The sequence below is a fragment of the Eufriesea mexicana genome, unplaced genomic scaffold (genome assembly GCF_001483705.2).
Source record: "Eufriesea mexicana isolate 0111107269 unplaced genomic scaffold, ASM148370v2 scaffold484, whole genome shotgun sequence".
Taxonomy (NCBI): Eukaryota; Metazoa; Arthropoda; class Insecta; order Hymenoptera; family Apidae; genus Eufriesea; species Eufriesea mexicana.
The window spans coordinates 406,750-478,838 of NW_016908637.1; the positions used below are offsets into that span (position 1 = coordinate 406,750).

General features: G+C 31.3%; 3 protein-coding genes across 7 annotated transcripts; 1 reads left to right on the forward strand and 2 right to left on the reverse strand.

Moving 5' to 3' along the window:
• Positions 1–11,378: 11,378 nt before the first annotated feature.
• Positions 11,379–13,455, reverse strand: LOC108545555 (piggyBac transposable element-derived protein 4-like). Its single transcript, XM_017897235.1, has one exon. It carries the CDS (start codon positions 13,086–13,088, stop codon positions 11,379–11,381), a length of 1,710 nt encoding a protein of 569 aa, XP_017752724.1. The 5' UTR covers positions 13,089–13,455.
• Positions 13,456–26,511: 13,056 nt separating this feature from the next.
• On the reverse strand, positions 26,512–48,886 carry morgue (modifier of rpr and grim, ubiquitously expressed). Of its 2 annotated transcripts, none has more exons than XM_017897258.1 (5): positions 48,658–48,886; positions 39,352–39,459; positions 36,219–37,255; positions 27,369–27,540; positions 26,512–26,696 (listed from the first exon to the last, which is right to left on the reverse strand). In XM_017897258.1, exons 1-5 carry the CDS (start codon positions 48,802–48,804, stop codon positions 26,580–26,582), a joined length of 1,581 nt encoding a protein of 526 aa, XP_017752747.1. In that variant the 5' UTR covers positions 48,805–48,886; the 3' UTR covers positions 26,512–26,579. The 2 variants fall into 2 exon arrangements, with proteins under 2 accessions (XP_017752747.1, XP_017752745.1); XM_017897256.1 differs by having other exon boundaries at positions 39,334–39,459; positions 48,658–48,884.
• A 1,527-nt stretch (positions 48,887–50,413) lies between these two features.
• REPTOR (repressed by TOR) lies at positions 50,414–54,978 on the forward strand. 4 transcript variants are annotated; one of them, XM_017897259.1, is made up of 7 exons: positions 50,414–50,488; positions 50,609–50,633; positions 50,722–51,366; positions 52,068–52,487; positions 52,618–53,115; positions 53,475–53,597; positions 54,884–54,978. In XM_017897259.1, the coding sequence occupies exons 3-7, from the start codon at positions 50,730–50,732 to the stop codon at positions 54,976–54,978; spliced, it is 1,773 nt and encodes a 590-aa protein (XP_017752748.1). In that variant the 5' UTR covers positions 50,414–50,488; positions 50,609–50,633; positions 50,722–50,729. The 4 variants fall into 4 exon arrangements, with proteins under 4 accessions (XP_017752748.1, XP_017752749.1, XP_017752750.1 ...); XM_017897260.1 differs by having other exon boundaries at positions 50,752–51,366; XM_017897262.1 differs by lacking the exons at positions 50,414–50,488; positions 50,609–50,633 and having other exon boundaries at positions 50,981–51,042; positions 51,121–51,366.
• Positions 54,979–72,089: the final 17,111 nt, after the last annotated feature.

Genomic DNA, 72,089 nt, shown 5'->3' on the forward strand with positions numbered 1-72,089 from the left:
TTTGCATTGTATATCAATATCTAGATTGAATGATTTACCTTAAAAATTTGTATATATTTTGACCATTAAACGCAATTGAAAATTTACTGAGAAATATTTCGAAAAAGGCGTTTCTTTAATCCTTTGCAAATTAAATGGAAAATGTCAGAAACGTGAAATGTAAAAAATCCATAAATGTCATTGGTTAACGAGTCATTTGTCCCTATTATTTGCGGTGCTGTAGATTTGATAATGCTTTTTTAAATACGTTTAAATATGCTGGTATTTCAAATTATCAACAGTATTCCAAATGTATACTGCATTCCCTTTATATTGGAATCTTTTAATCAACATTTGTACAAATTCGCTAGAATAATGTTCATTATAGTTGCATTCTTTTCGAATTATTATCTATTACGTTTCGTATAATTTAATCGATAACATGCGTGTGTTGAGTTTAGCGTATCTAGACATTCTTGTTTCTACAACAGGCGAATTAGTCCTCTAGCGATAAAAATTTTTCTAACATCTGTGTTAGAAACTTTGGATTTTCTAACTGAGAACGCTGAATTAGATTGCATCTGTGAGAAGGTAAAAATAAATGAAAAGGAAAAAGGGTAAAAATGATGGTGAAAGGAAGTTTCGTATTGAAAATTTCTTCGTATACTGACCGCGATTTAAAGTTAACAAATTTTTACGTGCCTATATTTCCGTCGATATTTTTGTTTCGACATCCGAAACACGATTACTTTGATCACGCGGATTTTATAACGTTGCTACATCGTGGCTCATATTCAGCACGCAACTCATTTGCCTGCTACGAGGCACACCGGTTTTTCATCATCTCGATGCGATATTAATTTTTAAGATTACGACTGAATTAAAAACTTATCGCGTAAGCAAAATTTCAGGGAATGTTTTAAATTTCAAGGTACACCAGCCGAGGTTCAAACGGAAATTTGCACGATAAGAACTAGTTTATAATTTTATCGAATGTTATCGAATTAATTTTTCAATGTTGTAAAGTATAATTGAAATGTGCTTAACCTCTTCAATCGAAATAAGAAAAAAAATGAATTTAATCTGACAGATAGTTTCCCAGAACCAAAAAATTGGTATGTATGACCTATTTCCATGAAAGTAAGCAAAAATTTTGGAATTATTCACCCACTTGGAAAGTGGCTGATTTCGCATAGAATTTCAACGTTATTTCGTAATTTAAGCGACTAGAAATTGAAAACGTCGGTGGTAATGGTATATATTGCATAATTGTACAACACGTGAATTACGAAGGGGAAAAGGTACAAGTCGAAAAGGAATCAGTTTCACGCAGTACCATTGTTAACCGATTTCAATTATTTACGAGTTGTGTGTGGGCAATGACATTATAGAGATATATAATTTAAAGAAGTTGAGGAAGACAATAAACAGAGGTAATTACGATAAAATATGGTAGCAGAGGTAAAATCCGAATGAGAAATAACGAATCGAGTAGCAGTTACGTACAGTTGCTGACAAAAGTTACAAAATATAAAGCAGTAAAGAGTAAGAACTTTGATAGAAATATGTACAAAATTACTTAATTTGTACGTTGAAGTATTCAGAAAAGTATGACTTGTACAATAATACGTTATGATTTTTTCCATTTGCGAAAGCGTTAAAGTAAATATTAAGAAACATCACGATTCTTTACCACATCCTCCCTCCAAGCAAAATTATTCGATGCCAATAGCTAAGGAAAAGATGTCTACTGCTTATTTGGAGTGCTTATTTGAATATGATATTGACCCCAAGCATTTCTCCAAATCTATTAAAATCTATTAAAATCTATTTTATGGAACAAAACGTTAACGTAATCAAACAGTCAAATCAGGTTCGAATCTTATTGAACTTTTACTGCAACTGCGTTCAACGTCGACTATTTATTTTTCTACTATCGAAATGAAATTAGCGAGGAAGGTGATAAAAAGAATATAATTTGACATCGCGAAAGCATAAGAAATGTTAATATAATGGAAAAAATATATATTCCTCGACTTTTGTCACAAAGATTTTATTTAAGTCGTGAAATTCTATAGTAACGTATGAAAATGCATATATCTGAGAAAATAAGGAATATAGGGTAGCGTTTCAACGACTATCTTATTCCGTGACTTTTGTCAGTAACTGTACATATGGTTATATCTCTTGCAAAGGAACAAGCACTGCAATTTGCGATGGAAGGGAATGCAAAGTAGCTGTGCCTGAAAATAAAAAAGGTTTACGTACGGCGGGAGAGAATGATTGAATCATAAATAGCAGTAACAATGTTAAATTTCTGCTTATGGAAATAAAGGACAACATTACGAATGTGAATGTGATCTCGCAACAAAGTGCGCATCGCTTGACCTGCATGTGACGTCACGTGAACTCGCATATTATACGGTAAGAGGAATTAATGATCAGTTTTAAGATATTCGCGACATTCTTCAAACTGGTTACGATGCGTTGTTGGATGAAATTTAAGAGATACACTTAAGAGAGTAGATAGGAAAGCAGAATTATTACCAAACAGAATAATATATGGAAAATACGCGAGGAAAATAAAAAGCGACGTTTTGTCTTTTGGTAAATTTAATTATTGTACCACGACATGCTAAGAGAACCATTTTTACCATTTGGAAAAAAAGTGGTAAAGAAAATTTCAAATCTGTCAACGACGATTAAACCAACGGAAAGAATGATCTTAATGAACCATTTTGATCGTGGATATTTCATTCTGTTTGAATAACAAGAAGTAACAAGAATTTGCGTGCGAATTACGGTTAATAGGGTTAAAGTAAACGATTGCTTGTATAGTAATTCGCGATGTTTACAAGCGTTTAGAATCGCGATGGATCATTAAACCGTTATCGACACGTAAAGCACGCAATAAATATATAATATTAATGTAACGATTATAATAATACGTAATAATTATACGTAATAAATTATACGTTAACGCTTTATTACTAGTGATGTAGTTGATTACTCTTTTTTTATTCAACGTTTATATAAATTAAGACAAATCTTCCTACCCCTGAAGTACCGTTTCGGAGGTATAATTATTCTTATAGGAAAAATATCATAATACCGAACCATATGCGCTCGTATGGGGCAATAGTTCACTTCTAACTTCTACCCATACACCGCAAAAACTTTCAGCAGTTCCACTAACCGATAACAAAATACTTAGCCCTATCAGGAGTTTTTATCAACTCTAGATTTTGCAACATTTTCGCAAGAAAGATAAGACGGAAAGATAAAAGAGTACCAAGCCAACTCTCGTGGAACACAGACGGTATCGAGTCAGTTCTCGCAGAGCACATTTACAATTAGTATCAAGTAAACCCCCGAACACGGCACACGCGAAATAACCTGCATCGATATCTATGTTTGCTTCGAGGGACCATCAAGATTATCAATTCTCGAAGAAGGACAGAGTGACGCAATGGGTCGTGATTGGGCCTATAAGAACCTGGCCGAAGGGTTCAAGGGAAGACACTCTTTCAAGTCAACGGTCTGCGTCACGCATCGTACAAGACTCAAACCTCCGCATACTTGTATCGCCAGGGAATAAAATATAAATCAAAGTATAAAGTTAAATCTTCATAAACCCGATCCTTTTTTACCACATTACACGCTCGAAGCAACACGCAATTTCCTCTTGAAACCGTCGGTTGCTAATCGTCGCCAAGTAAGACTAACCTAATCACGCTATGAGAACATCTTTCAACGTAACACATTTCAACTTAAATCGTGTTTCAAGCTCAATACCGAGGGATACCGTGGTAACATCGTCGGCTAAAGCTATGTTTGTAAACATTGATCGGTAACTTGCAAAAACATTAACTGCTCGGGCAGAGAAATATCGTAAACGTACAATGTGTCCGAATATTTTTGTGACGTGAAAATGGGGCATCATTCTGTTTATAATTTATTATAATAAATCCATACAAATTTATCACATAAAACATAGGTCTATGTTTATTTGAATGAATGTCTTATCACTAGAAGAAGTAGTGAACACGATCCATTTATTAGCGTCTGCGATACGATCTGATTAATTCAGATATACCCTGGTGTCCGAATATTTTCGTGAGTCACTGCATATATTAATCCTATCTTATGCTGGGTGCTTTGGAAGGGGTTGTATCGTGGAGTGTGGAGGTTTGGACATCGGGTGGTGATTCGTGTTGGCTGTTGTCACAGAGTTGCGTCTTGGAATTTGGAACTGCAGTCATCTGGTGATTCATGTTGGAGTTTGGAGTTTTTCTTACTTATCTTTCCTTACTTATCGTGAGCTGTCGTCACAAAGGATTCCCTCCACCACCGTTTTCGTTTGGGAGGATCTTCCCTTCCTTCAAGATGACCGATTTGCGAACCAAAGGAACGCCTTTGGTCCAATTAGCCAATAATAGTTGGCGAGCTCCCGATTTTTCCTAAGACCGATCTTAGGAAAATCGAGGAGAATATTTCTCAACGAAACCCCGAAGAGAACAGTTCTAAACGAATCCTCAAAGTGGAGAGTTCCCAACGAATCGTCAAAGACAACAGTTCGAACCTACCAATCGGCACCTCCAAGAGTTCAGTTCCTATCGTTGTACCAGAGCCTATCGTTCGATTCCAGCCGAGATCTTTCTTTTGCACGTGCTAATTGAAACAGTCGGTTGTCCAATATTAATTACAACCCGTCAGAATTCCATAAAATTTAATCGCGACGCGATAGCTATGATGGTTGAATATTCAAACGGGCATCTGACACGTCTGTCTAGAACATTCGGTAAAAGTTTGACGATTTTGATTTCGGATCGGGGGAAAATATGAAACGGAGACTAATGTGGTTTCCAGAGCTACCGAACAAAGTAACAATGTGACAAATGCTAGGATATTTTAGCAGAAATTAAAGTAAGATATACATTTACGTTGTTGGATGACTAACGACTCGTTGGTCCTTAGTCACTAGAAGAACCTGGCTGATAAACGCAGACCAATTTCAGAGTCCAAAAACAATTGACTCATTCACACTTTCACTAAGGGCCAATGGTCATCTTCACGCCCCAAAAACTAACATTATATAAACGGCCACAAAATTTGCAAAAGTTCAGTTGCAGTACAGATTCAACAGTTTTCAGCACAGTTTTCAGTACAGTTCCAATTTAGTTCAGTCCAGTCAGTTGCAATTTCAATTTCTGTTTTGTCTTTTTCCTCTTCGCCGACTTATATTTTTCCAACGTAGCCTTGTTGCTAGAATCCGTGTTGTATATTGAAATTCGGGTTCCAACAACGTATCTATTCCTTAGATCTGTACATAAAATATCAAATTTCTAATCGCTATCGTTTTTATTTTTCTAAATATTAAAATACTTGAACGATAATCGTACGGAAATAATACCAGGAGATAATACAAATAAAAAGAAAAATTTTCTGAAATATGACACTGAACTGTCATCATCTATTCCTGTAAAGAGACTTTTCGTTTGCTTTCCTTTTCCATAGTAGATGTATATACAAACATTTTTTCGACCAACTGTCCCAGGCAAGAACCTGAGAGCAAAAGAACCTTTTAAGAGCAAATACGATTAAACTTTAAAATAGTCTTGTATAATTAATTTCCCTTTATATCAAATTATTTGTTATTTTATTTCAATACAGCAATTAAGATAAGAAATTATTTCAGAATAATTTATTCGAACCAAAAACAAAATAAAACTACTTTTCTCGGGTTATTTGAAAAATAAAAGTAATAAAGTATATGGAATAATTTAATTATTTCTATTAAACCTTAAATTAAGGTTTATGAAAATTTTTGCCAAAAGAAGAACAACGTATCTAGATTCATCATGTTCCGAACACTTTGTTTCATACGTTTCTTCAAAATAAATATTTTTCTAAATACATAATGTTATACATCGTTTCCGTAATAATAATAATGCGCCAAGTTTATAAATTCTCTGTAAATTGTGTTTGCATTACACAATTCGTAACACGAGCAAGTAACTTTACGATGCAAAAACATATACAGAATTGTTACAACTCATTTTCTATAGCGAAAAGCTGTTAGGAGTTTTCCATTGCTTCACTATTTCATACATTTTTCTCGCATACTAATTGCTTTTCAATTTATTTAAGTTTCACGCGATTATAATTAAAATTGTCGGTAAAGAGTTTGTAGATTGCATAAAAAGTTGCATAAGCTTGTCAACCTAAATGGTATAATTTAACAAGAAAACTACTGTACAACGCTAGATACAACGACAGAGACAAAGAAGGAGCTAATAGGACAATATTATAGCAAATTCAGAAGAAAACTCTACTATACAACGCTAGATACAACGACAGAGACAAAGAAGGAGCTAATAGGACAATATTATAGCAAATTCAAATTTATTATTACATAACAGTACTTCATCGAATTGGTTCCAAACAGAAGCAACGGTTATTGTACATACGTGTAAATAATGCAACACTTGATGAGAATAAGAAAAATATTCCAACTATATTTTAGGATAAAATTTGGCGTTTGTTACTTCTGCGCCTATTGAAATATTGCACATTTTTATACTCATAAGCAAAAGCGTAATAAATCAGAACTAGCTGATAAAAAAGGAATAATGGAGGAGGTTGCACGCGAGTGACGCGATTATAGAATTTATGCTCTGTAGATGGGACAAATTTAAGAGATCAACGAGCTTTAGTAAAAAAGAAAAATAAAATAGTTTAAGTAAGCATTTATTGGTAGAGAACGATTGAGATTGAGAAATATTCGATAATGAGAGGTGCAGGTAAAAAAACGACAATGAATCTTTTAACGACCGAATAGAGAAGAAAAAGAAGAATTAATAAAATATAATCATAAATAACGTTCAATGCATCGTAAATATAAATGGACATTATAAAAATGAAGAAAACGACGTGAGAAAAAAAAGAGAAATTGGAGTGATAAATTACAAAGATCTAATACGGGTCAAAAGTCTTTTATGTCATGTAATGACGAGGGTATAAATGATCTCCAAAAACACAAAAGAGTACAATCGACCACGTAATGATTCTACTTGCAAAGTAAGATGGAAGAAAAATAATATTTTTTTATATAAAATTTCGTTTCTTAACAAGTTGAATGCCATTGGGGGTCACCGGTGACCGGCCACGCGACCATTACTAAAAATACATAATTAGAGTAAATATCGATACTGATCAATTTTTAAATAGTACCATTGTTACTATAATGGTTCGAAGAAATTAATGCCATACAGAACATGCAAAAATAATTTTATTTATACAAAGAAAAGGTGAACTAAAACAGTCGGAATTTTTTTAGTGCAACTCTTTGCTCTCATTCTTCCTAGCTGATTTGAATTATTTTCATAGCACACTTTACAAAATCGCCTTACATTTCGCACACTTCCAGGTTTCTTTTTAAATTCGTGACGACGTTTTTTCTGTACGTAATTGCTCGATGAAATGCAATCTTCGTCATCGGAACATTTCACTAAATACATCGCTAACTTCGTCCTAAAATCGGGAATTGAAATATTTATAATATTTTTTCGAGTTGCTTTTCAAACGATTGATAATGGCAAAAATGGTCTACAGTGCCGCGGGGTCACCGGTGACCCCCACCACGAAAAATACATTAACACTAGGTTTACGAACGCTATCTGTATACCTATTTCTAAGGACACCTGTCAGATTGACAGGTAAAGGAAACCACGTGCCTTTTTCTTTAACGATTAATTTAATTTAAAAACAATTATATATTATATTAACAGTTTTAATATAAGTTAACTAAATCTGTTACCATCGTATAATTGGAGCAACCCTACTGTCAAATTGACGGGTTCCGTAAATCTAGTGTTAAACGCGATTACACAACTCACCTTATCTGTTGTAAATAATATTTCAACATAATATACATCGCATAATAAAATATTCGTGTTAGCGCCATGGGCAATCCACGTGAAATGCGCGCGGCAGTCAACGTGTTAAAAAAAGTGATTTAAAAAACCCATCAGGAACTCGCGTACTGCTCGGTTTTGCTCGTATTTGCATTATTATATTTAACTCACAAGGAGAGTGCAAGTCCTTCGAGTCACCGATTTGGTTCAAACTTTGCAGGTTTGTAGATCTCGTCGTGCAGTTTAAGAAAATATACCATTGTAGGGGCAACTATTCGGTAATTTTTTAGATATTTATGATTAAAGTTTTATTACTTTCTTAACTACAGATGCATTTCCACTAGTTTTCAAGTAGCGTTGTGGCCCAGCGGCGACGTCCGAAAATTCCTACCGTGCAAATCGGGGTTCGTTCGATTCCTGTTCACAGCTTTGGTACTTTTTTTTTTAATCCATTTTTATTTAATATTCATTTTTCGCCTATGAATAAAATTTCTTAATAAAAAAATTCATTTTTTACACTTTCTTACGCAAGTATATAAAAATTATTGCAAATATTAAATAAATTCAATTTATTTTGTTGTTCACGAGTAGTAACTAATAAATTTTGCGATTCCAATTGGCAATTAACAATTTATCAGTCATTTGTGAATAATAACTAAAAATAAATAATAAAGAATTATATTTCATTCAAATAATTCACATTTATGGTCATTTGAAAAATCATCCTCTATATTTGTTTCGGTCTTGCGTTCTCTGTCAAAAGTTTCCAGACTTTCTGGAGTTAGATTGTTTATGTTAGAATCAATAAGAAAACTCGCAGGCATCGGAATGTATTTTCCAATCAGTCAGTTTCCATCCAAAGCAATGGTAAAAAGTAAAAATAGATTTCTTTTATTAGGAAATTTTATTTGTAGGCAAAAAATGAATACAAAATAAAAAATAGATTAGAAAAAATGTACCAAACTATGGACGTGAATCGAACCCCGCCTGCACGGTAGGAATTTTCGGACGTCACCGTTGGGCCGCAACGCTACGAGAGAACTAGTGGAAATGCATCTGAAGTTAAGGAAGAATAAAACTTTAATCATAAATATCTCAAAAACTACCGAGTAGTTGCAGCTATAATGGTATATTTTCTTAAACTGCACGACGAGATCTACAAACCTGCAAAATTTGAATCAAATCGGTGACCCGATGGACTTGCACTCTCCTTGTCAGACAATATTACGGTTTGTTTCTGTTGAAAATAAGATACGTCTCAACGTATCGAATATACAAAAATTAATCTCTCAGGATAAATAGATATATCTTTAAACTATGCGCCGAAGAGGTTCCCGGAACGCGTCAAGTGTTTATTTCACACGTTAGATAAGGATTAGCGAACCAGGACGAGCTGCAATCGCATACCCTTTTTCTTCTCTCTAGTTTTCACTCTCTACGCGAACAGTCAGAATACTTGAGATACTCCTTTCTTAGAAAGAATAATAAATACAAATAGTTATTTCTTCTTACCCATAATCCCAATAGTTTCCTATTATTATTATTCCATTTTTATTTCCACGATGACAATTTCTATTATTACCTTCCCTCTCTTCTATACGTGTAATTAACACGGTTTCATAAGTAAGGATATGATTAGTTCTGTTTGAAACAAGGCAATGGCGTAACTAACAGCGTACCTCTCAGATTAGGTTGTCCCTGAGGTTATCTCTCAACCTTAGCAATACATCAAAGATATATATTACAAGCATCGGAATTGGTGCAAAAAGCAAATTTGCGACGATTACTGCGTTGTCAATTGCCGATCACGATTATAAGTAAAAATTTCTAAGTTATCTTAAGTAAAAGACTCGTGGTAGAATAAAATTGTACCTCACGTGAAAGGTGAAGTCTGCGAAACAAAAGTGCTACCCGAGGTGGCCCATAATTCTCGATTTACGAATGACTAATAGTACAAACCGATAATAAAAATAATAACTGTTGAGACAGATAACTATCATTCGTAACATCTGTATCGCGATTAATGAAAATTGTTTATGAAAAGTAGGAATCAGCCGTGACACGTAACTGTACGTAAGTATATACTACTTACGTAGGTGATCCTTGAACTTCTGAAGCGGAGCATTGCTGCGACGCCCCGCCGTTATCTTCCAAGCAATCGACGATACAAGCATGAAAGATTATGTCAGTGCAATCTGCAAAATTACAGATTCAAAAGCAAAACGGAAAAACCGAGAACACAAATCAATAATAATTAATAACAGAAACAACAGAACTATGCTTCTTCCGCCTGAACGAATAATTTTATCTAATATACCCGATCAAGCGATCAAAAGCGTTTTAGAAAATCGCAACATTCGACGTTGTTCGAGAGTAACTTTTCGAAAAGCTGGAATGACGAATTCGGAATATTTTCACGTCCTAAGTTTTTAAAAATGTGCATTCAGATGACGCAAAAAAAGAAAACAAGTACCAGAACCTTTTCTAATGACGTTAAAGGCACTACATGTTTAATTTTTGTCAAATGAAATTGCTTTTTACGTAAATCAGAAGGACACGTAGCTAAAATAATACTGACTCTATTCCAAATCAAATAAAAATTCTCTAATAATAATCGTAATGTCAATCACACGCTCAAATAGTTAAGCTACTGTCGATAAGCAAGCGCCCTGCCGAATTTATATCTAAGTTACCGACAGAGTCTCGAATAATGATACCCCTATGCTCCGTTTAACGAGAAAAGGCAGAAAACATAAACAAAACGTTCACGTTCACGTGATTACAGCTGAGTGGCTGCCAAATGTCCATATTCAGGAATGAATAACGAAGAACTATTGCCGAGGGCCCCTGCATGCGAATCCAGCTTCTTTCCTTATGCGCAGGGTTCAAACAAAGATGTTCCAGTCCTGTCCTGATCACGCGCCCTCCGCGTGTAGTTGTTTATACTTCCTGTCAGTTCTCGTTGAACCAAGTATAGATATTTCGCATTGGTGGGGTGACATAAATGTGTTTTCTAGCAGGCTTTTTAATCGGGAATAATTGGGTTTTCGATATATGGCGAAGATGGTGAAACAAAGTTTAAATTAACAGATTACGGTTTACCGGATTCTGACATTGGTCTTTTTCTACTGGTTTTACTGGCTACGTTTGTAACTAGCCCCTTGTCCTACAATTTAAGTTACGACGGCGCGTGCCACAATCAATGCCTTGGCAGTTACGTGTCGAGCCATTTGACGCTTCGGCCGTGCGCTCCAAGTTGTGCCAATCCCACGCGTCTTATGATACGTTAATACACGTCTAAGGTATAACTGGTTTAATTTTATAAGATGTTTGGTGAATAATTGCGAACGATTAATCAGTGAACAAGAAGGATTTATTATCTCGAAATGAATAATAGATCGATAATATTTATTTTAAATATACAAATGAATGCTTACTTTAAATTCGTTTTGATAAAATCGTTTTGAAAAAATTTCGAGAAAATTAATAATCTTCGACCGTATGGTATCTTTCGAAGCATACCGGTACATGTAACGCAACTTTACATCTTTTGCACTCCCACGTTGTTTCGCTACGCTTTTTATGTCTGGAACACACTTTACAGACTCTCGATGGATTTGATTTCGATGGTGTTGGGCCTATATGCATGGGAAAATGACCCCAGTGTTGCGCGTGCAGTCTCTGCGGTAAATCTTCGGTCAATAATTGTCCTCGTCGTTTATATTCCGGTAACGGGATATTTTTCAGTAACGATTCGGCTTTTTCGATTCTATATTCGGCGTAACTCTGTTGTTTTCCAGTATTTAACTTGTTGAACAAAATATAGCAGTTAAACAGTGCAATATCAAACACGTAAAAAAAAACTTTTCGGTATCCTTTCGTACATTTCCTCATAACAGGGAAGCACGCTAGCATTTGGTCTTGCCGATCGATGCCAATCATTCCTTTGTTATACTCGATGACAGATTTTGGTTTCAAAATAGGATCGAATTGATTTTTGCCTTCTTCAGTCATTTCTGCTGTTTCGTGTTTCGTGGAAATAATATAAACGTTTCGTTTATCGCACCATTTTAATGCCAGTATTTTATTGCAACTCCTCATTTTACATTCTCCCCTTTGTAATTTTCCTTTAATAAAATCTTTTGGCATATTCTCTCTATTCGAACGTACCGTTCCAACGGCATTAGTTTTACTGTTAAGCAAAGTCATAAACAGTTTTGGCGAAGAATACCAATCGTTCAAGTATAAAGTATGTCCTTTATGTAACACTGACTGTAACAGCTCTTTCACAACGTTCTCAGATGCACTCTCATTAGAATTTCTTTTATCAGTGCCTATATATATTTTGAAGTCATAGCAATAACCAGATGCTGACTCGCATAATTTATAAAATTTAATACCGAATCTCGCCCGTTTCGATGGATGATATGGCTTATGAGGTAAGCGCCCTTTATATTTTATTAGCGATGCATCGATAGTAATGTCTTCTTGCATTGTATATGCTTCCTTAAATCTTTGATTAAAAAAATTCGTCACCGGTTTTATTTTACGTAATTTATCTGTATTGTCGATTGCGTTGTTATTTGCAAAATGCAAACATCTGGTTATTTGCAGAAATCTTTTCAGTGGCATCGTTTTTCTGAATATCGGCGTTTCGATAACGGCCCTCTTCGACCAATTCATTTGAATTGTTGCTTTCTTAACTTGAGCCATTATTATACATAATGCGAAATATATTTTTATTTCGCCAGAATCAACGGGAAACCAAGTTTCGTCTATTTTTCGTCTCCTATTTTTATTGTTTATTATTTGTTCCGCGTATCGATTCGTCTCCGTTACGATATTTTCCCAAAACGTATTATCAAATATTATATCAAAAATGTCCAATTCTTTCTCGTTTGCACCTAACTTATTTAATATTGCCACTTTTATACCAGGAGTCTCCGTATAATTCCAGACTTTTGGTTTATTACTTTCTTCTTTCCAAATCCAATGCTCTGATTGTTGATCATCGATGTAGACATCATCGTCGATATCATCTTCGATAACCAGTTGTTTGCAACGTTTTCGTACAGGTGACAAAATATCACTACTTTCACTGTCACTATCAAAAATATCTATGAAATCACTCTGTGCAATGCTAGAACTACTCTCACTGTCATCATCGTCGCTAAATTTCCTTTCTAAGGACATTATTAGCAGTATCTTTCTAATATGTTTAAGAAAATATATTTCAATGCGCGAATACGGCCAAGAATAACACTGTGAGACTAAAAGACGGCAACAATTATCCACGAGCCTGATTCGTGATACGTATGTTTGGCCCGATCGACGTGACACGGCACTCACCCGTGATTCTCATCTGTGTCCCAATCGACGTACCACGGCTCGCACCCGTGATTCTCATGTTTGGCCCGTTCGACCTATCACAGGTCTCGTACGATATTACGTGCGAAGGGATTAATTAAAAGAAGAAGTATGAACGTTTGTGCGTATGTTAAAAATACAACATTCCGAATTGGCCGATTTACTTTATGACGAGATTCGATGTAAAACTGTATTTCTTGCTATCGAGTGTCTGTAATTTCTGTTGGTATAAGTGAGCGGAGAAGCAGGGACGTTGCATTTCTGTGGGTTGGTATTAGTGAAACCGTAGTGTAACGGGACGCGACGGGATGTGGCGAAACGAAGCGACGGCGCACCGAGGCTTGTGCACGTGCCAGAAGCATTCGGTATGTGAAAGTGAAGGAACGGTGTTACAGAAAGTTTAGCAAAAAAAATATGGTAATCTTGATTGAGCAGCGTACTTTATTTTTATTTCTTTTTTTCTTTTCTTCTTCTATACTTTTCTCTCGAGTTTTACAAAAGATATTTTTTTAGCTTTCTTTCCTAGCCAATGTTGTACAATACATACACGTATCTTTTGCCGTACCGAATAAAATGATCGGTGAAATTTTGAGAAAAACTGAGAAACGTCCTTCCAGCAAAGCTTGGAGATTTAGTTCAGCGTTTGAACCTTTAACCAGTTAATTACGGAATTTAGGTTTAAAAATCCTTCACGCGATGCGGAATTAAAATCAAGCAATGGCGAGTATAAATTTGACAAAAAAAGTAAAACAACACGCTGGAAGGATTGCATTTTTATTTGCTAAGAAGTTAAGAAGTTAAGAATATTGTTATCAAAAGGTTATGAAAAGTTATATTGTTATCAAAAACTTAAAAATTGTTAAAAAATAATAAAATTCATAAACAAGAGAAGTTAAAGAAAAAAGATAATTTTAAGAAATTCAAGGGATTGTAATTCAAATATTCAATAACAAATATCACATGGTTTTGGTTATTTCTCAAAAATGAATTTATAAATGTGGCAATCACCGTTCACTTACCAGCAGAGGGAATCAAGAAGATTTCTCGCAAGTCCTCGGTGAACTCTTTGCTTGTTATAAATATAAATTCCGAACCTACCTATAGTGCATGATGCACGGGCCTACGACTCTTACCTTGACCTGCGTAGGTGATGGACGTGTCCCAAAACCGTAAAACTGTGAGAGTAAGCTTTTATTATTGTAAACCACGAAACGTTGTACAGAGTGCATACAAAATATCATTGTACCGGCGTCCTGTGTAGTAAATTCAGCAATAGGAAGTCGTCACGCGAAATGCGCAAGGACATATTCTCCAGCCAACAGCCGCAATAGCAAAAACTTATGCACCCTTGATAGAAAAGAGACATAAGCACACAGGCATCGATGCGTTAAGAGATTATATTACAAAAAGAACGTATTCATTGGAAACGGTGGAAAAATATATATGTTTATCGAACGGGCGTACAGTCAGAACTGCTCTGCTTGTTTAGGGCCACCCAGATCACAGGCGTTTCCAGAAAACAGGAGACAAAGGATAAAACGGGGAAGAACATCACTAGGATGTAGAGTTTATTTGGAAGATTCAGTTACTTCGACACGATGAAATCATCGATTTCTTAAGAAAGAAGGGATTCACATTGAAGAATGTGGTACCCCATATCAGTACGTACGTGGATAACATAGCAAAGGTGAAAAAGTGTACAAGCAGAAGGTTTAAACCAAATGTATCTATAGAATTTATTATAGCCACCAATTTGTAGGATGAGTTCATAATTTGTGGGGATTATTCTGGTTAAATCCCTCGTAGGTAAAGGTTCGTAAATTTGATAAGCAACGACACGTCTTTTATAACAGAAAGAGCTTTATTTAAACTAAAATATAACACGAACTCTCTCACTCGCTATACTCTTAAGACTCTCTCTCTGACACTGAATTCTGTTCTAGCTCTAATCTGACACTCTAACAACTAACACGCTGTCAATTCTCTCTCAACGACAACTTACAATTGCCTTTCTAACACTGCTTTCGCATAATAAAAACAATTTTTTGAAATAAAAAAAATTTCAAAACTAAGAGATCTACATTAGAAGGAAGAGATTTTCCAATTTATCTAGTTCAATTATTTCTCGACAGTAAAACAGAGAGCTTCGAGTAAGTGAGGGTAGTACTCTACACTCCCTAGGGCACTGGGAGAAAATAATTAAGAAAGAGCAAATTCGGTGCAAAAGGTGTCAACGCGTAGGGCATAGCGTTAAATTGTAATCTGAAGAATAGGCGCGTAAAATGTAACTGAAACCCATAATCCAGGAAAGTACACGCTATACTAATATACCTAACCAGAACACCGAACAACCCTAATGCGTAAACTGTGAGGGCTTCTGACAGAAGTCGTATAGAGGTTGTCCAAAGCTCCTAAAAATAAAACAAAAGATACAGGAGAAAAACGAAAACATGGAAAGAGAGAAGGAAAGGAAAAGGCAACCATTTAGCAAAATAGTTAACCCGGTCATATCGTACAGTCCTATCAAAGACAGACAGAAGCACTAATACAAACACACTCCGCCAGACACGCAACGATATCCTCCTCAAACTATACCACAAACATCACAGCCGGAAGAAATTATTTAGTATAAGCAAACGTAAACAAAATTAGCATTGTAACAAATATCTTTAGGTATCGATCTCGAATGACCAGTAATCACAATACACAACACTCAAACGCCACGTAAATTAACTCTCGAGCATCTACCTATAATTTACATCAACCTAAGTCCCGCATCCCTTCGGGACTGTCTTAGCACCTACAATCCAGCACCTACAGTCCTACATTCCGATCTGAAACTAGATGTCAGACACGTAGTCGAATTTAAGAATTACAACTTGTTCAGGACCGACAGTCCTAACGCTAAACAAGCAAGTGAATCAGGTATCGTAATAAGAAGCAAATCTCAAATTCAAACGTATACGCACTAATCATGTGATAACTAACAAAGGACTGGAAACAACGCTCATAATAGTCGAGTATGCGGTTAGCAGCGGCAGGAAAGATTTCGTAGAGGAACTCAATTACTCGTTCAAATTTCTCAACCGATACGACGTAAATAAATTTTACACCTTAGCTGGTAACCCGAACAAGAAACACCGTATCTGGGCTAACGCCATAAACAACAACCGAGGAGCAGGACTTAACAAATTTAACAAATGGCTGAAAGAAAATTTAACGCTATACGGGACCTCCCTGCGCAATATAGCAGTACCCACATTTCCAAAAAGCCGCGTTTTCATAGACCTCTGTCTAGCTGGCAACTGTATTAAGTTTCACGATATACCGAGACCTCGAACAATAGACTCATTCGCATACGACATTGTCCATGGAGCAATTAAAATATAGATATTAATCCCAATTAATCCTAAATAAACGTTTTCGAAATTAATGAACAAATAACCATAGACAGATACAATTATCATAAAAACAAGTGGAAGAAATTTCAAAAATTCCTCAAACACGGACGACCTGGACGACCCAACGATAGTAACCATTAACCAAATAAACGAAATGGATCATTTGATGTACAAATAGGCCACAATATAAATACGGCAATAGGCCATGCAGTTCCTTGCATTCCACGAATCACGCAACTTGGCAAAGTTTCGGTTTGTTTTCATTGTATATATCGTTTTTGTAATTTATTGGCGCATTAAACTCATTAAACGCATTAAAAGGCACCGACCTGCTAGGTGGCCTAGTAGCACCTACTTACTACCAGGCCCAGGACGAAACGCATCCCTCTCTTTACTCCTTTCGTCCTTTCCTTGCGCTCTTCCATCTAAAGAGTCGCTTTAGGGCTACCTAGTCGAGAATCAAGACTCTCCCGGTGAGGATAACTCGTCACACCCGTGGCAGAGGGGCAACGCGACTAAGGGTACCCGTCACACGTAGGCCACAGAAAATTATGCAAACATTACAAAGAAGCAATAGGAGTACTTCTGTTCGTACGCAATGTCGTATTTGTACGAAACTAATAATAATATTAAAAAGAAAAATCGGTCACGGCTAGACTTCTTGGAAGAAGATTGACGAGTATATCTAAAATTCGACATTGTAAAGAATATATTTTAAACAAACATCAAACTCAGATATCCCATTAAATGTCAAATTATAATAAGCAGAAGAAGAAATAAATATAAATAAGTTTCTTTAAGAATTTTAACTACCATTTTTGTTCCATGACTCGCGAATACTCGGGCCATCCGGCCAGCACTTGTGTCATAGAGTGCCAAATTTGTTTAAACATCCGCCATCACCGAAAGACGTCGAAACCGATACATACCCCCAACAGATATACCCAACCAATAGGAAAATACGCACCCACTACTCGCATTTCACACCAAGCAAACACGAAACGGCGAAATTTACAAAACCAGTGAGACAGGAATGGAACTTTAACATCAACTCAAGATACAACACGATCAATTAGTTGCAATCGAGAATAATCGCACGTCGATGCGATCAGTTGAAAACCTGAAAAAAAAAAATATATCCAGTAAATTAGATTAGACCGCATTCTTTCAGCACTGTCCCAACAGAGTAACGAGCCTCGCGCAACCCCTCCTTTCATTATCATAATTTGAGTGTGTCAATTAGGTTCAAGTGTGCGATGAAATAAGAAAGATTGAAAAACACCCGACAGAAATTTTTTCAAAACGAATTGAATATTTGCGAAACCTCCTTTGTCAGTGTTTCGGATTCAGCGAAACTTACCGGAATTGTGGTAGAGAAAATTTTACTTTTCGTAATTTTCATCTTAGCTTTCTGAAAATAATTGCACTGCGTTGCTACGATCTTTCCGATTAAAACGTGTCTAACCATCACCCAAACCGGGCTATATTAAAACTGCGGTTGTCGGAACATTCGTACTATACATTTCACATATTCGTGATCAAGACAAACCTCTGTGTAATATTTTTCTACGATATTTGTATTCGGAGCATTAAAATTGTTGAAATCTATACGATCGGAACGGAAGCGGATAGTATTACTGTGGAGACTATGGTATCGCTACTACACCCTTGACAGACGATAATAGCGAAGTACGCGTAAATTATTACGAATATTTTCCGTCTCTTCCTTTCTCAAGCTCAGTGCTTGTAAGCTGGTTGTTTGAATACACATTTAGCGACCGTACGGGGTTTAGCTGTTATCCTGTCCACTTTACTTCCTTATCGTCTCTTTCCGTCCTTTCTGCTTTCTCCCGCAAGTTTCTTTTTTCTCTTACGAGTTTGCAGTACTTCTCTCTTCGAGGTCTCTTTCCTTTGCCCTTCCACATAGTCGTAAACGACGATCGAAAGAGCAAAATTTAGTCGTTTAGTTTTGCTAACCAATTAATTTTAATTAGCTAGTTACCCCTGCCACATACGATCGAAAGAGCAAAATTTAGTCGTTTAGTTTTGCTAACCAATTAATTTTAATTAGCTAGTTGACCAATTTTAACTAAACATTTATTTCTTAATAATCGAGGGGATGTCCAGGTTAATTGAATTCGCGTTGTGGTATGCCATCTCCATATTTGATCTCCACAATTGAAACGAATAGCGAAAGTGTTGGCGAGTGTTGGTAAATCAACGATTACTAATATAAAAAGCAACAAATACAAGTTATCAGCTAACAATAGCAAGTTATCTGGAGAATGTCACCTGATCAGAGGCTAGTACAGTACGGAAAACTCTAAACCTGCCAAAAAGTGGTGAGATCTGGATGTTACCTTTTACCAGTTGTTTCTATAATGCAGAGACAAAGGGCCATCGATATGCGAGAAGACTCCAGAATTTTATGAAATAATGGAAAGGAAGAAGCCCTTAAAACCGATAATGTCAATGAAACAGGACTAACATAGAGTGTTATCGCAGAACACGTTAATCTCTCGTCGGGAGAAATTCGTAAGGATCGTGTTACGATATCTGCTTTTGCAAATGCTACAGAATTCTCAGAATACAGAAATATCAAATATCGATACTGATAATTATAATCGGCAAAATTAAAAAGCCTCGATGCTCAAAAAATATTACACGAGTGATCTGCCAATTGTTTATAAGGCTCAGTCCAATATTTGGATGGACAGTGCTATTTTATTTCGTATTTTATAATAATATTTACTATTTTTGAAGAATAGTATAGAAAATATTTGTCACTGTCAATTAGAGAAAGGCAACTGATACACGAACAGAAAGAGAAAATAGTTGCTAATAAATAAAGCTGACTCTCATTACGATTGCGAGATATTACGATACAAAGGACGAATTTATTAAAATCATGTTTTCCACCTAATCGAATGTTTCAAATGAACGTATCGAAAAGCTTGCTAGGAAAATTAATATTATCTCGGCTAAAAAAGCGATAAGATTACATAAGAAATGAAGCTTAAAAGACTATTGTTACATGATACGGAATGTGTGGGGATGTCGAGCATAATACTATTTATAATACTCTAGTTTCTTTAGAGATCGACTAGATAGGGTGTAGAGTAACGTGTACGTCAGATATAAAGAGAACAGGAAATTATACAACGCTCTGAAGCATATAAAATTTAATATATTAATATTACTCCAGTATAAAGTCATTTCAGTAGATCGAAAAACACGCAAATATCTATCGTAAAATTATGTTAACAGGTGACATGGTAGAAATGAAATAGCTAATCACTCGATCTACAAAAATCACAAAAATTCTAATATTCATATCGGAAAGGTATTCAACGAACAAATAAACCTTATATAGCAACAATTTAAACGATATGCTAGAACATGCTAGAAATCCTAGTAACACCCGCGTTAAATAAGTCTGAAAATGAAGCATAAAACATGATAGAGACATACTATTATTGTCAGAGACACACCTAACCACAACATCGCGTTAAAATCCCAAATTATGTGAAATTATAATTATTAAATAATAATAATAATAGAATATCAAAAGTCACTTTCATAGCACAACATCGCATCCACATATACAAACGGCATGCGTATCAGTTAAAATAGACAATAGAACAATAAATTTAGCTGTAGTCGAACATCTGTTTAATTCAGTCGGTACAAGATTTCTAATTAATGGCGACTATAATGCGAAATACACCTTCGTGGATCAAGACTAATTTATCTTGGCGGCAAAAATCTCAATTCTCCAAGTTTCGCGAGAAAACTTACAATGTGATCTCAACAGGAGGGCCGATCTACTGTGTCCTGAAGCAAACGATAAAACTCCAGATCTTGGCTATAGAAATGAAATTAACGAGTAAACCAAAGTGAAGGTAACGGTAAACCAAAGTTTACATAACCTAATGGTTATGGACTAGTATCCATAACTGGAACATCTTTCTTTCTTTACAAGAATATGTAAGACGATAGTGGAAAAAAGAAAGACGGTTTGCTTGACGGTATCATTTGCTATCATAGGGGGTATCGTCAGAGGAATTCCGACTATATTCGACTATATTCGAGAATACGTTAAGAGTTACGAATTGAGAACGTTGTTACCCATCTGGATACACGGATGAAACAGTCACTCTGTCTCGTAACTTTTCCCTAACCAATCCAATGCATCGTACGCCCATTAAAAATCTAACGTGTAAAATGTCACTGAAATCATCGGAAGATATGGAATCTGCTAATAAATCGTCTAAATGAAAACATTCAAGAAACAGCCCGATATTCTAATCCAACAACTAACTCCACAACGTAGAATCAAATATTCCCTAGTTACACAAAACAACGTAATATCTTAAAACAGAGCAGAGAGAAAAGCAAAAACTCAAACATAAATAGCAAAATCACGAAACGATGCGAAACAAAAAGTTTCTAAATGCCACACCCAAAAGTCTAAAAGGAACGCTAAAAGATAACAATCATAAAGTTGATTTACTATACTCCTTGTGGAAAGCCACTAAAAAAAAAAAGAAAACGAAAGCAGTCACACTTAGCCATCTACAATTAAAAAAGACGATAGAATTTGAATCAGGAGTACCAGAGGAACGATTAATGCATTTGTTAAATTTCATTTGATCTGACCGATTTGGTCTTACAATCTCGCAATATTGTTCAATCTACCCTGCCAACGGAAATGTACGATTTTGAACATCTCGTGATCCTAAATAATAATGAAATTGTCAACGTTACTATTCAAGAAATAAAAGAGATCATTAGGAAAAGTGAAATAAAAAAAAAAGTCCAGGTTACCACTTAATCGACTTACTTAACGTAAAATCCTCGAAGAATTACCTTAAAAAAACATCAAATTCTTAACAATCCTATTTAACAAAATGTGATAAGACAAATATTTCCTAAAACAATGAAAAAGCTCTCAGATTATAACGTTATTAAAACTTGGTAAAGATCTTCACCGAGTTACATCGTATAGGCCTATATCGTTGCTACCGGTTGTGTCAAAGTTTCTAACAAAAAATCATACATAGAGGATTAAAATGAATTCATTTGTCTAATTAGACAAGGACAGAAAATATATGGCGCAGCAGCATTTCTCGGAATAGAGAAATAGAGTTTGGCACAAAAATTTAGTATTCGGAATAGCAAAAAGCTTTCTACCATCCTACTAGGTCATTTCCTTAAATCATACCCAACAAATAGAACGTGCTGTATACAAATAAAATACGAAATTTCAAATATCATCTTCCAGATAAACGTACTTACCAATCTCACGAGTGAAACAAACCTGTCAACATTCGCAGATGATACAACTATATCCTGGCTTATCACGAAGACGTAATAGCAGCTTCAAAAATACCCCAAAAATCTCTACTCAATGTGCAAGATTATTTCCAAAAATTGAAACTAAAGGTCAACGAAGAAAAATTTAATCGTGTATGTTCCGTCCCGGAGAGCGAGTTTATAACATAATTTTATTCTAAGGCTTACACTTTTGCCAGACCTAACGGTTTATTTTATATTTTATACCGCGACTGCAATTCCGGAGGTTCGATGTGCCTCAACGCCGTTCTAGCGGATTAAGCTTACAAAGGTAAAGCAAAATTAGGAATTTTACTAGTACCAGACGCGACAGATGGGACCCACTTGTGACAGACCCAACAAGCGACGGACGGACGGCACTTATAAATCACGTCATTGACCATCAGAAATCGGCTCCTTGACAGTTTCCTACTCCTTAGCCAAAGGTCCTTATGTCACACCCTCTGTCCAATTAAAACTCTTTACCTTTCCACCACCAACATCTATTTTACCCAATCAGAACTAAACTAGACAAAACTCCGGACCGAACACGACGAGACAGGACATACAGCAAAATCGAGAAGTTAGTTCGTCTTCGGCACCAATCCTTCAAACATCTAAATTGCACATACAAACGCGTGTTCGAAACGGTACTCCGTTAACGTCTACATTATAACTATTCTACGCTTTTCTGTAAATAAACACTCTCTTTGACCACACACATTCTGGATCCTTATTATCACAACTAGTCGCGCAATATTAATTTGGCGCGTGATAAGCGTTCTTGGAAATCGAAGAGATTCGATAACGTAGGACGCTACAGTGTAAGCAATTCGAAACAATGAGTACATAGTCGAAACAGAAGTAGTTAAATATACTTTGGCATACGTACGTAAACAACAAGCTAACGTAGAAATACGATACAACGCCAAAAAAATAGACAAAATAAAAATACAAAAGATCTGTCTATTGGCTGAGAGGAAGGCGCTCTCGGAAAAACGCCCGAAAATAAAATATAATATAATATAATAAAAAATAATATATAAAACTATCATCGAGGCGATGTGAACATATGGCATAGAGTTATAAACGAGTAAAAATAGTGGAAACGACACAGCCAATTATTATAGTTCGTACGATAGCCAACGCATCGTGGTACATCCGCATAGATCCGCAACAATGACCACGAAAGAAACTAAGAAAAGAAAGAAAAAAAGATAAAAAAGGAAATAAAACGATACTCGAAAAAATACGAGAGCCAATGAGATAATCATCCAACTGATTTACCACCGAAATTCTAACTAACAAGCTAACAGCATATCTAAATTGGATACGTTCTATTGAGAAAGTATCAACGTGTCAAACAAACGAAATATTCGAGAAAAATTCTTCAAATGTTTGCTATAACAAATTGTAAATTGTAAATGGAGTTGAACGAAAGAAAAGGTGTCATACAGAAATAGAATATATTGAGAATATATTTAGAAATTTAATAAAGAAAGACGTTGCTGAAACACAAGTATGCGAAATGAGAAATTTCCAGCAGAAACTCGGATATCAAATAGGTACCGATACAAAAAGATTTCAAATCTTATCAAATAAAATAAAACGTAGATACATTTAGCAGATAGAGAATAAAAAAAACTGACATGCAAACTAATTAGTATGCACCAAAGACATGGAGGTTAGATTGGAAAAATGAAAAGAGAGCTGAAAATTTCCTCTGGCAAACTTTTTCAAATAATCTAATTAAGTTTGAATTAATCAAAATTAGCGAATATGGAATGTTTCCATCTAATGATCTGCTAGCATGCAGAACATGAATGAACATTTCAATTCTTGCATATAGGCTTTGCTTTAGAACAGTATCGAAAGTCACTGCTGCATACTTGGCTGTTTGCACCGTTAAAAATGAATATCTACCATTCCTAAAAAAATTGTGAATACATTAAGAATTATTATTGATCCGCAGATAAAATAATTTCTCAAGAGAAGAGATACAAAACCTACGATACCTAAATAAATAGATTGGCATTCCAACGATAAAAATTAATCAAAGATAGAATTTTACGAAGGAATACAAGAATTCAGTGATCGATCTACCAACCCAGAATTGTAAACTATGAGTCAATATTTCTTTTATTTAGGTTTTTCGTTACGTAAAACTTTGAACATATTTTTTTTCCAAACATAATTTTTGAAAATAACTAAATGCATCAGTTGATTGTCTATGTACTCGTATCGATTCAAGACGAAACATTTTGAACGTTTGTTACAGTACAAATAAGCTAAAGAATATCTCGATAAGTATTCATTTCTCATATTCGTTTGTCCTCTATTCAATGGCTTCCATTCAAAACATCATATCGTAATAAAAAGTGAGAAAATAAATAAATGATTAATATATTGTATGCTCTTCCAGATAAAAAACAAATTTCATACAGTTGAAACACTCTTTTATACAGCAAACAAAAAAATTCAATTAGCAAACAAAATATATGTATTTTCGACTTTTTACTCCAGATTTACTCGGAAAATTAGATTTCTTAACATTCGAATAAAATTTCTCGCGGACTACTATGGAATGCAGCACATTGCGTATGTCGTTAATATTTGAATTAAATAAAAAGTTATGCAATTTTATATATATTTAAAAGATAAACGTATAATAAAATGTTGAAAACGACAGATTATAACCTCGTCTATTCTGTTGTAAAAAAAGTTACCCCTTTTTAACCTTCTAGATCAAATTAGATCTTTCTCTTAACAGACTTCTATTTGTACTGATATTGTATATTTTCATGAAAGATAATCTAAGCATTTGCGAATAAGTTCTTGAAAGACTAAAAATTCATTGCGCGATAATTATTGCAGGTGTAAGATCTTCTACAAGTCCGAACCAAAAATAAGGGCATATTCCAGAATTTTTTTCAAAGAAATCATGAAATTTTTTGTTTCAAGATTTTCACCGTATTATTTATTCGTGTTTCAAAAATACTCCGAATTTTTTTTTAACGCAAAATAGTGAAAATTGTAAAAATTTCTTTTCGAAATACGCCCTGTCCTTATCCAAAACGAAAAGATTAAAAAACATTTTAGTTCTATGACTTAATTAACGAAGAACAAAATTTTTTAATTTTTCAAAATAACAGCACTTTGAAGCTTAAATACCTATTTCCTCATGCTTTTTTTATGTTTCGTGTTTAGAACACTATGGAATATACAATTTTTCTATATTACTAACGAAGCAATTATAGCGAAAAACGAAAAAGAAAAAGACAGAAGGAACCGGATGAAACGTAACGCCATATTCAACGGAAAAAATACATGACTCGTATCTTTCTTGTCGACGCAAGGGAACATTCCAATTTTATTCAACTTGTAAAATATACAATAGGCTGTTAAAATGAATTTTGTGAAGCGATTACTTTACTACAAGTTAAATAATAATTGTACAAAAAGTATAGTATTAAAGTGATTCATATAATCACATAATCATATAGAGAAAATAAGTAAGGTTAGTAGAATAAATAGATGTGTGTTACACGAAATATTTCGATTGAATTTATTTAATATAATTTTGCGTTCTAACATTTTTAGTTGCAAAAAAAGTGCCTAACAAAGCGAAGCATGAGCAATTATCGGAAACTCTTTAATATACGAAGAAATAAAGCTAATATTAATTATGACAACATGGATTTTATTAGTATAACTAATATCACGGAACATTCAAATGAAAAAAAAAGAAATATGAAGTCACAAAAACAATGTAGAAAAACGATTAATCTCCTTCGCGTCATATTTAATGAATGAATCCCAATAACAAATAGTGAAACACTGCATATAATATTAAACTCAAACTGTACTGCAACTCTTAAAGAGGAAGATTTATGTACAGATTCTCCTTTATTTCCTGTTTTTATATTCTAATAACATTAATTTACAAAGTGTCTACTGATTAAAGTATACAATTAATTACACAGACGAAAAATTAATTTACAGAACAATCAAATCAAATTCGTATCTTAAAAACATATTTATATATATATATATCCAAGTTATAAAAAAGATAGCAATATGTATTTTTATTTATTAACACATTACTTACACCTTTTTGGATAAATAACTTTTGATGTAAGCAAATTTATCATTATCTGCAAAATTATTAAATTGCTCTTAATAAATATTTTTGAAAAGTCATATAATAATCTAAAAAACAAAGAGTTACAAGCTTAGTGATTGCATAGTACTCGTTAGATTTGATAAAAATTTCCAAAGCAACGTTCGTGTTAAAATGAATACTTACATACTATGGTTACTGTACAACAAATAGATAGAAACTATATAAAACATTTACTTGTATATTAACAGATCGATAGTTCGATAATACATATCGTAGTTATTAACAACTACCACCTTGGATAAATAAAAGCGTTCATGAGTTATAAAGCTAATTTAATATAGATTTATATATTAAATCGAAGTGATTTCTCTTATTTTATTAAATAGCGGACACTTTCGAAGTTTGTAACTCTTTCTTCTTTACACCCTGCGCATTAGAAATAACGTATTTATAAATTGTTTATAACGGAGTGACAACATCATGCATAGCATAGCGCCATGTCCATGCTCTCGCAATCTCATCAAACCTTTCACGATCGTTCATATACATCTCACCCAATTCCGGCTCCATACAGACCTGTATATTTTATATTCGTTAATATTTATCGCAATACTTTAAAAAATTTAAAAATTAACACGATATAGTTATAAATAAACAGTGGATGTTTACGCAAGTTCATAATGCTATAGAAAATAGATAAGGTTATAGAATCTAAACAGAAATTTGTGTTTTTATTAGGCAATTTTAAAAATATACACAATATATTTAATAATTATTAATAATTAAAGTATTAAATACGAATATCATTTTTATAAACACTAACATACGCATAAATATGTTAGATATATATTCCTTCGAGTTTTTCAAGTTTCAAATAAATTTGAAACTGTATTGAAAAAAATAAGTAACATTGATATATTATTTAAAATTAATAACAATTTAAACGATGCCTAATAGATAAAGAAAATTCTGGTATAAGATTGGTATAAATTGAAATATATCTTTGTAACTTTATATGACGCAGGAAGATCATTTTGGAAAATAGCTATTGTAACAGGCTACATTTTAAATTACAACGTATAAATCTTTTCGCGTATATCATGTATATATTTTGCACATATCCTGCATATTTATTACACGCAATTATACTATGCATAAGTACAGTGCATAAAAATCCACTGTATAATCAGAAGCATATGATTATTAACATTATGGTTCATATTAAATCAATATTATCCGTTATATTACCTGGCAATATGGATCCGTAAGTAAACTTTGGACACTGATCAACACCTTCGAAATTGTCAGTGCCAAAGACCAATTATGATGTATCGAGTCAATGCCAACATCACCGTGTCTAGACACATTTGGATGAAGTATTTTCGTGAGAAACCTTACGATTGGTGGATACAGAGGATAACTGCAAAAGATTAAAAGAAATGTGAAAAAAAAAAAAGAAAAATGTTTAATAAGGAAACACGTTGAATTGAGAAACACAGATTGCTGTGGAATTACATGTGTAATTCTCTGAAAAATCTCCGAAACGTTTTTGTCTTTTTTACCTACAATTTTGACCGTATGAAAATAGTGGAAGTAACCCTCAAAATTAGAAATTGAAAACATATTACATTGGATACCTTAAAAATTACTTAAATATAGAAATCATTTGTCTTTAATTGAAGAATTTCGTTGTACAAACAGAATTCATTTCAACAAATTTATTTATTTTTAAGTAAAATTCCATCCATAAACCGCAGGTAAATAAATACGAATAAATTGGAATTTTGAAAATAAAACTAAAGGCTAAAGGGAAGGGGAAAAACTAAAGCAATAATAATTAGAACTACAGCAATTAGAGCTGCCTAACTACTTTTTCTCATCTACTAAATAAGATCTCAGGCTATGAAGTTAAATTCGTCGAATCTGTTTCCCTTACTAATGAACTTTAAATTATTAATGATTAATGTTTCTTATAAAGTTTGCGATATTACTTGCGTTTTCCCATAACCCTACAACTGCAAGACGAATCCGAAAGAACCACAACTGTGAAATTGGTCAAGAATTAGGAATGACAGTTACGTATAATTTTATTAAACTTACAAATTGAAAATTATTTAAATTAATTATTATAACAAATTTATAACCCGTTATACCTGTTATCTTAATCACTGTATTATCCCACTTATTACCACTTCCACTTCTTGTTCTCTCTTGAGTAATTTCTAGCTTTCGAAATGAATTTTTTATAACAGTAAGATCAAATGAAAAATATTTCGAATAAAAGTTATTTGGTATGAAGAAAATTATCGTATAGTCATACCGGTTTTTTTATAAGCGAAGTCACACAGAAAATATTTCTCGTAATATGAAATTCTTTTGATAACTCACATCTCATCTCACATCTCGACCCTTAATTACTCCTAATGTTAACTCCTAAGCAACGTTTCTTGAATCTATTGAAATTATTATTTATTGGAATACAGTACCTGACATAATAATAGCTTGAAAATTGCGCGAAATTCAAGTCCGATTCTAGGAAATTTGAAAAAATTCTTTTAAGAAACTGCTAAGAAATCCCGAGTATTATGTTCCATTATCGTATACGAATGAGATAATAATCGAATATTATGTTATCGATGATAAAGTAATAAGCGCCTTGGGTATTCGTGTTTGTATACATACTTTGCAATTACACGAATAAGATTAGCGGCTCGCTTTCAGTTTGAAACCAGTTTTAGAAATTGATCGAAATAGCTGGCAATGAATTTCCAAGAAAAAGTTATTTACCCTTGAACTGTGATAAATCACCATATCCGAATACAGGATGGGCCAAAATAACCTTGGCTACCTTGAAAATCTGCTAGTTTAAAAATTATTTTTAAAAATATGAAAGAACTTTATGCAAACTTTGTGTAAAAATTGTACAGTATAGAATGATAGAGGGCGAGCTATAGCGTACATGTCATAATTTTCTTCTTTTTCTACGAGAAAAAGATTTCGATATACTTTTCTACTAGCAAAATTACCCGTAATAACTGCTTAGATGATTTCAGTGACTTCTGATGTAAAATCATTCGATAACAGACAACAGAGTAAAATTAAAGAGACTTATGTTACGAGCCATGTTGGAAATGATGGATCTTATCTACCGTTCGTAAGAACGGATTAATGGATATATACGATCTTACCTACGAACAGAATATAAACAAATGGTAACGAATACGTTTAATTGAACCGAACACTGTTCACATTTGACTGTTTTACCCCGTTATCTATTATCAAATGACCTTATATCTGTGTGTCTAAACACTCGTTATTTTATTAAAAACGAAAAAAGTACAGCATATCACTTGCTGAAATCTTTGAAATCCTTGAAAAATTCTTTCATTTGAAGAAAATTATACTGAAATATAATTATATGTAGTATAAACGTACTACACAAAGTTCTGCTATATACAAAGCATTTACACATTTTAAAAAAAGATGATCTATTCATATATTATTGATACACTCTACGCGTGGTAATATATTAGTGTACACCAATTGATCATTGCGTGTGAAAAAAAAAACAATTCACCATGACCACTGTTTTCACAGAATGCTAACAAAGTGCAATGAAATGTAAAATATCGTACATTAAATACGATATCCATACCGTTCTCAGACATTGTATCGAAGGTTTAAAAATATTTGCGATAAGTTGCGACAATTCGTTAATGTCAACTTTTGATTCTAGAGGTAACATAAAAGATAGCGGCGCGCGAATATACGGTGTAAAGTCATTAACAATCAAACTATTGCTCTTTATTTTATTCGGTAGTAAGTTAATAAGAATAGGAATGCGAGAATTATTTGGAGAACATTCATTGAAAGATATAATATACACTGACTAATTGACCTAATCAGTGTTAAGAAAACCAGGTAATTGAGTCGAATTAGATAATCGAACGGTTCAAGTTGTGACTGTCTTCCATACAAGAACTTATAATTTATTATGCTAAAAGGTTATTTCAGTAACTTTGCCATAACTCAACTTTTCTTCTATTTACTTTTTTTTTTTTAATTGGCCTTATCGAAGAATAACTGTTCGCAAACGTCATTGTTCACATTATTTTCACTAACATGTGCGCAGTTAATGCAAATAAAATGTTAATTAATGAACCAGTTTTACCAGTATTGAAATATTTTAGACGTTAGTAGTTGCGCGCATCATTATAGATCCTTGTAATATGAGTTTCAAATGGAATTCTATTTCGCGCCTCAATTTTGACGCGTTAATTTTTTATACACTTACCGACAAAAGATGAGAAACAACATAATCGCTTGGTAATTTGGGTATATCTTCGATATATGTTCTACGATACATAGGTTGAAACTAAAAATGACAATGAGTTCTTTTTCGAATATGCTTGTGCAAGGAGCACAATTAAATTGAACCGAGAAATGAGACAAAATCTGCGCGACATAAGTCAAGAAACATACAAAATGCTCGCAATACGTTGAGGTCATAATGTAAACAAACATATTCCGAAACACTTAGTTCTCTTTCTGACGTCGCTGAGTCTAGTTCATATTATAGTTTGTGTTAAATATGACAAGAAGGCAACATTTAACAGACGCTGAAAATCTGAAAGTAACTAAAATGTTTAAGAAGGGCAAGAAAAAAATTGACATAGCGAAAAAGTGTTTAACGTGAATCGTTGCATTATCACCAATTATCACCATTATAAAACGATTTGACGAATATGGAACTGTTAAAACAGCACCATGAACTGGCAGACTGCGAAAAACAACTGAAAATCTAGATCGTCGAAATGCAAGGATCTCCGAAGTCGAATCCATTTTACACGCTGCTTTTGAAATGAAAAATCAACCGGGTCTGGAAAACATTCATAGCAGAACAGTTAGCCGTCGTTTAGATGAAAATAATCTTTTTTCACGTAAAACATGCAAGAAACCACTTGTGTCGAAGAAAAATAGAACAGCTCGGTTGGAGTTTGCTAAACAGCACCTTAATTGAACTACTACCGAATGGTGAAAAATTCTATAGAGCAGCGAGGGTAAGTTCAACCTGTTAGGAAATAACTCTGATAACAATGTACGATGCTCTACTGAACAACGATTTCATGTTAAATACCTAAAACCGATAATAAAATTTGATCCATTAATACCAATAAAAGAAACAATTGATAGATTTGTGTATTGCGACAACTTACAAAATCATTTGCCACCATTTGCCAATGAAAAAATATTATCACGGTGGTCATTTCAACGCGATAACAACCCCAATCATTCTTCTAACTTAGTTAAGATGTTCCTTGCAGAACAAAATGTTAATGTAATCAAGTGGCCAAGTTAATCCCTGAACTTGAACCCAATTGAACATCTGTGAGTCAGATAATATGGTCAGAAATACCTGCTGAGCTTTGTGTTTGGTTAATTGAATCAATACCTCGCAGAAGCCATGCAGTCCTCAAATCCAAGGGTTGTCCAACATCTTATTAGACTGTTATGAAAATTGCAGATATCTGCATATCGTTGTTTTCATTCAAAATGCTTATACAAATTGAACAATATATGTTTCTTAACTTATTATGTCACGTAGTTTTTGTCTTATTTCTTCGATTCAATTTAATTCTGGCCCTTGCACAAGTATGTCCGAAAAAAAACTCATTATTTATCGATGTATGGAATGTTACTTTATGATGCTATCTTTAATTTTAACCCATGTATCTTAGCAGAAAGAATAGAGAATATACCGAATTCCCAAATGATTACGCTGTTTCTTAACTTTTGTCAGTAACTGTATATCTGTACCTTAGTACATTTACACAGAGTAATGTGCGAAAATTCGAAATAAATCGGATGAATATCCGGATGCATCTCCCATCTAGGATTTACACAAAATGTTTTTAAATTGGTTGCATTAGTCCTTCTTTTTAATACGAAAAGAAGAAAAAGAAACAGAGATTAAAATAAAATAGGAAAATGAAATTCTGATATATCTAACGATAAATTATATGGTTATAATGTGTAGATGGCAAAACACACTTGTAACGAATAATCATCGCAGTCCTGAAAATAAGTATCACTTTATTCATCTATATGTCATCTATTTAGTCATCTTTGTTCATCTATAATATCTAACATACGACATCAATCCGTAAAGTGTTTGCAATACATTTTTTACATTTGAAAAATATAAATACTAAATATCTAAAAAAAAGGTTAAAGGTCGATATTAAATCTATTTAACATTTATTATGATAACAACATAAAAATATATTAAGGATTCATTCTCTTTTGGTGTGCTATTTTACATAAAATTTGAAAGAAATTGATTATTTAAATGTAGAAATATCATGAAACCTAATTTCTAAAATATTTGAAAACGAATCCGAAAATATGATTTAAGGTTTACATGCTATTTTGTAGTAATATATAAGGTCATTTATAGCATTTATTTATTTTTGAATTATGTAATTATTTCCGAATCTATTATTCCTCTCGCGTAAGAAGAACTTATTTTTTCCTAAAACAATTACGCTTGCTGTTGATTTGCAGATCTATTTAATACCCTTTTTATTTCTTAATTAAACAAATATGTTTGTTCTCAAACAAATAAGAATTTCCGTTTCAAACTTGTTACATAGGATAGTACTAAATCTTTCGTTGAATACGCAAACTACTGAAACAGTTTCTACGGTTTCCTTTCTACCATGTATTTCCAATAAATTTTCTGCCGACAAGTCTGCATATATTAGTCAAATAATGGCCAAACCGTTTGAATTTAATGGTAATTTGCATAAGAAATTAATAAATTAGTACATCACAGTGGTACACTGATGTCTTAAAATCGCTATAACTATGTCATTTCATCATTTTATCAAATTGATATTGAAATTATGGGACACAAAATGTTATACTTAAAAAAAGAAATACAATTTTAAAATATTTCTTTTTTGACTTTTGCAGAGAATGTCCGTAATCTTTGGACAGTCGATACTCCTAGATCGAGCAATATAGGCTCCCGTATCAACCTCGTTACTTGTATCGCGATTTTTCAAAGTTCAAAGATTAAATTTTCAAAGACATAAATAAATAAAAAGATACAAAAGAAACATAAACATATAAAAATGTAATGAAAGCACAAATAAAATACAAACAGCTCATAAGTAGACAGTATTTATATGTATAATAAATTTTGTATTTATGCAAACTACTTTATAATACGAAATACAAAATACATACATGATTATGACAACCATCGTATGAAAAAGTCTATATTTGTTATTATTTCCAATGCATTTCAAGATTCATGGGTCGTCTAATCAGATGTAACACAAATAATTGTTGATTTCAACCATTCGTTTTGGGAATTGGGAGTTCGAGACCAGATACTTGAGACTATATTTTAAGATAGACTCAAGTACGACTGTCAAAGGACTAAAATTAGCAACCAAAATAAAAACCAACGTAAACATAGTTAAATCATGTTTTAACAGTACATGTGAAACATGCAACATAACTTTATCAGTAAAGAAAATAGTAATTTTAAGCTAAAACGACAAATTAATGTTGCATCGTATCGTGGATTTATTTGATTAAATTAGCATAAAAATTATGTCGCTTTTCTTTATAGAATTTTGAGTTTGTAAGGTTTTCATGAAAGTTTGATATAAACTAGATCTCGGAAAAAGTTTAAATACTTGCACAGCATGGATGAAAATCGTTAAATATTTGCTTCGATATCATTAACGTTGCACACAGCGAAATGATAGAAATAAAAAGATTCGTGGACGAGTTATAGAACGTATTGTGGGATAACGATAAAATTCCATTTTTTTAAATAATACACCAAAATTTGCAAAATTTTTACTAATTTCTCCAAAATCGCAAATAAATCAATATTCTAACTTTTCATAAATTAAAAATATAATTTTCAGGTTACACTTATTTTTCTCGTTAGTCAAATGTATACAATGTTTATTAAATAGTACGTATACTGTTGTAAGTCCTTAACATTTAGAGACTTTGAAATATATGAGGTTTAGTAGAAAGGGTAGTCTCTGTACAATAAATTGTATAAGACGCATAATTTTTAATAATTTCAAAACATAATAAATATAACGATTCCTTCTATACAAATATCTGTTAGAAAGTAAAACGGAATATTAATTTATAGAATGCCTCACAGAGTGGAATAAACTGTATCTTTAAAAGAGTTAGAAATGAAATAAAATATTCTGAAGCATAATCAAATGATATAAAAGGAAGTTTATAATTAATTTTAAGCCTCTCAATGCAACAGTGCATTTAAAAAGTGCAATTACATACTAATGAAATCTTTCGACTACGCTAATCACTGTAACTTTCTACCATTTACAAACACGTATCGAGATACATATGCTTTAAAATTATTTACAGTGGAAATTAATAGAGATAAAAAATCATTTTAGTATATCAATGGATGTCTTGGAAGATGCACGCTATGACAAATATTCCAATAATTCTTTACAGCACTCTAAACGATTCTTTTCTTCGTGACATTTGAATTAGATGACATATGAACTATCTCCTTTTCTATCGTATATTGTTCTATATTTCTTGCAAGACGCGTTGTCGAATACCTGCATATATAAAAGGTAAAATCTTTTTGCTTTTATCGATGTTCAAGACATTCAACGATGCATTTTACTAGAAATATAAAAAATTATATAAAAAACATAACTCGCATGATAAGTAATGTAAAGAAAAGAATGTGAAAACCCGTTTAAAATATAACGGTGTATAAATTAAGCATTTGTTATTGTGTAAATATCTCGTGACATTTGCGCTAATACATCAAAATAATTTAGCAAAATAATTTAGAGACTAATAATTCTGAAAATACGATATATAGACAATTTCCCATAGAGGATGAATTGCATTGACTAATCTAGAATTCCATTTAACGAAATCATATATTCATCCTTTATAAAAATGCATATTCCATTTTCCTTCGTGACAGTTTACATTATTTCGAATAGTTTGAAATATTCATTCTTCCCAGTAGAACGTATGCTCTACTATACGCTCAATTTTCTTTTCAATACCATACAAACGTCCTCGAAGAATAAAACGTGTAAAAAAGATTCGTGTAAGCACTGTATCTATGGAAAAATACAAGAAAATGCTGTAAATTCGTGATAGAATCATCATTTTTATTTTTTACGCGGTTTCTATTTCATAAAGAATATGACTGGAAAAATAAACTCATTTATCGTGTATGTATACCAAATGATAATATCCGTCTATCGTTTACTATTTACAGGCCTTTAAATACTTTTTATATAGTAACGTTCTCACCCTCGCCAATAGATGGATTCCTCGAACCTCCCATAAATACAAATTCCTATGCTACCTAAGTATTAACTAGTAGGTTTCCTGTCCCCCCGTTCTTCTTTCTACCTGGCCCCATATCATAGTATCATAGTACCAAGACAAGGGGATACCACCAACAGGCAACACGTAGGAACCAACAGGAACCACCCGAAGAAAAAGCATCCCCATACCGCGGGGGACCCCGACAATTTCATTTCTTATACTAAACTCAATTATTACTCATAGTATTATTACGACACATAAGCATATATACTTTAATTACGATCTAGGTCTTATTTTGTTGCTTAATATTCAATCTGTATTTTATTGACAATTGTTAATAATAAAAGTCCATGCTGGTATAATTATAATAAATAGTGAACACCTTGGAAGTTGGATTCATCAATACTGTAAAATATATTTACAAATAATCTATGTAGTGTTAAAAAATAAAAGTCACATTGCTTTGAATGTTTAAGAAGAAAAAAAATATGGGAAAGAATGGAAACAGTATTTTAATATAGAAAATGTGACTTGTACTGTTCATTTATTTATTTTAAACTAGCGAGCGTTCATTCCTTTAATCAAATATACGACAAGTAATTCTCAAAATTAGTCAAAATTTATACGTTATGATTAGATTTCCGTCATCGACTTTCAAATATTTCTTTCCGTAGATGTTTAATTATCATGATCCAATAATTTTTCAACGAAAGAAAAGAAATATATACATACCTGCAGGGTACTTGGAGGTAAAGGTAAAATAAACCTCCTTCATATGGACTTCCTACAGGCCCAGTTATCGTAGCTTGCCAATGACAACACATCTGATCTAAAGGTGTTGCTTCGATACCTTCGGGAGGATCTATTCTTAAGCTTTTCAGTTCGCTATGTAATCGATTTTTTCTCCATGAATTTTCTTGAATCCTTGGTGATCGTGACCTCAAACACGTTTGTGCTAAACATGTTCTACAAGGTGCCGAAGAAGCCAATAGATCGTATACTTTATACCAATTTTTAACATTTCCAATAGGTTTGTACAAAGGCCATCGTAGTTTGACATTTTGTTGCCATTGCTGGGGCGTTACATGCGTAGATAATAAACCGCACCATCTGCGGCAAACATTTGCAGCTGACCAAAGACTAACGTCATCTAAATGCGAGAAAACAACTAACAACACTTCAGGTGGTAATCGTTCCATTAAACCTGGTTCAGAAATTGATTCGTATTCGGCATGTTTATAATTTGTTAACATCTCTAATCGCTCTGATAAGTTATACGATCTTGACATTTCTCCCACATTATTTTGAACTTTGTAATTCCATTGATAATGCGAGCAACTTTCTAGGTCCTTAACTTCCTGGAACGGAACTGTGTTATGTAATTCTCCATCTGCCGTACATTCCGTACTAAAATTAGAAACGTTTTCTTTATGATTTTCCTTATGAGTATCGTTATTTCCATTATTCACATTTTGTAAACTCTCCAAATGTATATTGTGAGGAAGCTGAGCATTTTGTGATACAACTGTTGTATTTTTACAACTATTTGTATTGATACCATGGTGTACTTTCTGCATAAGTAATATACTTTCATTTTTCAAAGTAGAACACTGAGGTATGTGACAATTTAAATTAGGAATATTTGCTACGTTTGATACATTTGACGTTGCATTTTGTGGAGAATTTTGTTGTTGTTGGCTGGCTCTTCTTTCATGGTTGTAATAGAGCTCTGTTGGCTCATCATTTCCCGAATCTTCATCGTCTGTTTTCTAAATAAACGGATTAAAAAGTATTAATACACGTATACATAGACATAAACTTCAAATTTAATTATTATAAGAACAAATCTTTATTAAATATTGTCCACTTTTCTTTATCACATTTTTGCTGTCTTGTTTTATTATTCTATTCCCAAAAAGTTTATCTTCGTCTTTTTGCCTTTTTAAACAAACATTTCCAAAACCTTTTTTATTAAAATAGTTTCATAGATGTTTAAATAAATGAAAATTTAATGATGTTATATCAAGGGAATACGTGGATTGCCTAATGATTAGTAAAACTATTTCATGTCCCGATGAAACAAACACAAACACCTTTTCTGCCAATCAATTTCGCATAATTTTCACTAATTCGCTAAAATTTTCATATTGTACAAGTATTTGCAATATTTCTCGGAATTAATAGTTTGACTATTTATACAAAGTTCATGACATATGATACTCTTTCAATTCCGTCATATATTTTATTCTTCAAATGACAAAAACCTTTCTTTCGTTCTTTCGTAATATTTTTGTCCGATTTATATTTCATTCTTACCCTCCCTTTCGACAATGATATTACACGATGTGCCGAAAATGCATCTTGTTTCCTTTTATTTTAAATTTATATCCTACATGACGAATGTAACTAATTCTAATGATTTTGTATCGAGATATCAATTGTCATAAATATCACGTTAAAAAAGAACGTTTTGGCCAATACTTTATATCTACTAATGCGAGACAGATTATTGAACGTTTACTGGAAATTAGTTACACAAATGAATACTCGTATGAATGCAAATTAACGCTAAAAGTAGAGTACCGATGCAACAGATTAAGAAATAAGGCAACAAAGATAATAATTAATAGAATATTTCATATGAAAATTTAAAAAAGACTCAAAACGATAAACTATTATTTTTATTAAAACTATAACGTTATAGGGTAATTAGCACTAAACCTACCATGACCGGTCGTTTAGTCAGTTATGGTAAATAAAACTGGCTGCATAAGAATCTCAGAGGAAGTAGAACAAGAAAAAGAATGTATGTATATACCGAAACATTGATTATAGGTATGTTGCAAGAAACATCATAAAAAATACAAGTTTAATGAAAAATTAAAAATCAGTCATTTAGATCGTGATAGATTTAGCATTAAAAGATAATATTTTTATTGTAAAAACACAATGGTGAAAAAATATCAATGACTATTAAATTAATTCAAAAGAGAAAACATATAAAGTAAAAAAAAATTGCGAGAACTATTATTTAGTTGTTATTTTTACTGGCTGATTCAAATTTGATTAAATAAAAAGTTTAAATAAGTTAATGATTTTAATACTGGTCAATTAATAAAAATTTATTAAATAGTCAATAAAAGTGATATTAGAAATATCTTAAAACATAAAAATAAATAACATAAAATTTGTTAAATTAATAAAATTAAATAACACAAACATAATGAAACTTGATGTGAATTTCGAATTTTAACAAGTAATAACGACAGTTTATTAATCTATTAATTAACAGAAAATATAAAATCAGTGAAAAATTCACATAATTAATTACAAGTTTTTCCTTTAACATTAAAAGTTAATTAGTTTACGATGTTCTAATAGATCGCAATTCCTATTTATTTAACATTCTAAAAATATTACTTCAAATTAATGAATTACGTAAAAATGGAATTTCTGTGTGACATTTGAAATATCAAATAAGTATATTTTTATAAAATATGACTAAAGTATCTAATATCTCTTATATTTGCAAGTAACATAGTATTAAGCAACATTTATGTATAATAATAATTCATTAGAAAATAGAATCGAATGAAAATGAAGTTTTGAATTTAAATTTATACATTTAATAATATCGATTGCAATAAAAATCAACAATAAATATTTTTAAATCCAGTGTAACAAGTACTAGTCCTAATTATTCTAAATTAAAGAAAAGAGCTAGGAATACCATATGTGTAATACCATATCGTATGATATAATATTTATAACATAATCGCATGATATTAGAATAAATAAAGTTATGCAATACACACTACACACTAAACATACATATAAAGCGACATACTTCACTGAAAATAGGAACCTGTAAAAGACCAATGTCATTGGGAAACAAAAATGCATGACATGTTGGACAAACAGGTTCTTCAAAACATGGCCCATAGTATCCATTGCAAAAGCAGCAAGTTATCGTCTAAAACAGAAATATAAATAAGACATTTGTATATAATATAACACGAGATTTCATCTTAACTTCTCTAGCCTATTAAATGTTTTACGATATATTCTAATTCTATACAATTCAAATTAATATTTTTAGATGAGTTTGACGAAACTGAAACTTTTCAGACTAAAGTTAAACTTAGTTATTAGTAATTAAGTTAGTACCGAATGTACTAATATGTATACTGGAATGTACTGACGGAGTTTGTAAAAATGATCTTAAAATTCTTCACCGAGCCTAGAAAATTGAATGGACTGAACCATAAGATAATATAATTTGAATTTCTACAATTGATTGATCCAAATAGTCTCCTAACTGAACCTTTATTGTTGCGATATCGAATGTTCCGAAAGAACTAAAATTTATTAATCTGAAAAATGTTTCTAACGAGCTTGTTCCTTTCCCGCTGCAATAGTTAATGCTCACTGACAAATCCCTCGAGGTATCGAATTGGTTGATTTGAAAACAATATGCAATCGACAGATCTGCAAGTGATCGCTATTCCGATAAATATCCTGCAGATTTTCATAATCGATTTCAAAGTTTTAGTCAATTTTATAGCAAGGACATGTATTACTATATTCTATCTGAAGTGTCACTTTACCTAACTACTAAAAAAGATATTACCTTCTACAAATTGTTTTCTTTAACTTAAACAATTTCAAATAATTGTCTCTTATAATGATGCATAAAGAACTTGGTAATCCGAAATATTTTATATGTATATTTATTATACATATACATATTTATATTCATTACGCAAAATATTCTACATATATATCTCGTTATTAAGCTGAAAAATATGTCGTCCTAGTTCTCTTAAACAACATGTCAAAATATTATTTCGAGATCCTTGTGGTGATGCACGGATCTGTTACCACGATATTTCAACTATATCTAACAGTTTAATCAACAAATGTCTTAAACAAAAATGTGGTTCTATTAAATGAAGAATTTACAGATGAAAGAAGGAAATATGATAAGTAGATAGTATTTTTAGATAGATATTTTTTTCGATAGATAAATAGTAGAGTAGTAATAGTAGTAGTGAAAATATTTGCAGATTACTGCTCGTCGCTACTAGAAAACTATGATTTTCATAGAACAATAAATTCTACGTTTAATTTTAATTCCACGGATTAGAGATCAAATTAGATATATCTCTAATTGTAAAACACATAAATTCGATTTATGCTTATCTTAATTTGCCCTGAAAACTTATATTATGCAAATTATGTCCATCTAATTTCATTTCGTCTGAAACGAAATCAGAAATAGTATACGTTGTTCTTGCAGGATTGCAGTGTTCAAATTGCATCCGTATTTCTGCAACATAACTTCTACTACCTTTGATAAATTTCAATATGTAACTTGAACCAAAGAATGACTTTGTACATTTCTGTTTTCATTCTTAAAACCGTGTATGTTATTAATTAATATTTCGTGAACTATCGATTACTAATATTTCTATATAAAGGTAGAAACCCAATATGAATTTACGTCTAATGAACAAACAGAAAATGGATTTATTTGTTTTGAGAATATCAGTATTACGTATACTACCTATAGATAACAATAAAAAATAAGATAGTAGACAACGGTATAAAAAATCATATTATTGTAATGACAGATACTTAAAATAAAATATGTCGTTGCATTGCTAAATTACTCTTTCTTTGGAATTTAAGAATATGATGCTATCGAAAATATACAAAATAGTTCAAACTTTTTATGAAAAAATAATACTTTATAAACTTCTTTTTTCACTTGTAAATTCTTCATTTAATACTAATATATTTTTATTTTAGACATTCTTTTATAAATCTTGGAAACATGTCCTATTTTCACAATGTATTTACTTATTGTTAGAATTTTCAAAAAATCCAACGACTTTTCGCTAAAATGAAGTATTACATAAAAAGTAAGAACGTTAGAAAGTTTATTTTGGTTTTGGTTAGTTTATCAATGTTCACAATTATAATTATTTGTGCTTCTGAATAATTCGAATTTTCGTCGTGAAAATTTTCAAATAACCTTTCTGCGCATTATTCTTGCATTTTTACAAAAAGTTTTTTATTACACAAATTTGCTATCCGGTATCATATTCTGCAAATAACACGTATAAACAAATCTTTTTTATTGATTTCTTTTTACACGCATTTTCCTCTATAGAAACTTTTACACTTTACACCTTTAAACATTTTTTTCTCCTATTTTTACACTTTGGTAACAGTTCTTTTTAAGGGGATTTTTCTCAATCTGACTGCGTACAGTTGGCCGCATAAGTGTTCGTCCACCTATCGCAGTCGGTATATGTATAGGGAAAAGAAAGGAAAGGTACACGTACACTGGAAATAAAAAATATAGAAATTAATCTTTATTAATACAAAACAAACTGTCATTCTGTGAAATTCGTAGTCACTGTACATAATGAAAAATTAAACAAAATATTAGAATTTATAGGAAAATTTGAACGCAAAAGTGTCCGTCCATAGATGTTATGTTAAATAAAATGCACGCAAACGAACATAATAAAGTATAAAACAACTGAATGATGAAACAAGTGAATGTGTAATGTGTAATGTGTAATGCGGTCTACTGTGTTTCTTGAACTTCTGACAGTTCGCTTGAGATTGTCAGGTAGAAAGTAGCAAAATGAAGCATGAGAAAAGTGAGACATCTTTATACGAATGATTTAATATTTAATATTATTTAATTTATTATTTAATATTATTTGGTTTATTGTAAAATTGTGGAAAGAAGGAAAATTCGAAAGAAAAATTGCAAATATAATGAAAGGACCTCGAATACAATATATATTGAAAAAGTTTAAGCAAGACGAAAAGTGGCAACTAATCGCGATGAAACGCACATACTGAGAGCTATCAAGCAGTCCTCGTGTCTCTACAGCTGAAATACACAAGGTACTGTCTCCGTTGGGGAAACGTAAGTCTGGATACAGTTCGACGAATATTTCACAGAGCCAACTTACAGAGTCGAGTTAGCCGTAAAAAGCCATTCATTAATGCAGTAAATGGGAAAAGGGGACTACACTTCACGTGAAACTACGTTTCTAAATCACATGATTTTTTGGAAACGCGTCATTTTTACCGATGATTCGAAATTTTCTATTCTTCATGCATCTAAAAGAAAAGTTTGGAGGAAATAAAATACAGAATATCAAAAAGAAAATTCATGGTATGGGGTTGTATGTCAACAGCTAGGGTTGCTGATTATCACATTATAGATGGGATCATAGATCAGTAGATGTGTATAAATAGTAATTTTATGTTTCAACAAGATAATGACCTGAAGCATAAAAGTCAGAATCGTTATGTAATGGATACTGTATAATACACCACATTACTTGCAAACACCACACCAATCGCCAGATATAAGCCTTTATAATAAAATATGTAATTGAGCACTTATGAGCAAAATAGAAAGAAATTTGCGTGAATCGCCACCTAAACATTGCGAAGAATTGAAGCAACGATTTATAGAAAAATGGCAAAAAATATTGTCAGATTTTACAAACAAATTAGTAAAATCAATCTCCAAGCGTTTAGAAGCTATAATTAGGTCTAAGAGGTGTTCCACTAAATATTGAACTGATAACTTCAGTTTTATGTAATAATAACTCAATTGATTTGTAAGCGAACGAATACTTTTGCGTTCAAATTTTTCGATGCATTGTGTTAGTTTCTTTAATATTTCACTATGTATAACGAATAATTACGAATCTCACAAAATGTCAACTTACCTTGTATAAATAAAGGTTAATTTCTATACGTTTTATTTAAATTTTACGTGTATCTTTTCTTTCTTTTCCCTATACGTACACCGATTCAGTGTACATGGACGAAAACTTATGCGGCCGCCTATATATCTTTTATTAGCTGCGTGGTTAGTGACGTAGAGAAGGAACGGCAACGTCTATAGGCCCTACTCTTATCAGGTTGTAACATGAACAATTGACTGCGTGGAGAATTCCGTCTCCAGCTAGTAGCATTCAAAAGAATAGATCGGTCAAATGTGTCTTCATTTTATGAATTATTTTATGAATTATGATAATACGAAGCATATTATCTTGGCCACTGGAAGCTGCGGGCAGAAAACTCAATAAACAAAAACAATCATTACCGAATGAATCGTGAAAGAAGTCAAGATGTTATAATATATATGAGTAGGTAACGGTATAAATATAGTATGAAATGTGCCGCCAAATGTTCTTGATTTATTTAGAAAAAACATGCAATAAAACATAATAATATTGTATGAACCCAGTGCACATAAATAACAAATATATTTATAAAATTTTACATTTTTTAAACAAACTCTTCTCCTCCCCATATTATAAATATTATTAGATAATATTCTGCACCAAAAAATTAGGTGCAAAGCCGACCCGGTGTCAGCTCGCCGCATTGTTCATCTACGGTAAGCTATTTCACAAAGTGGTGGGAATAGTGAAGTAAGAGTGGGGGTCTCAAGCATGCGTGTTAGTGGAATATCGGTGTGAGATCTCGAGAGACCCAGTTACTATTTCGCGAGGGACCGTACTCCCAAAGTTTAGTATAAGTACCGATGTCAAATTTTTTTCATATTTCTTCCCTAAAATCATTATAAATAATTTTCTTTAAATTTAATCGGTGTTTTAACTTATCTTTCGGATTTTTCTGTTTATTTCGTGTATTTCGTTTATTCGATTGAATTTGTCCACACAATTTGTATCATTATAATATATATTATATTATATATACATTAATATATCAGTCAATCAAAATCATTGGATATGTTATTATAATATATGATTTATATACCTTCAAACTTTCTTTATACTATAATACATGTTCAGGCATAATAATTAAAAAATAAATATAAAACTCTAATATCTTCTCATTTTATGATAGATAATCCAATTAACTTAGATAATCCAGTATAACTTGTAATCCAGTTATAATCTCCAAATCCCATTTTTTCACTTTCTTTAAAGTAGGAAATTTTTACACATAAAGTTGACTGTTCTGCTCATACAAGTATTTTTTGATTTAGGTTATTTATCAATGTTAGAATAGTAAAATAATTATAAAAAAATTATATAATTTATATAATTTTTATGTTTAATTTCTTCAATCATCGATTTAACGATATTTTCTTCCAGATGCTTTTCAATCTCTGTTTATGTACATTTGAAATTTCCACGTTCACTTTTATCATTTTAATATTCATATCTATCCTTAAATTTTGAAATCGTCGATTGTCAATATTTTATGTGAATTAAAATCTTTTTCTAGATTTTCTGATAAATAAATAAATTGAAAAATAAATAATTTAAACTCAAAAAGTTTATTATCATTTTGATTTATTATTTGAAAACTATAAGCATTGATAGTTCAGCTTATAATTGTTGTTTAAATAAAATGAAAATCTTCACAGCTCTGTATATGTTTTACACCCAGTATATTCGATTCAAGTTTACTATTTTAATAGTAGCAGGTTTAAAAGATTTTTCAATGCTTAATTCATTTTATTGTACATACAAATTTGTTTCATAAACTATTTTTTCAAGAATTTTCTAAAAAATACAAATTTGAAACAAGATTAGGAAATAATTTTTCTTATCTGTTTAAATTAGAAAAATCATATAGTCTCTTTCAGAAAGAAATTTTGGAATCTTCATAAGTTATTCAGTTCTTGATAAAAGGTTAGATTACATTACTCTTTATTTCACTTTCTATAAATTCTATATTTATTATTAATTAAAATTGAAACTTGATCAGATACTGAATTTCCATTTATATCTAAATATTCATTAATAAAGTTTGAATTGCTAGTCAGCAAATAATTATAGATCTACCGCTAGAAGCAACAGTTACACTGAGTAACTCAAAAAGCTCTTTTTCAATCAAATATCTTTTACAGTTTGTAGAAAACCTGTTTGATGTATGGTGATACATATTTTAGACTTTTCAAATAAAATACAATATTAAGGAGTAGTTTTGTACAAAAGTACAATAGTAACATGTTAAAAAAGTATACAATTAGAAAATGAATAATCTCTAAGCATTGAACCTTGATGACAGAAGCAGAGATAATAAAGGAATATTTTCAAATTCTATTGATTCATAAAATATACAATATCCCAATATTGAAATGAATCTTATTAAATAATATAATTTTTATATTATCATACGACAAATGATACAGAAAGTGTATGATCATACCAACGTTAACTGAAGATTTACTGTACTGGATGATTATATGTGACATACCACTGAATTCATCTTGACAAATAATGTTGTACTGTAAATAAGAAATTAAATATATTTTGAAATCTCTCGAATAATTTCACATACAAAAATAACATTTTTCCCATATACTTCTTGTATATCAAATAACTCATAATTTTCCTATATTTTCCATGGCCTACAAATATTTTGTGTTTCTAATTAAAAGAAACCCATTATACAGAATATCCCTGGAAGATATATATAAACAAGCATCAGGTAATTCCTCGTAGAAAAACATGAACAAAATATAGAATACTTTTTCTTTCTATAGGGCTTGATTTTTGAGAAAATCAAATTTGGAAATTTTGAACTCTTTGTAATTAAGCAAACACAATTCTGTACACAACAACAAGGATGATAGTCATTTTAGTCATTCTGTAATTGAAATAATAAAGTATCCTTGTTAAATATTTTTTTGTTCTTTTCTAATACTCCATAAATATTATTTATAAACATGATAGGCGATTTGCGTCGCTTAACAAATCGTATTTTAGTCATAAATACATATCTGCAAAGCAAATTTTTAAATTCGATTTTCTCAAAAGCTAAAAACTATGCTCCAAACCAGAAAGAAGTAGTCCTATGTTTTTAAAAAATCTTTTCATGAAGAACTACATAGTATCCAGATGTATATATCTTTTAAGGGCACCCTAGAAAATAAAATTATTTTTTTGTAACTGCAGTCACTGTTTTAATAAAAACAATACAGTAAGAACAAAATTTTTTTTTTAAACAATTTTTTTATTAAATCCATTAAGCATCGCAACTTTTCCTATTCCTATTTTTTCTTCTATCCTATCAGGGAATAAAAACATTATTACATGTTGAAATTAAAAAAAAATACTTCGTAATGTAAATCACAATCGCAGCTGACACAATTATGAAATTAAAATTTAGATATTCTTATAGAAATAATGTATTCTATTTATCTGTAAGTTTAAATATTTTAAAATCATTATTATTATACTTGAAACATTTTCTTTATAGACATTTTTTAATTCATACTTTAGGTTAAAGTAAAATACATACAATATTAAATTTAATAATACTAAATTTTGTAAACCAAATAAAATAAAATAATAAATAATAAAATGACAACACATCTCATAGTTTTCAGTATTTCATAAATAACTTCAAAGTAGGATATCTCAACAAAAAGAATTATACACATAATTACAAATCAAATTGAATCTTATAAGATATAATTAATAATAAAGGATGTTATAGATAAAAATTACTATTTTTAGAATATTGTTGTAAATGTAGGATTTTTTTATTTATTTTTCTTTTTTTTACTTATTTTTTTTAGTTATTTTTTATTTATTTATCTTTTAGACTTACTATAATAGGCAAATTTTGTATACAATTTTACTTATTTATATTTACAAATTTAGTATACAAAAATTGAAAATAATATTGTCATATTTCTATTTTTTACACAAACAGGTTAAATTTATGGAAAAAGTATAAATCACGATTGATCCTTTTTTTCGTTTTAAATGAAGACATATGTAAAATTTGTATAAATTGTATCAATGTAAAGAAACATTGAAAATTATACGGTGTATATATGAGTTTGTTTTATACTCTAGTATTTTTTTATCATTTTGTACATTCTTTATTATTTTTTTACTTAGTTATGAAATATCAAATAACATTTCTTGTATTAGAACATTTGTTACGCTTAAACGTAGTTTTATGAAAATTTTAATCGTATTAAATTTGTTTCATTTAACAAGTTGTAAAAGATATAAAATATTTTTAATTATTTAGCAACTAAAAATTTTATCCAATGTGCCAGTTTCATTTACATTTTAATTGAATAATATATTTCAATAAAAGATATTAAAAACCATATTTAATGAAGAATTGTGTAATATTGCATATATAATTTATATGTATTTCTTTGAAAATGAATTGTCTTTCAGTACTGAAAGTTTAACTTAAATGTAACATTCAAATTCATAGAATCTTAATCATGCTAAAAAATATGTCAATATTCTACTGAATATTAAACTAAGAAATTTATTCTATATAAAATTAATTGACATAATAACTTTAAATAATTTTGTTAACTAATGTATGTTATTGTTTTTATTTCTTTTACATTATTATACAAACAAAAGTGCATTATATTATTCAAAAAAAGTTATTACTTTCAAATGTTTAAAAGGCTTCAGTTAAATCTTACTTAAAATAGTTTCTGATATAATTAACACATTAAAATTTATATTCATTGATAATTCATTTATAGAATAATATACCCTAGATAGTAAAAAAATTCATGTATGAAATCTTTTTGAGGAATATTGACAAATAAATTTGGTTTTGAGCATAAAAGATATACCTAAATAAACATCAATATATTTTTAGGATTTTATGATTAGTCCTGACATGACACTACATAATATTTTTAAAAGATAAAGCTATGAAAGAAAAATTAATTATTCAGTTAAAGCAAATATGTGTAATAATTGAAATATAAAAAATATATTGTTTACAAATAATTAACTAATAATAATAGCATAATTACATACAAAATATATGTAAATATCAAATATTTTAAAAATATTAATGTTTGATAAATATCATAAGAAATGGTTTAGTACAATATAAATTAGTTATATAAATTAATTCTTTGTTGCTTATATTTACTAAAACTACTTAAATTTTCTGCAGTGCTTAATATGTAAGAATAATAATAAAACTAAATTAAAATGAAATACGTATTTCCATCATTTAGTGTAAAGTTTAAGTAAGTTATTATTAAAAATTTATTTAAAACTGAAGCTGAAAACATTTTATTATGACGTTGCACAATGTAAATACAAATATAGAAATCTAAATGCATTAATTTAAAATTTATGAGACTTACCGAAAAATGAAATTCAGGACAAGGTACATACTCAATGGGTTCTATAAATTCATCTTCTAAGTTCAAATTATCATTATAAGTACCTTCTTGATGTACTTTTTCTTTGCTTATATGCGAAGAACCACCTACTACTTTGTCGCCAGCCATTTTTAAATCATAACAAATGCAATGTTTTTCTGCAGAAATGTACTAGGTTATCCAAGGTAAATATTTACGTTATTTATCTTTATTGTATAATTTTATATTTCTAATGTATATAATTGTTCTGTCTTCAAACATAAGTAAATGTTAAATGTGATGGACCTTATTCTAACAAAACTTGTAACATTATAGATATAAGAACAGTGAAATAACTATAGCTTTGGCTATCTTAGTATCTAGAAGGACAATCGAATGATACATTTTACATCTACGTGAATTAATAATTTTTCATACAGTTTACATTCTTTCATTTACTTATTATTTAATTTACTTTATAGATAATATTATGAAGAAATTCGCATTATTTTCCTAAATAAACTTTATCATATAGTTTTATTTGCTATATAAAGTAAACAATTCTACATATTTATAGATTATTATTATAACTATAATTTACATGTATATCTTTTAAAAAATTAGAATTTATTAAAATTCAAATGGCAAAACAGTAATTATTACTAAAAAAAGAAAAAGAAAAAATAATTATTGTTACATTTAATTATTTTAATAACATCATATCATTTTCTTTTGTCAGTATTAAAAGAAATTATTCAAGTTTATTCGTTTTCTATTTTATATAATATATCCATGTAATGTGTTTATATAACGGTAATAATCATATTTAAAAATATAGATTTCAATTCAGAATAAAGGAAACATAATTAATATTTTAACAAATATACAAATTAATATGAATTTTATAAAAAATTTACATTTGGAAATTAAATCAATTAATTATAAATATTTTAAACCAAAGAAATAAAGTACATTTAAAAATTGTATTCTTATTAATATTTACATTATTCCATCATGCGTATTTGAAATATTTTCATGCAATAAAATACTTTCATTATATTTTTCATATTAGATATTACAAAGTTTTATTTGAAAGAATTACTTCAAAAGGTTATAAATAGCGAATAACTTTTTTCCTTTTTAATTTTAGGCATTATTCATTTTTCTTTCACTATCTATAACTAATGTTGTATTTTTTCATTTACATTAATTTCTATAAATATACACTCTGTATTCTTTTGAATCTGTAATGATTTTATAACTACAAGTATATTTCCTTAAATTTGGACTATTCAATAAAATTTTTATTTGATTATATTCTTCTTAATATTAAATTCACAAATCACTTATGATTGACAACTTAAAGGTTTATTCGTGATTGGTGCAATGTTTTCATTGGTTGGATACTCTACTTTTGTCATGTGATCGTTCCCTATTTATGTTAATATCAGTGATACTGTCTCGAAATCTTGTGGCAAAACAATAACAAACTGTGTTTTACGATTGGATTGTACGATTTTTTTGGTGCGTAACCAAAGAGAGTAGTGCAAGAAAAAATAATAATACATATTTTTTGTTCATAATATTTTTTGTTAAAGTTATAAAAAGGTTGAATTTACCAAAGATTAAACTCAGGAAACTTTTTTAAGCCAATGTTGTTGGCTAGGAAAAATATTTGCTGACGAAAGTCATGGTCGTTTCATTTGAGGGTGGTGAATGTACTATGTAATTGTTTAGATTAAAGAGTGTTATTAATTTACAATATCACAAAGTATGCAAATGGATGAATCCTCATATTAGATTTCATTATTTGTCTGAACGAAAAATTCAATCTGTAAGCATATACGGGTTCTAATTTATTTTTTTCTTTGAATTTTACAAATTGAACTATTAGGAATATTTTATTTGTTTAAAAATTAAAAATTAAAAATTTATATTTTTACGTATCATACAGAACATTTAAGAAAAGGAGCAAACTGGTAAGTTTTTTGTATTACGTATTAAAGTGCTTTTTTTTTTTTAATAAATCTTAATGAAGTTTTAGTTGTCAATTTTGTTAATTTTAAGATTTATTAATGGGAGAATCTGGATATATAGAGCTATTTACGGAAATTAAAACTAGCCCAATGGATGGAATAGTAAAGGAAGAACCAAGTCAAGAAATGGGTCCATCTTCAGCATCAGTGCCAATTCCAGGTGGACACAGAAGTGCTAGAGGCGTCTATGAACAATTTTCGCCATCTCCATTGACATCAATGTGGCCCAATAGATCAGATCATATACAATCATCGTTTAAGGTTGACTCTGATCATTTGGATGATTTTTTTAAAATAGAAAAATGGGAAGATGATGACATATTACAAGTAGATAAAGCAGATCTTATTCAAGGTCCTACGCTTGCTGAATTAAATGCAAATGATGAAACCCTTCTTGGTGATTTAAATTTTGATGATTTACTTTTGCCAGAAGAAAGAGTTCAACCATTTAAAATGGAAGTAAATGTACCTCAATCGGTTGGGCCACTATTTCATGATAACAATGTTGGATTTGCTCCAAGTAGTTTTCCACAATCTGGATCAATATATCGTAACATTTGTCCTACATATATAAACGCACATGGATTCAATATAAATATACATATCAATTCTGGTGACAATGTGGAAACAATTACTCCTAATGCTTTTTCAAGTCCAGGAACCAGTAACATTGCAGGTTTATATATAATTTTACTTCGCATTTTTATAAAAGTTTATTATTATTATTACTTTGGCAGTTAATTATCTGCCAAATTGACTTTTTACTATATTTTGTTTATATTACATAAATCGTCTATGCTATGTTGAAATTAACAATTTTACGTGTAATATTTTTTGTAATATTTATACATCTCGAAACATTATTGATACAAATAACTATAAAATTTAGATAAAATTTTCTTTATTTATATAAAATTTATATGAAATTTGCATAAAGCTTTTATTTAAAAGCTATATAAAGCTAAAATATTATCATGGATATTTGTGAATTAACATAATTTTATGAAATACCTTATATTATATTTACTAATAAGAGTATTAATGAATAAACATGGTTAATAAATGGCAGGGAAAATATTAAACTATATAATTTTGGATGTGATATAATTAAAAATAAGATTGAAACATTTTTAATATTTGACAAAAAATATTATATGTGATAAAAATTAATATATTTTAAGCCATCAACAATTTTTAAGCATTAATAATTAAAAAATCACTTTTGTGAAATCTGTATATCATTTTTATATCATTTATGTCTTTTAAAACATTTTTATCTTGTTCATATTTTTTATAAGTTAATATTTATGTATTGCTATAAACAAAATATTTTTAAGAAATAATTTAGAAATAATTTCTAAAATAATTGTTTTAAAGGTAGTTCAACTGCAAGTTCTTCAACATCTCCACATCCTATAAATAAACCTAATGGACAATCTGCTCTTCATGAATTATTGATGAGACGACGTGAAAATTCTTTTGATAATTCCACCCATTGCCAGATGGATGTTGAGTGCACAAATAATAAGTCAAAGGTTTCTAGACTGTCAATGTCTGCACCTCCGCGGACGATAGGACTAGAACAAATTTGGGCTCGTAGAGAACCACGTCCCCATTTATTAAGTACTGGTAGCCTTGGCATTGTTGAAGCAGGTTCAACAAGTAGTTTAAGTACCGGAGGAGCACTTAGTCCAGATCCACTGTATCAAATTGATCCTCTTAGTCTTAGTCACGATGAAGGTTACGAAGATAGTGATGATGATAGTGACCATTATGATGATTACAGTAGTGATAACGGTATTTGATATTTATAAATAATCTTTATAATATTCTGATTAAAGATACTCAATTTTATATATTTTCATATATATCAAGTAGTAAAAATAGTATATAAAATGCTATAAAATTTACAAACGTATTTCTGTAGATACAGGTGGTAGTGATGGTGAAGAACAAAATACTGGGAGTAGAGTAGGAAGTGGAAGTGTGGATTCAAATCGAGAGAGTAAACATAGCAAAAAAGAACGATATTTTTGGCAATATAATGTTCAAGCAAAAGGACCAAAAGGTCAAAGACTTGTTGCAAGAACACGTCTTGAAGACCCACATATTTTAAATGAAGCTACAGATCCTGTTTTTAGTCCACATTGTGCACTTCGAGGAATTAAACATAGTGGGAAAGCTCGAAAAGGAGATGGAAATGATCTTACTCCAAATCCACGGAAATTATATAGTATTGGACGTGAATTGGATAAATTATCCCGTATTATTAATGACATGACACCAGTTTCTGAGTTACCATTCACAGCAAGGCCTAAAACACGCAAAGAAAAAAATAAACTTGCTTCTCGAGCATGTCGTTTAAAGAAGAAAGCTCAACATGAAGCAAATAAAATAAAATTACATGGATTAGAACAGGAACACAGTTGAGTATTTGTAGTTGCATTATATTACATCATATTTGATATCAAGTAATAATATTAATCAAAATACATATTTACATTTTATTATATTATATTTACACTATATATTTTCATTATATATGTTGTTTATTTTTAAAGATTTATATAATATAGGTGTTATACAAAAGTAGTTTAGATTTATGTATATATAATCATAAAATTTATAATTTAAAAAATGCAATATAAAGAATAATATGGTATAATCTGTACCATCAGTTTGTTTAGTTTCCAAATGTTTTTAAATTTCAAAGAAAAATTTTTTCTTTTTAGTAAATATATCAAAAATAAAAAAGCTAATTTGGGTAAATAAATATTGTTGCAGGGCGTTTAATTCAAGGTATATCTCAAGCTAAACAAACACTTGCTGCAAAACTAGCAGATCCTAATCCTGAGAATCAAGAAGAATTAACGCGTCAGATGGAAAAATGCTGTAAATTGGCAACGAGTTAGTATATAATTATTACAATTATTACAATTATTACAGTTAATAATTATATTTTGATTATATTTGAGTAAATAGAATCTAACTCTTACTTTCTTAATGTATCCCAAATTTAATAATGCTACATTTTAACTAATCCAACTAATGTTACTTTTATTTCGTACTCAAAATAAATACAAAGCTTTCTTATTTAATTAATTACTTAATAACTGTATATTGTATAACTAATTTTATACTTGGTGCAATTAATTTTATCAATATCATAAAGTTTTCAAATTTATTAATTCATAATAATATTTATAGCTTATATTTGATAATATTACATAGAGATACTTTCACATACAGATACAAGTTATAGAAAATTGCAGTCTTTAATTTCAATTAGTTACAATCATAAACCATTATTTATCAATCAATCAATTCATATCAATATTATAAATAATGTGGACAATGGCAAACTAGATGTGGTTTATGTTATTTGCTTACAGTATTTTAATAAACATAATTTCATTATTTTTTAATAGAAAGAAAATAAATATTTTTTTTGGATTTGTCGTAGTTTTTGTATACTGGCAAAACCATGAATATTTTTAAATTAATACTTATTATTTTCTTATATTATATAATAATGGCTATTAAATCGAATTTAATGACAATGAGGTTTAAGGTTACTAAAATATAGAAATTAAGTGAATATTTTAAAGATTTTACACCATTACGTTTGTCGATTACGTTTATGAAATTCTATAATTGTGTACATGTACTGACATAGAATGCCTAAAATATCTATGTTTTATACTTTAACAACTTTGTATCCTATTGTGTTACAAATCATTGAATTCATTTTAATTTCGTATAATATAAAAAAGGTTACAAGATATTACTTTAAAAACTTTTGTGGTCTTGTCATTATCCAGAAACTGTAAAAAATTTATTTAGGTAATTGCCTTTTGTATAAAAAATATTTTTATTTTGTTTTTATTATTTTCTCAATTTGAGAAAAAAAAGTTGGAAACAAATAGCATAAATATCTTATATAATTGATTACAAATAAATTGAATTAAATAATTTAGTAATTATTATATAATAAATTTGTTAAATTAATTACAATATTACCTAATTGATTTTCTAAATTCTTTTACAGAAGTTTATTATCTTTTGCTTATTATCTATTGCTTATATTACAAAAACGTGTAATCTTAAACATGTGTTGGATAATTTAGAAAATGGAAATCCTATTAACAGTTTAAACAAAGAAAGATTTTATTTTCTTTTTCCCTTTGTTACAGAAATACGAATAGCAAATCATTCAACAGAATTTGTCAACAGAGTATTGGAAAAAGTACGTGCCGGTGTCCCTGATGGTGGCATTGATGACTTCTAATATGCAAGAGTTCTTTGCTAGAAATGTTCATATATGCGCATAGAAAATGCGAGGAGGAAACGATGTGTATAAAACATTAAATTCATCATAATTCATGAATCAAATGCTTCACATGGGAATTAAAAACCAAAAATAGAAAGTAAGAATATTAGTAATTTGATTTTAAATATATTCGTATTATTTAAAGTCAATTAACAAACAATAGATAATTATTATCAGTGTTTTGTAGCATTAATTGCAAATGATTTTAACATAGGATATATTTGTGTGATAGAATTGTGTTATTTTACGATGTTATTTACCAAGGGTACAGTTTTTGATTACATATTTCTTTTATATGAAGTTGTATATGTTGCACACCACTAGTTTTTGATTATATCTGTGATAATTCTGTTAAATAATTATCAATGAGTTTTTGGTATAATGTATGTAGTTCATATGAAAGCAGTACAAAAGTTTTTAACTTGCTATAACGTTGCTTGAATTTGAACATTTTTGAATGTACCATCGATTCTCTCTCGCTAAGGCGCTGCATTCCTATTTCCTATTTCTGCTCTTTTTTTTCCCCCTTCATTACTGTATATATCTTTCTTTGTATATGTTTTATATGTGTGCGTGTGTACGTGTATGTGCATATGAAGTAAAAAACAATATGCGGGATACCACAATATTATTCCATATAACATGATACAACAAAGAAAATAAGTATAGCATTATTGAAAATAATTTTTTTTTTTTTTCTTTCTTAATCTATAATGGTTAAAGTAAAGATTAAGTAAAAATCATCTATATAAATTAGATGTTTTCAATCTATGTAATAATATAATATACATAATTGTATATCTAGTGTAATATGGACTATTGCATATTTTAAATTATAATTTTAATTTATGAACATAATTCGTATCTTCTTCTACATATACATGATTTTTATACATTACTAATAACAAATTATTAATTCCAAGTTGAAGTAAAAAATTTGATAAGTTGTATAACATTTAGTATATTACTTTTTAATTTCAATTCCGTGCTTATACATATTTCAATTTGGGATAATATTGGGCGTTTGACTCAATCTTTTTTAGAACATATGCACATACTTGTTATCTTGTATATAAATCTTTCTTATAATACATGATGCGACATTTGTTATAATCACAAGGAAAGTTATAACATTTTTAGTTCTCATACAAATGAAAAAATATACTAATTTTAATAATAAACAAGATAGAATTTAAGATAAAATATCATATAATAAATAGTTTTATTTTTTATTTAAATGATAAAGAATAAAATTTTGAACTATACTAAAAGCGAGAAATGTACTGACAGATCAAGAACATTTCTCTATTAAATTCTGTTTACCTTGTATAGTGGTTTACCGAATTGTCGCAATAATTTTACGAGCGAAATTTCTGAACCTCGGGCGCATGTGTTACCATCGCTTTTATCTTTCCTTACATGGCACTATGCTCTCTCTATTTTTTATTTTACAATAGAACATTTTGTTGCTTTTTTTTACAGTATGATGGATTTATCTCACTGATAACAATATATTTAACCTCTACTATACAAGTGAATAGGATACAATATGGAAATTACAAGAACGGTTGGCAATATCAATTTTTAAACAGCTATATAGATTGTTATTTGTAAATATCTTTTTAATTCTCACTAACAGGTTTATATTTTCTTTCTGGGTGTTATTTTACATTTACAAGAAAAACAATACTTTATTTTTACAACATATAAAATATAAAAAATAGCCTATTATATCTAAGGAGCTACAAGAACATCATATATTCATGATATATAATATATTACTTAATATAATTTTGTTTTTTAGTTTTTCATAGTTTTCAAACACACGTGAATATTATACATAGTACAGTATATATTTTACAAAAGAAATTGTTATTCCTTTAAAATACTGTTTTAATGCTTTTATATATTTTTAAATATAGATATAATGAAATAATTATGGAATTAATTCAGTATATAACAATAATGAAATAAGTTTATATTCAACCTGACTTTATTTTCCAATTACAAATAATTTTGCACACTGTGTATTTAAATCAAAATTTACTAATAACGTATAAGATATTATAACCATTCTAAAAACCACTATTTAATAGTTTAATTGAATATAATATAATAGCAGTCATTGAAAAAATGAATTAGAAATCACACAAATGCAAAGTATCTTGGATCATGGTATAATATATTCATTTTGCGCTTATTTATTTTATTTACATCTTGTAAATATACTAAGCAGACAGTACTTTGTAAGATGTAAAACTACTTGTAATTTAAAAACAAAATCAAATTGGACGTGCATTCATTTTAATTAATTTCATTATCTTTAAGCGTAGAATTTGTTTCTGAACTATTTTTTATGTATTAAGTTACATCCTGTATACATCATATTTCCATATACGCGTAGATTCACGTTATAAAAGTATGACTGATTTACCCGGAAATATTGAGATATTTGAAGAATAAAGAAATGAAAATTTCTCCTATTCAAAATTATTTAATATAAAAAGAAATGACTTTTTATCTATAGAGTGATAACATCTGTTAATGAAATCTAATATTACACAAGATATCGATGACATATAACATTCAATATTATAAACGAATTAAAAATATTAAAAAATTGAAAGATTAATTTATGTTTTCATTGCATCGAATGACTGCATATGTGCACCGTTGATGTCTTTTAACTTAATATCTTTATAATATATTTAATAAAGCATAGCGACTTGTTCAACGGAATTAAACTGATACACTTATAGTAGTCAGTTTTTATATAAAAAAGAAAATCTTTTGCATCTTTGATTATTTACGAAATGTTGCAATATTTCCAGATAAATTTGTTATATTGTATACGCATTAAAATTAGGTATGATTTAATATTAACAGATACGCATATTTATGATTTTATTTGTTAGTATATAAAATTAATATTAATGTTTCAATAGTTTTCCAAAGAATTATATAAATTGTTTTCTTTTTTCTCTTTTTTTTCTTTTTTTTCTTTTTTTTTCATTTTTTTCATTTTCTTTTTTTTTTGGTATTCATAATTTCTTTGTTTTAATTTATATTTATAATTTATAAAATACTCTTTATCGTTTGCACGGATATACTAGTAGAATGTGCTCTCAAATATATATTTTTATGACTTTTATAGAGTTCAATTAATCAATACTATTGTAAACAGTTGCATATTGATGTAATTATAATTGTGTGATATGAATGGTGGAAAAGTAATTAGTATATTTTAAGCATAAGTATCATAAAATATGATAAAATATTAATCATTGTTAAAATTTAATTTATTCGGTTAAAAGATTATTTCGTTTAATTAGACTTGAAAATATTTCCGTTATTTTTAGATCTGTGAAAGAATATGCAAATATTAAATGAATTAGTTACTTGCAGAATTATCTCCACTAGTTAATATCAAGTTTAGTAAAGAAACAGGATATTTATAAGAAAAATGTCCCGAGGTGTAAGATTGTCTTTTAAATGAAGTTTTGTAATGATAAAATTCGAGATATTACAAATATCGATGTGTGGTTGCGAGGGTCAACGTAATAGTTTACGAGATATATAGGGTTAAAATTTTTATACCGCTTTATCTTTTTAAGCGTAAATAATATTCTTAGTTAAGCCGTAGTTCTTAGGATAAGGTGTTTGTGTTAAATAGAGTACCCTTTTCTTTGAGATATTTTTTTATTCATTGTATAAATATGTCATTAATTGCATTAATGTTTTAAATTTAATTTTTGTGTAAATATCTTGTTATATATAACCTTTGTTACTAACATTTCTGTTGTAATCAATGTATAAAGAAAAATGAAAAGAAAGTAAGAATTTTAACATTAAATATCTCGTAAATACTTTTTGCTCGCAAAATCATAAATATTATTTTCAGTGTAATATTATTTTAGCCTTGCACTAATTACTAATTAATTGTACAAAATTTCATTTGAAAGTGAAATTTAAAATTCAAAATCTTGTTGAAGTCCTTTCATATTAGCGATTTCTAAGTGATGATACATTACAAACTACACGATATTAAGCGGAATATTATTACGGACGAGCTGATTTATATTAACGAGGTAAAACGAAAAAGGATCAAAGTTTAGAATAACTGTGTAAAAATTGTTTTTTCATCGGTTATGGGTAGACACAGATACTGGGCTATGAGTCACTATTTCATTGTTATTTATTATTCGTTATAAGTTTAGCAGCTTTGCGAGTGAATTCTAATTTTTATTTTCTTGTAATAAAAATGATTCGATGGTGACAAGTTATATTTTATTCTTGATCTAAGAAAGAATTTAACTGTGTCTTGTCTGTAGTCTTGACCAAATCGTTTTTAATTTCGTGATAATACATCCGAATTATCGTAATGTGTCAGTATGATAATTACAAATTTCAAGAAGATAGTAAAGAAATAATACATTTATTTGGGAAATAATAAGTGTAATTATTTTTGCGATTAAGCATTTTATATTTGAAACTTTTGCATATTAATACATTAATATATTAATATACGTGAATATATAATTACATTGAGTTTTATATTTTTTGAATTTTTATATTTTGTATTATATCTTTTTTCAATTGTTACCAGTAGATTTACTACCTTGACGTGAATTATGATTTCTAGTGTACTCAATTTCAATCCAGAATCATGTCTCCGGTGTTTCCATTGAAATCTTTAAAGCTAATAAATTTCTATTTCGCAAATATTTCTTACTTTTTGTAGAAATAGCTTCTTCACGTAATTATCAATTTCTTCCGGTTTGTATTCGACATAAAGCAAATTATCCTGCCTAAATCGATGAAATATTATACATAACTTGTCATGTAGATAGAAATGATATTTGACACAGACAATCGCGTCAACAATCCCTATATTTCAGTTTCTGACATTTCTTGGGAGACCCCCTTTGAAATTTGTAAAAAAAACATTTTAGCAACAGATAAACTACTATATATTCGTATTTGTATCTTCGAATCTTTTTCTTCTCAAGATAATATAAAAACAGTGGAAATTTCATGTTGTATGCAATGAAATATTGATTCACTGCCGATTTATATTTAATCAGGGAGTTATTTCTTATTATATGTTATTTGTTTTTAGTTATCAGTGCCATTTTATATAGAAAATTTCGGTAAAATGTGTTACTTCATGAAAAAAATGAATTGGAAACGAAAGATTCGGAAGAAATTCAATTTGAAAATTTATCGATATAATGTCTGGATTCGTAAATATTAACTTTTTATCCGAAGAAACTCTTTATCGATCGAGATTCCAATATTTACGAGTTTCATATAAATGTATCTGTTAAATTTGTAAAAATTGATTTTTCCGAGTAGCGAAACTTAATTGGAAAGAATTATTCTTTTCTTATCTGTTTTATTTTTCTCACGAAGTATCGTGTACTCTACTCCTCTGTTATGTAGTGTACTATTTAGCATGCATGACATACTGTATCCTGATAATGAACTCACCCTTTTGATTGGCTGTAGAAAACACATTCAAAATAGAAATTTAAATATTCCGAGCAATTCTTTCAGAATCATATATTCTAAGATTATGAGCGCGCGTGTGTAGCGGGTACAATAAGTATTTGCAAATACTCGACTTTTGCAATTAGATATTTTATTCTTCTCTTTTAAATATTAATTTTTCTTACTTAGACTAAGAAGATACTTTTATACGATAGAAAATTGAATATATCGTAGTTTAAATTCCTTTTTATCGATAATAAAAAGTATTAAAGTTTTGAACCGAAACTGTTAGCATCCAAATACTTTTCGTATCCGCTGCGCATATTTTGTCTTAAATATCGAAACACGATGAAAACTTGGTTACTTGGGATCTTTAGTGAGTTTTGAAACGATAATAGCATCTGTATATAAAATATTTTCTTATATATCATATTTGAGATCGTTTAAAGGTCAACCTATTCTATGCAGTTGAATTTCTACTTTTACAAATTGTATTACTATATTAATATAAGTATGTAGTCTTACTTAGGAACACGTGTTAAGAACATGCAGAACGTAATGTTTAACGAACAATCTTTGTAATAATAGATGAGAAAAAACTTACACTTTCCACTTTTTTGCTATTTCGTATTTGCAACGGAGATATTCTAAATGCTCAAGCAGAGAAAGCTAATTTTTGAAATTCGTAAACCGATGTGCTTTGTGAAGTTGTAAAAATTGTAAACTGGAACTGACGATACTTAATAAGTACTAAATAATGAAAGATAAACATGAAATTGTCGATCATAGCAGTCATATTATTTATAACATGTAGATCACAGAAGGTAGTTTCATTTATATACATTTCATTTATAATAATAATAGAAATACCTACATTCTCGAAATACAACGAATGTTTGAATTTGTTAAGGAAATTGGAATTTAGCGCCTAAAAATGCGATTCTTATGAACATCTAGCTAATGTTATCTACCTCAGTATAAGCCATTATATTATAAGCTACTATATTTAAGCATAACATTTGAAACGATATATTTATTTTGTTACGTGATGTATAATATATAATATATATAATATATAACATATATATGTATGTGTGTGTGTGTTAATATACCATTTATGTATATGTATATATATATATGTAATTGTTCTTCATTGTATATTATTAAAATACAATTAAATATTTTTTTTACAGTAAAAACAACTTTAATAACTATTTTATCTTTAATTTTAATTATAAGAGTTTGCGAAAAATCTGAATATAAATAAATACGTTCGATACGTATATCGAGACGCATATCGAAACGCATATCGAAACGCGTTACCCAAGGAAAATGATTAATTCGCGATTAAGTAAAGATTTCTCTCGTAATATTTTATTTAAACAGATTAAATGTTATATGTAATGGGAATTTTTTCGGTTTTCTATCTGCTGCTTATGACTAAGTTTATCATAAAATAGATTTAACGTTTGTAAATAAGGTTCATTATTAACCTATGTCAAACATGTTTCGATATATTTCACTTTTTCTTGAAATTAAGTAGAAAGTAATCTATATCGAAACATGTTCGACATAAGTTGATAATGAACCAAACACGCACGCGTAAACTGGACATAAATATACATCTAACAAAGTTTGGCGTAACAAAGTGGTTTAATACATATCGAGTATGTCATCCTATTTTATTATATCATAGTTTCGTGGAGTTTAACTTGTGATAATAATAGATTTATTTTATTAGTACTCTTGAGAGCGTTGTTACTTGTTTATCAACTTTTATTTTTCTTCATCACTAGCTATAAGACAAGTTATTAGTTTCAATTAACACTAGAATTACTACACGAGTGGAAATAACTGATTTCAGGCGTTTTCAGTCGTTTCGATTAATTGTCGAAATGTGCCACGGTTTAGAGCAGCAATTTTCTAAAGCACTACAAACGTGTAGATATTAAGATAACGTATTAGCTATTGAGATACGTTGACATAAATTGAACAACACGAACAACATAAACTTGTAAGTGAACTTGTAATGTGACGAATCAAGTTAAGATTTAACGCAGTACATATACTCTTGTCAGTTAACATATACGGCATAAATATTGAGATGTAAAAAAAGTTTGATAATCCATATTTTTACACTACATTTTATATCATTTTTACTGTGAATTATCTTTGATAACAACATGCACATATACGAGATAAACGATTAAGGAGTTATGCAAATAATTTGCTCTATGTGATCTTTCGTGGTTTCAAAAAGCATAATATTTTAGATCGTTGAATTTGTTTTCGAGAAATACAAGAAGGCATAAAAGAAAAGAAATTTTACTTTCTTATTTTATTAGCCCGACGAAAATATTCAATTTTTATCAAAGACATAGTAATTTTCGTTATGAAAATGGTGTCTGAGCACATAATCGGACGTAGGTAAGTCGATCTTGCAATTAGTCTTTTTCAATGCAATTATATACATATGTATCTTTTGATCTAGCAATGAACGCAGCTTGTTATTACTTAATATAAAAGTACTGAACCACTTCTTACGAAAAATCATTGGTTTGGAAGATATTTGAATTTTAATATTAAGAAATATATAGTTAATGTGCGTCACGTCTGACATACGTATGTATAGAGCGTTCCGATGGATGTTTGTAAAAAATATTTACGCGTGTACCAAGGAAAAATTTCACAGTTTCGTCTGTATTCCGTATCATCGATAGTTCTTGACATATTTAGCTGCATCCATATTTAATTCTCTATATATAAAACTCTGTATATTTAATCCTACACATATAGTAAGTACATATATTATTAAGGATAACAAATTATTAATCCAGGATAATTGTTCCGTCCCAGAGGCCATGTGTATAGCATAACTCTTATTTCGGTTTTCGATCATACTAAAGACTTTATTATTTTTTATTACGACTGTAACTCCGAAGGTTAGGCGTGTCTCACCGCCCTCTCAGCGGATTAGCAATATGTCATATATCTAAATGGAAAAGTACAGGAAATTTACAACTACCAGACCCGACGGATTGGACCCACGTGCGACAGACCCACCAAAGCGACGGACGGACACCGTTGCTTATAAATCGCTTATAAATCGCTTATAAATCACGTCATTCACTACCGAACTTGACAGTTGCCGCTCCTTAAACAAAAGTCCTTCCGACACACCCACGTCCAATCAAAAAACTCTATTTTTCCACCACTAACGTCTACTTTTAACCATTCAAAACAAGCTCGAGGAAACACCGAACTGGACACGAAGAGACACCTTATAAATACTATAAAACGCTTAATTTCTCTACTGGATCTTTCTTCATCGTAAATAATTTCAGTTACAGATATGATTTGCTAATAATACTGCGAGTAATAATAAGAAATAGAAAGAAGATCATATAGCGAACAGCATGATTTCGGCTAATCAAGTTTATTTCATCAATCATCTGTTTTGTTCCGAGCAAGTTAATATATTAATATTTAACGATGATGGACAATTCCTTTCCGTGGTAACGATACAGTTGCTCTTCGAACTACATCGTACTTATATGCTTTATTCTATATAAATTATATAAATTATACAAATTATACGATGTATGGTACAAGTGGTTTTTTCGCACTCTGAAGTACCACTATCGCGTATCGTCATCTCAACTGGGCAAGCGAAATCATCGAAGAAGCTAAATATAGAGAAAGAAATCTATAAAAGGCTAAAGATATAAAGATATGATTCGAGAGGTGATTGCCGTTCACCATTTCCGGTCACCATCCACCATTCGGTTTCACGCGATGCGATTGTAAAGATGACCTTATCGTCTCTAATTGACATTCGAAGTGCGCCAATGACTCGGGAGTCAACTCTGAGTCAACGGATGCTTACCAAAAACCTGCTACCTTTCCATACTTTTCCTTATAACATCATTGTGTGCAAGCTCCAAACTAGATATGCATCGTCCGAAAGAAACCAAAGTTCATCGATAACCAACCCTAAGTCAAGCAATATATTCCAAAACATACTCCTTTTCTATCATACAAAACCGCATATTTTTGATTGTCCGGAAAATTCATGCCGATTTTGAAGGAAAATTGAAATTTTAGTATACATTTCTTAAATTATATAGACGTCTTTCAGAATCTCTCAGCGAAAAGCCTTTCTACGTGTTTTTTATCTCGACCAAAGAGTCGAAGTCTTTTCCATTAACGAAATTTTCTAATGATCGAAATGTGTGGAAATCAGAGGGTGCGAAGTCTTGTGAATAGGGTGAATGAGGTAGAACATCCCAACCGAGCTCCAACAAATTTTCTCACGCCTTTCCGATTCGCTATTTCTCTGCGTTTTTCTTCAATCGCTGTCTTTGATTCGTTTAATTGGGAACAATGCTTCTCTAAATTTATCATTTGTATTTATTATTGTTTGGTAAAAGCTCATAATACAGCATCTCTTTCCAATCCCACCAGGTACACAGAGCATAATGTCCAATTCTTTGGATAACGACCGACTTTTGGGGTGGCTAAAGGTGGTTCGTTCCGCTTTTCCCAACATTCTTTTCGCTCAACCTCATTATAAATGATCCATTTTTCATCCCTCGTTATTACTTGCTTCAAAAATGATGCCCCCTCGTTGCGTTTAAATCGTGGAGAATCCATACATCAAAATGGTTTACATAGCCAAGCTTCACAAAATGCTCGTGAATGGTGAATTTTGACATATTTAACATTTCTGCTAATTTACTTATTTACTCGCCGGATAGAGTGGGTTATTCTCGATCAGTGTTTTACTCTGATCTCCTTTCGTGGTGGCTTAGCCAGGCGTTCTTGATCTTTAAGATTGAAAGCACCAGCTTTAAACATAGCAAATCATTTCTGCGCATTTCTCTCAGCTGCAGCATCTTCGCCATAAACAACGCATGTCTTGTTTGCCATTCCGGCAAAAGAAAAGCATTAAATGTCCAAAATGCATTTGGTTTTCTTACGGAAGAAAACCAGTGTACGAATATGTATAAAACTGACAAAAATCAACGTATCGTATCCAAATTTCTTTCCGAATATGCCTCAAGTGCCGACATTTACCATATGTACGCATGTCATTTGATTTCAATCGTTCCGATATATTCCGATTTTTTTTTTTCTTTTTTTTCTTTTTTTCTTTTTTTTTACGCGGGGGAAATCTTCAAAAAGATACCCGGCCCCCTAGGGGAGGGGACGGGGTTATGTGGGATATGTACCCACTAAAACCCCCACGATGGCCATCATAACGCGATATCGGAACGCCCTGGACTTCGCGGCGACGCAATTTCCAAGACGCCCCCACGATACAAACTCGAAGGTTCCCTCTCGGCGCGACGAGAACTCGCACCGCGACCTAACATTCAATATGCACGCGCGCCAGAAACGAACACACGCATGCGTGCAACCTCTATCGGTGCTACGCGACCACGGCGCGGCGCCGACCGCACGGACCACCGGCCTCCCGGATAGGCGGGCCCCCGCCCACCTGCCCACGGTCTACCCACGCTTTGTTCGGTTGGGGGAGGGACACTGCCTCCCCGTGCCAAAGACGCAGGGGGATATATTCAGATCTGTCCTTACGACACCTACCAAAAATCGGCACGAACTTTCCGAAAGACTCAATATATATCCGAACCAAAACCTGAATAAAGTGCATTTTCTACAGTTTAACTCTCTGCAGTTCTACGCGAGAGTTTGCTAAACGCCGTTTCTTAGAGTCACCGCGGTAATTATCCCGTGACACGGTTAACGACGGTCATGTTTAACTGCGTTTCATTCTGGGGCTTAGAAATATATGGAATCAATTCATATATTCTGTATAAAACGGTAAAAAAAAGCCGATTAATCATCTGAGATATGCGAAAATCTTAATTTAACAATTGATTATTTTAACGATTATTTTAACGATTATTTTAACGAAAGGAAATAGAAAGGATTTTAAAGGAAATATAAAGGTCTTCTTTAGACGAAATGAGTCCGATAAACATGACACCGGACAACTTATTACCGCAATACGTGCTCCGACGACCCAGGAGGTGCATTTCGGCAATTGCTTTGTAAAATATCATTCTAAACAACAACACGGGGACTAATATTTGGGAAATTTTCTTCTTAGATATGTAAAAATACATAAAATGATAAAATATAAAAGTTTTATACATGAATTTGTATATGTAATCATTGCAAGTTAGAGGTAAGGGATTCTTGAAATATGCCGCGAAACGTCTCGAGTTGCTGGTCGCCCGAGTGAAAAAGGCTTCCAGTGCAAAGGGTTAATGATACATCTCACAATTGTTGGAATGTTTTATAATGTCGATAGAAAAGAATGGAGGGGCTGAAAAGACTCAGGAGAGCTACTATCGTAATGAACTAGACATAGGGCATAGTTGAAAATAATTACTATAATTGCAAATAATTACGAAAGAAAAATAAAATTATTCGAAGCATTGTGGTGTTTCGTTATTTCGTTTATTTGTATTTCGAGAGCACTAACGAGACTACACTCGGATGACTAATACTTGGATGACTAACATTCGGATGAGAAACACTCGGAGAACTAATACTAGGGTGACTAACTATGACTATGATAGACTGTCTATGCTGCTTATCGAAAACGAACATTTCGATTAGCGAGGATACAGTTATGTATTCTTTTCCAAACTATGGGAAAGAACAATGTATAAGAACCTTCAAAAATGACAACGCTTTGACGTTTAAAATCGTCTGCACTTTTACCTTATACGATTCGTGTAACGAAACGGTATGTTTCATGGGTGTGTGGAATCGGAAAAATGTCGGGACGGGAATTTTTCAAGAGATCAAAACAGGATTCCAAAGAAATCAGGGATAAAAATTAAGATAATAAAAATAATCTTATAGACAACCTGAATTTTAATTAATTAAAACCAGAACATCGACATTGGAATCTTGTTTACTTTGCACTTTTTACTTCATATATTCATGCATGGACGTTTATAATTTCGTTACTTCTGAGAAAATGTGAAAAGCGTCGATTACTTTTCACCCGAATGCGTAGAAGATTCCTTTAAAGAATAAAAGCATCATCGTTTAAAAATATCATGGATTATTCTAACGTTTAGAAGGTTATTCACCTCCATTATCGTATTGAAAAATACAAAGGAACAATATAAAAAATGATTTGTTTTTCTTCGTACGTTCATGAAAATACGAATGGAAAGTAAATGAAATTTTCGTAATTAATATTAGTACGAATATCGGTATAAGCGTGTGTGTGTGGTGGTTTCTATAAAGAGTGCACAAATGAAGTTGCGACGTGAAAGAGTATAAGAGAGATGGATAGAGAGCTTAGGGCTTAGATCACTAGAAGAAAACCGAATCAAATTTGGAAAGGAATGGACGTGTGCGTAACGCAGTGCGTTCTATCTTTTTCGTTGTTGGTTGTATCGAAATAATACAAATAAGTAAAATAAGTTTCCTTTTTAATCGTTTCTTTATATATAGCGTGGGTACGTATTAGCGTGGGTACGCGTGTGTCGTTTGGGTTGTCCGCCGTATCGTCGTTGTCGAATGTGCAGACTGTCTTGTCGTTCGGTCGGTCTTCCAGGATTTCCTGTTTAAATTTCGCAATTTTCTCTCCTATCATGTGGGAAAGCTGTTCTTTATCCATATGTAAGTTTTGCGTGTGCACCGATTTCAAGTGCCTACCGAGGACGTTTAATTTGCGTTCTGTCTCCGTGATGAGAATGTTTCGTCGCACGTCTGTTTCACGAGTGTCGAATCGTACGTTTGTGGTCCGAAGGTAGTGTGCATTCGTCATAGGAATTTTTAAGGTTTCTATGGCGCTTGCCTCCTTCGCTCGAAATATACCGTTAATCGCGGAAAAGAATTTCGAGGGCTGTCGCGGAGATATGCCGCAGATGTTATTCTTCCAGAAGGTATCGACGGAATCGCGAAACGCTTTCTTCATTTCCGTATGTGACCGTATGTGACCGTATGTGACGGTTTTCAGAGAATCTTTGAGCGCTGTTATCATCGTGTCGTTTCAATTCGTATACGAGTCGATCTCGTGAGTCTATGTAGTCTTGCGATTATGTAGCTTTTCTGTGCGCGTAATTGTTCGATGCGAGGGGTGATGTATTTGTCTATCTCGTTATAGTTAGTTTTTAAGCGGAGAATCGCATGATCTATGGCACTGTTTATGTTGCCGTTTAATTTGTCGAGCAAGTTGTCGATTTGTTTTGAGTTTAAGTTTCTGTCCTTTGGTATGTCTGGGATATCTGTCTTCGTTAAGAAGTTTGCGAATTTTATCCAGTTAGCTTTATAAAAATTCTATCTGCGCGATGTCATTAATTCGTCTATTTCTAGCGTTCCCATCGAGGGAATCGATATTTCTATCAAGGCTGCTCGATGGTCGCTATCATATTTGAACGAGTCTAGGGTGTGGTGGCTGGGTGTTGATGCGGTTATCCGCTAAGCAGAAGTCTATGAAGGCCATGCTTTCTACTAGATACGTTAGGATCGAGCTCCTCGAATAGCGATTTAAACTCTGCCATAAACTCCTTCTTACCACTGATCGCCGCGTACTCTGCGATTACAGATAGTTTTGCAGCGCCTTGTAGTTTTATTTCTATAATTCTTCACTCAAAGCTTTTGTTCGTCGTTTCGTGGTCTAAGCAAATATGTTTACATTTAATGTCCTTACGTATGACAATGTCTGTTCCGCCAACTTGTTTAGCGTTAAATCTACCGTTTCGTACAAAATTCTAATTCTCGAATACGATTCTACGTTCAGTGTTTAATTTAATTTCGCAGAGTAAGACTCTGTTCGACTTGCGATCGTTGAGACAATCCAGAAGCGAGGCGCGTCTTTCGTTTGTTACGATAGAATTTACAAGTTTGCTTACAGTGTATGTCTGTACTACTGCGAAAGTGTCCATTAGAAATCTATTCCGAGCAATTCTGCTATGAAGTTGATTTTTTTCCTATTTATTTCCACGCTTTCTGCTATTCGCGCAATCTGCTGGTTTATCGAATTCCACTATTTCGTGGTGATTTGCTAATTTCCGCGTTTTTTTTTTTTTTAATAAAATTTAATAAATTTGACAAAGAGTCGTTTTGCTGCTAGGTAACTGTTTTATTTTCACCGTATGCTGTAGGCAAGTGCCCAAAAACGCATCCTTCGCTGTTTTATAGGGCATGTCCCCTTTCCAAGGCCTCGTCTTCACGTGTCGGTAGCCTCTTCGGCTGAGCTCCGGTCTAGACGGTCCAACTTCGCGTCTAAGCATCTCTATCTGTGGCTGTTGTCCTTGGACCTGGCCGATGTCTTGCTACAACTCCAACGAAGGGCTTTCTCCCGCCGGAAGACAATGGGCAACGGTGAAAGTTGCCCATAGTATGTCCGCGTCTGCCCACCCGAGACGATCGCCCTGTTCGAAATGGCCGGATTGCTCGTTTTATTTATTAATCGTTGCTTTCTTCCTCTTTCTGTTCTAATCATTTTTTTCCGTTCGTCAACTTTTTCTTTCATTTCCTGATCCTTGCCTGCCACGGGGCATTCCGTGTAGGAAGCGAGGTGGCCAAAGTTTTTGCACTTGACGCAATACGGTTTGTCGGCTGTTGCGTCAGTTTGCAAACACTCTCCTGGATTGTGTGGGAGATTACATTTTACGCATTTATAATCTAGATTGCAGTTGAGCGCGATGTCACCTATCCTTTGGCACCTTTTGCACTCGACTCTATCTTTCTTTCCTATCTTTTTCCAATGAATCAAGGAATGGAGTACTACTTTCATCTGTTTTCTCTACTTTGTCTACTTAGGACTGTAAATTGGACTATAACAGACTATATAAATTGGGAGCTTTTTCCCCTCTTCTATCGATTTGCGCGTTTCAAATTTTTAACCGCTTGAAATCGGATGTCGGGAATGTTTTCCGAGCTGAGCTCGTTCAAGACGATTTCGGGCCCGAAATCGTCATCTAGGTTCTTTAGAAGAATCTTCGGTATGTTTCTCGTGCCTTTAGGTGAATAGGTGAAGAATTTTATATTTTTTTCCTTTAAAAGTTCACAGGCTGTATTGTGCGTGGAGATGGAGCTGACACGCAAAAGGTGTTTATTATTCGTGTTTCTTTTGGCGTAAAAATCACGAGTCGCAATCGATACGATTTCTATTACAGTTTTGCACGGCGTGTCAATTACCGTTAGGGTGGGAGGGGGGGGGGGGGGAGGGCTTTACCTTCTGGATCCAGTTAAATAACGGTCACCTGCGTTGGACTTTGTTGCTCGTTGGCGATAGTCGTCTTGATTTTCTTCCTTGTTGGACGAGGTGGTGCTCCTGTTCCTTGGGATTGGTGGTAGCTCGTGCTGCTACAGGCTGCTGGACGCATCGGCTGATTCGGACGGGATCTTCTTTGTTCACTCGACTTTCTTCCACACTGTTCCATATCCTCGGTCGCTGGGGTATTATTTTCAGTGGCTGCAGACTTTTCCTTTGCCTTCGGTATCTGGAGAGGCGGCTTGGTTTGGCTCGGCAACGGGGAATGGGCATTTTCCTCGGTTCATTTACTAGACACGAGTGAGTTATTTTTCCTAATTGAAGGAGTTCTTCATAAGCTTGAAATCGGAAGCAAACTCATCGGTATTTTTTCTAAGAGCTGGTTTATCCGTGCAAGGTTAGATTCGCCTCTCTGCTTTTAACCTCTTAGGCACTAGGCGCCACTATAGTGGCTTTCGCGGATGCCATATTTCCGTACGACGCGCCACTATAGTTAATCATCATACAATAATAATACAATAATTTAATCATCAAACACTTCATTCCAATGTACTCGTGTAAAGAACAGCATTATCCATCACACATTGCAGTGCCGTATCATTTACACGTAATTCGCGTTGATCTCTGCCGTACAGAGAAACAGCCCCGCGCAAAATTCAGCCGTGCCTAAGAGGTTAACCGCCTAGCTTTCCTTTCATCCTCTCCAAGTATCGAAGAATGTAAGAGCATCAAGTATTAAGGGGCGATGCAACATACTACTAGTAGTATGCATCCCGTTTCTGATGATCCAAAATGCTTTATATGCAAATAAGTTGGACATCTGGTCGAAACAGATCCAAGTAAACGATACAAACGGAATGTCATAGATCTGCTAAAATCTCACTATAGCAAGTAATTCGCGACACGATACGCTTCAAAATACCGATAAAAATGAAATGTAGGGATATGATTTCGATTGGCCAAATACAAGGAATAAAGGTGTTATTGATTCCAGTATATATATACAAGCTAAAAGACTATATACTAAATTCGGTATTCACACGCGCACTATCTTCACGTTTCTTCTCTATGCTTTCACGCAGGACTGTCCCAGGACAGCCCTTGCATCCTCATTTAAACCATGCACTTTGTCTTCTTTCATCCTCAAGCTTTCTTCCTCAATCACGCATTTCCCATAGCCTGGCTCACGAGGTGGGTCACGTACCATAAACATTCAGGCGCCTTTCGTCCTTCGCTTGCATTCCATACAGTCATAAATGTCCCGTTCATCCGATCCTTGCACGCGGTCACTCGTCCTTCCACGTGCACTCCA

Bases quoted from the DNA above. Each gene is read 5' to 3' on its own strand.
- LOC108545555 (XM_017897235.1), bottom strand. From the start codon at position 13,088: ATGTCCTTAGAAAGGAAATTTAGCGACGATGATGACAGTGAGAGTAGT.
- morgue (XM_017897256.1), bottom strand. From the start codon at position 48,804: ATGGCTGGCGACAAAGTAGTAGGTGGTTCTTCGCATATAAGCAAAGAA. The intron at 39,460-48,657 runs GTAAGTCTCATA...TTTCTGTTTTAG, and splicing joins GTCCTGAATTTCATTTTTCG to ACGATAACTTGCTGCTTTTG. The intron at 37,256-39,333 runs GTATGTCGCTTT...CCGTTTATTTAG, and splicing joins AGGTTCCTATTTTCAGTGAA to AAAACAGACGATGAAGATTC.
- REPTOR (XM_017897259.1), top strand. From the start codon at position 50,730: ATGGGAGAATCTGGATATATAGAGCTATTTACGGAAATTAAAACTAGC. The intron at 52,488-52,617 runs GTATTTGATATT...GTATTTCTGTAG, and splicing joins TGATTACAGTAGTGATAACG to ATACAGGTGGTAGTGATGGT. The intron at 53,598-54,883 runs GTTAGTATATAA...CCTTTGTTACAG, and splicing joins ATGCTGTAAATTGGCAACGA to AAATACGAATAGCAAATCAT.